The 72,089-nt window shown below is 45.3% G+C and overlaps 1 protein-coding gene across 1 annotated transcript; it reads left to right on the forward strand.

The window, feature by feature from the left end:
• Positions 1–236: 236 nt before the first annotated feature.
• Positions 237–33,620, forward strand: LOC115115679 (GATOR2 complex protein WDR59-like; the record flags this gene model as incomplete). The annotated part of the gene is made up of 12 exons (XM_065015088.1): positions 237–463; positions 845–998; positions 11,172–11,219; positions 15,118–15,251; positions 17,644–17,725; positions 20,804–20,916; positions 24,950–25,021; positions 26,289–26,433; positions 28,339–28,423; positions 30,275–30,395; positions 30,611–30,753; positions 32,905–33,620. Coding segments are annotated over 12 exons (1,560 nt in total), but the record flags the coding sequence as incomplete, so codon positions are not given.
• Positions 33,621–72,089: the final 38,469 nt, after the last annotated feature.

Raw genomic sequence — 72,089 nt, forward strand, 5'->3', positions numbered from 1 at the left:
GAGGGGCTGTCCCAGCAGGATACGACGAGGGGCTGTCCCAGCGGGATACGAGGGCTGTCCCAGCAGGATACGAGGGGCTGTCCCAGTGGGATACGAGGGGCTGTCCCAGCAGGATACGAGGGGCTGATACGAGGGGCTGTCCCAGCAGGATACGAGGGGCTGATACGAGGGGCTGTCCCAGTAGGATACAAGGGGCTGTCCCATAACAGTATGTATTCTCTGTTCTCGCTCCATAGACCCAGGAGGATGGTAGTGCTGCCCACCCGTACGTCCTGTCTAACCCCGTGACCCCTGCTCTGCCAGCCTTCCCCCGGGTCACCAACACCTACGGCTCCTACCAGGATGCCAACATCCCCTTCCCTCGTACCTCCGGGGCTCGCTTCTGTGGCACCGGCTGCTTGGTGTACTTCACAAGACCCATCACTATGCATCGCTCGGTACCACCCACTGAACCCACACCCAGGTACACTTTACCTGCCTCTGTGTGTCCCCAGGTCCCTGTCTGCCTACCACAGTGGGGTCCTTGTTAACCTGCCTCTGTGGGTCCCCAGGTCCCTGTCTCCATACCACAGTGGGGTCCTTGTTAACCTGCCTCTGTGGGTCCCCAGGTCCCTGTCTCCGTACCACAGTGGGGTCCCTGTTAACCTGTCTCTGTGTGTCCCCAGGTCCCTGTCTCCGTACCACAGTGGGGTCCTTGTTAACCTGCCTCTGTGGGTCCCCAGGTCCCTGTCTCCGTACCACAGTGGGGTCCTTGTTAACCTGCCTCTGTGGGTCCCCAGGTCCCTGTCGGTCCTGTCTCCGTACCACAGTGGGGTCCTTGTTAACCTGTCTCTGTGTCCCCCAGGTCCCTGTCGGCCCTGTCTGCATACCACAGTGGGGTCCTGACTCCTATGAAGATGCGTAGTGAGTCTCAGAGCTCTCTGAGGCTGTACAGTGGCAGCCCCACCCACACGGACAAGGACCATGTCTCCATATCATCATTCTACTACAAAGAACGGGTGAGACACACGCTGGGGAGTGTAGGACACACTGGGGAGTGTAGGACACACTGGGGAGTGTAGGACACACACTGGGGAGTGTACACACACTGGGGAGTGTAGGACACACACAACACACACTGGGGAGTGTAGGACACACACAACACACACTGGGGAGTGTAGGACACACACAACACACACTGGGGAGTGTAGGACACACACAACACACACTGGGGAGTGTAGGACACACGCTGGGGAGTGTAGGACACACACTGGGGAGGGTAGGACACACACTGGGGAGGGTAGGACACACACTGGGGAGTGTAGGACACACACTGGGGAGTGTAGGACACACACAACACACACTGGGGAGTGTAGGACACACACTGGGGAGTGTAGGGGACACACTGGGGAGTGTAGGACACACACTGGGGAGTGTAGGACACACACTGGGGAGCGTAGGACACACAACACACACTGGGGAGTGTAGAACACACACTGGGGAGTGTAGGACACACACTGGGGAGTGTAGGACACACACTGGGGAGTGTAGGACACACAACACACACTGGGGAGTGTAGGACACACTGGGGAGTGTAGGGGACACAACACACACTGGGGAGTGTAGGACACACTGGGGAGTGTAGGGGACACTGGGGAGTGTAGGACACACACTGGGGAGTGTAGGACACACACTGGGGAGTGTAGGACACACTGGGGAGTGTAGGACACACACTGGGGAGTGTAGGACACACACTGGGGAGTGTAGGACACACTGGGGAGTGTAGGACACACACTGGGGAGCGTAGGACACACAACACACACTGGGGAGTGTAGGACACACACTGGGGAGTGTAGGACACACACTGGGCAGTGTAGGACACACACTGGGGAGTGTAGGACACACACTGGGCAGTGTAGGACACACACTGGGGAGTGTAGGACACACTGGGGAGTGTAGGACACACACTGGGGAGTGTAGAGTGTAGGACACACACTGGGGAGTGTAGGACACACACTGGGGAGTGTAGGACACACTGGGGAGTGTAGGACACACACTGGGGAGTGTAGGATACACACTGGGGAGTGTAGGACACACACAACACACACTGGGGAGTGTAGGACACACACTGGGGAGTGTAGGACACACACTGGGGAGTGTAGAGTGTAGGACACACACTGGGGAGTGTAGGACACACACTGGGGAGTGTAGGACACACTGGGGAGTGTAGGACACACACTGGGGAGTGTAGGATACACACTGGGGAGTGTAGGACACACACAACACACACTGGGGAGTGTAGGACACACTGGGGAGTGTAGGACACACACTGGGGAGTGTAGGACACACTGGGGAGTGTAGGACACACACTGGGGAGTGTAGGACACACTGGGGAGTGTAGGACACACACTGGGGAGTGTAGGACACACACTGGGGAGTGTAGGACACACACTGGGGAGTGTAGAACACACACTGGGGAGTGTAGGACACACACTGGGGAGTGTAGGACACACACTGGGGAGTGTAGGACACACACTGGGGGGTGTAGGACACACTGGGGAGTGTAGAACACACTGGGGAGTGTAGGACACACACAACACACACTGGGGAGTGTAGGACACACACTGGGGAGTGTAGGACACACACTGGGCAGTGTAGGAGTAGGCCACACACTGGGGAGTGTAGGACACACACTGGGGAGTGTAGGACACACTGGGGAGTGTAGGACACACACAACACACACTGGGGAGTGTAGGACACACACTGGGGAGTGTAGGACACACACAACACACACTGGGGAGTGTAGGACACACAGGACACACACTGGGGAGTGTAGGACACACTGGGGAGTGTAGGACACACACTGGGGAGTGTACGACACACACTGGGGAGGGTAGGACACACACTGGGGAGTGTAGGACACACACTGGGGAGTGTAGGACACACACTGGGGAGTGTAGGACACACTGGGGAGTGTAGGACACACACTGGGGAGTGTAGGACACACACTGGGGAGTGTAGGACACACTGGGGAGTGTAGGACATACTGGGGAGTGTAGGACACACTGGGGAGTGTAGGACACACACGGGAGTGTAGGACACACACTGGGCAGTGTAGGACACACACTGGGGAGTGTAGGACACACACTGGGCAGTGTAGGACACACACTGGGGAGTGTAGGACACACACTGGGGAGTGTAGGACACACACACACACACTGGGGAGTGTAGGACACACACTGGGGAGTGTTAGTTCCTGCCAAGGCAGCAGCTACTCTTCCTGGGGTTTATTATGGATCCCCATTAGTTCCTGCCAAGGCAGCAGCTACTCTTCCTGGGGTTTATTATGGATCCCCATTAGTTCCTACCAAGGCAGCAGCTACTCTTCCTGGGGTTTATTATGGATTCCCATTAGTTCCTACCAAGGCAGCAGCTACTCTTCCTGGGGTTTATTATGGATCCCCATTAGTTCCTGCCAAGGCAGCAGCTACTCTTCCTGGAGTTTATTATGGATCCCCATTAGTTCCTACCAAGGCAGCAGCTACTCTTCCTGGGGTTTATTATGGATCCCCATTAGTTCCTGCCAAGGCAGCAGCTACTCTTCCTGGGGTTTATTATGGATCCCCATTAGTTCCTGCCAAGGCAGCAGCTACTCTTCCTGGGGTTTATTATGGATCCCCATTAGTTCCTGCCAAGGCAGCAGCTACTCTTCCTGGGGTTTATTATGGATCCCCATTAGTTTCTGCCAAGGCAGCAGCTACTCTTCCTGGGGTTTATTATGGATCCCCATTAGTTCCTGTCAAGGCAGCAGCTACTCTTCCTGGGGTTTATTATGGATCCCCATTAGTTCCTACCAAGGCAGCAGCTACTCTTCCTGGGGTTTATTATGGATCCCCATTAGTTCCTATCAAGGCAGCAGCTACTCTTCCTGGGGTTTATTATGGATCCCCATTAGTTCCTGTCAAGGCAGCAGCTACTCTTCATGGGGTTTATTATGGATCCCCATTAGTTCCTACCAAGGCAGCAGCTACTCTTCCTGGGGTTTATTATGGATCCCCATTAGTTCCTGTCAAGGCAGCAGCTACTCTTCCTGGGGTTTATTATCGATCCCCATTAGTTCCTACCAAGGCAGCAGCTACTCTTCCTGGGGTCCGAACACATTAAGGCACTTAAATTACATATCAAACAGTACATCATATAACATTATTACACTACTACATATCTACAATACTAAATGGTTAATACCACCATATCTCTGAAACTCACTTAGATAATATCTTTGATACAGTGGTGGCAATACATGGTTATAACATCTACAGAAAAGACAGAAATGCAAAAGGTGGAGGTGCTGCTGTTTATATTCAGAACCACATTCCTGTAAAGATTAGAGACGATCTCATGTTAAATACTGTTGAAGTTAATATGGCTACAGGTTCATCTGCCTCACCTAAAGCCCATTCTGGTGGGAAGCTGCTATAGACCAGTCAGTATCTGGATAATGTTAAATACTGTTGTAGTAATATGGCTACAGGTTCATCTGCCTCACCTAAAGCCCATTCTGGTGGGAAGCTAGTACTATAGACAGTCAGTATCTGGATAATGTTAAATACTGTTGTAGTAATATGGCTACAGGTTCATCTGCCTCACCTAAAGCCCATTCTGGAGGGAAGCTGCTATAGACAGTCAGTATCTGGATAATGTTAAATACTGTTGAAGTAATATGGCTACAGGTTCATCTGCCTCACCTAAAGCCCATTCTGGAGGGAAGCTGCTATAGACAGTCAGTATCTGGATAATGTTAAATACTGTTGTAGTCATATGGCTACAGGTTCATCTGTCTCCCCTAAAGCCCATTCTGGAGGGAAGCTGCTATAGACCAGTCAGTATCTGGATAATGTTAAATACTGTTGTAGTAATATGGCTACAGGTTCATCTGCCTCACCTAAAGCCCATTCTGGAGGGAAGCTGCTATAGACCACCAAGTGTTAACTTGAGAACTATAAACTCTACTAACTATAGAGAAGTATATTTTCTGGGTGATTTAAATATTGACCTACATTCATCAGGCTGCCCACTCAAGAGAAAGCTTCAAACAGTAACCAGTGACTGCAACCTGGTTCAGGTTATCAGTCAACCTACCAGGGTCGTTACAAACAGCACAGGAATGACATCATCAACATGTATTGATCACATCTTTACTAATGCTGCAGAAATCTGCTTTAAAACAGTATCCAGATCCATTGGATGTAGTGATCACAATATAGTAGCCATATCTAGGAAAACCAACGTTCCAAAGGCTGGGCCTAATATAGTGTATAAGAGGTCAGGCTGGGTCTAATATAGTGTATAAGAGGTCAGACTGGGCCTAATATAGTGTATAAGAGGTCAGACTGGGCCTAATATAGTGTATAAGAGGTCAGGCTGGGCCTAATATAGTGTATAAGAGGTCAGGCTGGGCCTAATATAGTGTATAAGAGGTCAGGCTGGGCCTAATATAGTGTATAAGAGGTCAGGCTGGGCCTAATATAGTGTATAAGAGGTCAGGCTGGGCCTAATATAGTGTATAAGAGGTCAGGCTGGGCCTAATATAGTGTATAAGAGGTCAGGCTGGGTCTAATATAGTGTATAAGAGGTCAGGCTGGGCCTAATATAGTGTATAAGAGGTCAGGCTGGGCCTAATATAGTGTATAAGAGGTCAGGCTGGGCCTAATATAGTGCATAAGAGGTCAGGCTGGGCCTAATATAGTGTATAAGAGGTCAGGCTGGGCCTAATATAGTGTATAAGAGGTCAGGCTGGGCCTAATATAGTGCATAAGAGGTCAGGCTGGGCCTAATATAGTGCATAAGAGGTCAGGCTGGGCCTAATATAGTGCATAAGAGGTCAGGCTGGGCCTAATATAGTGTACAAGAGGTCAGGCTGGGCCTAATATAGTGCATAAGAGGTCAGGCTGGGCCTAATATAGTGCATAAGAGGTCAGGCTGGGTCTAATATAGTGTATAAGAGGTCAGGCTGGGCCTAATATAGTGTATAAGAGGTCAGGCTGGGCCTAATATAGTGTATAAGAGGTCAGGCTGGGCCTAATATAGTGTATAAGAGGTCAGGCTGGGCCTAATATAGTGTATAAGAGGTCAGGCTGGGCCTAATATAGTGCATAAGAGGTCAGGCTGGGCCTAATATAGTGTATAAGAGGTCAGGCTGGGCCTAATATAGTGTATAAGAGGTCAGGCTGGGCCTAATATAGTGTATAAGAGGACAGGCTGGGCCTAATATAGTGTATAAGAGGTCAGGCTGGGCCTAATATAGTGTATAAGAGGTCAGGCTGGGCCTAATATAGTGTATAAGAGGACAGGCTGGGTCTAATATAGTGTATAAGAGGTCAGGCTGGGTCTAATATAGTGTATAAGAGGTCATGCTGGGTCTAATATAGTGCATAAGAGGTCAGGCTGGGCCTAATATAGTGTATAAGAGGTCAGGCTGGGCCTAATATAGTGTATAAGAGGTCAGGCTGGGCCTAATATAGTGTATAAGAGGTCAGGCTGGGCCTAATATAGTGTATAAGAGGTCATGCTGGGTCTAATATAGTGCATAAGAGGTCATACAATACGTTTTGTAGTGATTCCTATGTTGATGATGTAAATAATATTTGCTGGTCTATAATGAGGTAATGAGGAGCAACCAGACGCTGCTGGTCTGTGGTGTGTAATGAGGAGCAACCAGACGCTGCTGGTCTGTGGTGTGTAATGAGGAGCCACCAGACTCTGCTGGTCTGTGGTGTGTAATGAGGAGCCACCAGACGCTGCTGGTCTGTGGTGTGTAATGAGGAGCCACCAGACGCTGCTGGTCTGTGGTGTGTAATGAGGAGCAACCAGACGCTGCTGGTCTGTGGTGTGTAATGAGGAGCCACCAGACTCTGCTGGTCTGTGGTGTGTAATGAGGAACAACCAGATGCTGCTGGTCTGTGGTGTGTAATGAGGAGCAACCAGACGCTGCTGGTCTGTGGTGTGTAATGAGGAACAACCAGATGCTGCTGGTCTGTGGTGTGTAATGAGGAGCAACCAGACGCTGCTTGGTCTATGGTGTGTAATGAGGAGCAACCAGACGCTGCTGGTCTGTGGTGTGTAATGAGGAGCAACCAGACGCTGCTGGTCTGTGGTGTGTAATGAGGATCAACCAGACGCTGCTGGTCTGTGGTGTGTAATGAGGAGCAACCAGACGCTGCTGGTCTGTGGTGTGTAATGAGGAACAACCAGATGCTGCTGGTCTGTGGTGTTTAATGAGGAGCAACCAGACGCTGCTGGTCTGTGGTGTGTAATGAGGAGCAACCAGACGCTGTTGGTCTGTGGTGTGTAATGAGGAACAACCAGATGCTGCTGGTCTGTGGTGTGTAATGAGGAGCAACCAGACGCTGCTGGTCTGTGGTGTGTAATGAGGAGCAACCAGACGCTGTTGGTCTGTGGAGGAGCCACCAGACGCTGCTGGTCTGTGGTGTGTAATGAGGAGCAACCAGACGCTGCTGGTCTGTGGTGTGTAATGAGGAGCAACCAGACGCTGCTGGTCTGTGGTGTGTAATGAGGAGCAACCAGACGCTGTTGGTCTGTGGTGTGTAATGAGGAGCAACCAGACGCTGCTGGTCTGTGGTGTGTAATGAGGAGCAACCAGACGCTGCTGGTCTGTGGTGTGTAATGAGGAGCAACCAGACGCTGCTGGTCTGTGGTGTGTAATGAGGAGCAACCAGACGCTGCTGGTCTGTGGTGTGTAATGAGGAGCAACCAGACGCTGCTGGTCTGTGGTGTGTAATGAGGAGCAACCAGACGCTGCTGGTCTGTGGTGTGTAATGAGGAGCAACCAGACGCTGCTGGTCTGTGGTGTGTAATGAGGAGCAACCAGACGCTGCTGGTCTGTGGTGTGTAATGAGGAGCAACCAGACGCTGCTGGTCTGTGGTGTGTAATGAGGAGCAACCAGACGCTGCTGGTCTGTGGTGTGTAATGATGAGCAACCAGACTCTGCTGGTCTGTGGTGTGTAATGAGGAGCAACCAGACGCTGCTGGTCTGTGGTGTGTAATGAGGAGCAACCAGACGCTGCTGGTCTGTGGTGTGTAATGAGGAGCAACCAGACGCTGCACTTGACACATTTATGAAATTGCTTATTCCAGTTACTAATAAGCACCCATTAAGAAAATGACTGTAAAAACTGTTAGATTGATGAGGAATTGAAGAATTGTATGGTTGAGAGGGAAGAGGCAAAAGGTATGGCAAATTAGTCTGGCAGCAGATGTGACTAATCTAAATAAAAAGAAGATACTTCTGAAATAAAGACAGGTGCTTTTACACCTGCATTTGCTTGCTGTTTGGGGTTTTAGGCTGGGTTTCTGTACAGCACTTTGAGATATCAGCTGATGTACGAAGGGCTATATAAATACATTTGATTTGATTTGATAAATGATATAAAGAATGATAATAAACAGCTTTGAAGCACCTTGAATTACATTTTGAGAGATAAAGGCCAACTCTGCTCCATCATTCATTGAATCAGATGGCTCATTCATCACAAAACCCACTGAAATTGCCAACTACTTGAATGACTTTTTAATTTGCGAGATAAAGCAAAACTTCGGGATGACATGCCAGCAACAAACGCTGAGACTACACATCCAGGTATATCGGACCAAATTATGAAAGACAAGAATTGTACTTTGAATTCTGTAATGTCAGTATGGAAGAGGTGAAAAAAAATATTGTTGTCTATCAACAATGACAAGCCACCAGGGTCTGACAATCTGGATGGAAAATATATTGAGGATAATTGCAGACAATATTGCCACTCCTATTTGGCAGATTCTAGTAGGCTTAAATTTAAGATGTGGCAATATTGTCCGCTATTCTCCTCGGGCCTGGAGGGAAGCTAAAGTCATTCCACTACCCAAGAATAGTAAAGCCCCTTTTACTGGCTCAAATAGCCGACCAATCAGCCTGTTACCAACCCTTAGTAAACTTCTGGGAAAAAAATGGTGTTTGACCAGATACAATGCTATTTTACTGTAAACAAATTGACAACAGACTTTCAGCTTCTAGAGAAGGACATTCAACAAGCACAGCTCTTACACAGATTACTGATTGGCTGAGATACATTCAACAAGCACGGCAAATTACTGATGATTGGTTGAGAGAAATGGTGGGGGCTGTTTTGTTAGATTTCAGTGTGGCTTTTGACATAATCGATCATAGTCTGCTGGACTATGATCGATAATGGAATTCCCCAGGGTAGCTGTTTAGGCCCCTTGCTTTTTGCAATCTTTCTAATGACATACCACTGCCTTAACAACCCTATCAACGAGGCAGTCTCAAAAGTGAAGAGGCAACTCCGGGATGCTGGCCTTCTAGGCAGAGTTCCTCTGTCCAGTGTCTGTGTTCTTTTGCCCATCTTAAACCTTTCATTTTATTGGCCAGTCTGAGATATGGCTAACCCTAACCCCTAACCCTACAGTTTGTGCTGTTCTGTGAAGGGAGTAGAATGATGAGTTAACCCTAACCCCCAACCCTACCCCTAACCCCTAACCCAAACCCCTAACCCCTAACCCTAACCCCAAACCTAACCCCTAACCCCTAATCCCAACCCTAACCCCTAATCCCAACCCTAACTCCTAACCCCAACCCTAACCCTAACCCCTAATCCCAACCCTAACCCCTAACCCCTAATCCCAACCCTAACCCTAACTCCTAACTCCTAACCCCAACCCTAACCCCTAACTCCTAACCCCAACCCTAACCCCCCCTAATCCCAACCCTAACCCTAATAGACTGATGCGTTTCAAAAGAAAGTTATTTGTTTCTGTCCATTTTGAGCCTGTAATCGAACCCACAAATGCTGATGCTCCAGATACTCAACTAGTCTAAAAGTAATTAATTATAGCTATAAACTATAACTAGAAACTACCTAGGTCATTAATTATACTATAGCTATAACTAGTAACTACTAGGTCATTCATTATACTGTAGCTATAACTAGTAACTACTAGGTCATTCATTATACTGTAGCTATAACTAGTAACTACTAGGTCATTCATTATACTGTAGCTATAACTAGTAACTACCTAGGTCATTCATTATACTGTAGCTATAACTAGTAACTACCTAGGTCATTAATTATACTGTAGCTATAACTAGTAACTACTAGGTCATTAATTATACTGTAGCTATAACTAGTAACTACTAGGTCATTAATTATACTGTAGCTATAACTAGTAACTACTAGGTCATTCATTATACTGTAGCTATAACTAGTAACTACTAGGTCATTCATTATACTGAAGCTATAACTACTAACTACTAGGTCATTCATTATACTGTAGCTATAACTAGTAACTACTAGGTCATTCATTATACTGTAGCTATAACTAGTAACTACTAGGTCATTCATTATACTGTAGCTATAACTAGTAACTACTAGGTCATTCATTATACTGTAGCTATAACTAGTAACTACTAGGTCATTCATTATACTGTAGCTATAACTAGAAACGACTAGGTCATTCATTATACTGTAGCTATAACTAGTAACTACCTAGGTCATTCATTATACTGTAGCTATAACTAGTAACTACCTAGGTCATTAATTATACTGTAGCTATAACTAGTAACTACTAGGTCATTAATTATACTGTAGCTATAACTAGTAACTACTAGGTCATTCATTATACTGTAGCTATAACTAGTAACTACTAGGTCATTCATTATACTGTAGCTATAACTAGTAACTACTAGGTCATTCATTATACTGTAGCTATAACTACTAACTACTAGGTCATTCATTATACTGTAGCTATAACTAGTAACTACTAGGTCATTCATTATACTGTAGCTATAACTAGTAACTACTAGGTCATTCATTATACTGTAGCTATAACTAGTAACTACTAGGTCATTCATTATACTGTAGCTATAACTAGTAACTACTAGGTCATTCATTCCCATTCTGTTGTGGTTGATGTGTTTACCTTGTGGGTTGTTTTGTGTTTACCTTCATGGTTGTTTTGTGGTCCCTCCTCTCCCTTCCCTCCTCTCCTCTCCCCTCCCTCCTCTCCTCTCCCTTCCCTGTGTGTTGGCTGTCCCGCTGACTGGCATGCCTCCCCTGGCCCGCCCCCTCCTCCCATCTCTGTGCTGTGGTTGGTCCACTCTATCTCCACCAATCAGAAGCCTCCTCAGTCTGGCCTTCGCCGCTGGTCCATTCATGACTGCCCGGTATTTGGTTCCCACGCCCTCCTTCCGTCCATCCCTCTATCCGCCTCTCTCTCCGCCTCTCCTCTTGGGCTTTCTTCAGGGTCTCTCCTGTCTCTCTCTGTGTCTCTCTCTCTCCGCCTCTCCTCTTGGGCTTTCTTCAGGGTCTCTCCTGTCTCTCTGTGTCTCTCTCCTCTTGGGCTTTCTTCAGGGTCTCTCCTGTCTCTCTGTGTCTCTCTCTCTCCACCTCACTCCTCTTGGGCTTTCTTCAGGGTCTCTCCTGTCTCTCTCCGCCTCTCTCCTCTTGGGCTTTCTTCAGGGTCTCTCCTGTCTCTCTCTCTCTCCACCTCTCTCCTCTTGGGCTTTCTTCAGGGTCTCTCTCTGTGTCTCGCTCTCTCCGCCTCTCTCCTCTTGGGCTTTCTTCAGGGTCTCTCCTGTCTCTCTCTGTGTTTCTCTCTCTCCGCCTCTCTCCTCTTGGGCTTTCTTCAGGGTCTCTCCTGTCTCTCTCTGTGTCTCTCTCTCCACCTCTCTCCTCTTGGGCTTTCTTCAGGGTCTCTCCTGTCTCTCTCTGTGTTTCTCTCTCTCCGCCTCTCTCCTCTTGGGCTTTCTTCAGGGTCTCTCCTGTCTCTCTCTGTGTCTCTCTCTCCACCTCTCTCCTCTTGGGCTTTCTTCAGGGTCTCTCCTGTCTCTCTCTGTGTCTCTCTCTCCGCCTCTCTCCTCTTGGGCTTTCTTCAGGGTCTCTCCTGTCTCTCTCTGTGTCTCTCTCTCTCCACCTCTCTCCTCTTGGGCTTTCTTCAGCGTCTCTCCTGTCTCTCTCTGTGTCTCTCTCTCCGCCTCTCTCCTCTTGGGCTTTTTTCAGGGTCTCTGTTCTCCTCTCTGGACCCTGCATGATGTCACTAAGTCACTATAACCTGTATGGATAACCATGTTTTATCATGACTCAACCTCTCTCTCTCTCTGTCGTTGTTTCTCTCTCTCTTCTCTCTCTCTCTCTCTCTCTCTCTCTCTCTCTCCTCTCTCTCTCTCCTCTCTCTCTCTCCCTCTCTCTCTCTCTCTCTCCTCTGTTCTCTCTTCTCTCCTCTCTTCTCTCTCTCTCTCCTCTCTCTCTCTCCTCTCTCTTTCTCTCTCTCCTCTGTTCTCTCTTCAATGATGGCAAAGTCTGTTACTTACAAATTCTTAACACTTGAGGTAAGGTTGTGTGATCGCTGGCAACAACATCAACAAATGTTCAAATTCCTCAGTAACTGACATCAATAATTGTTGACCATTTCAGAAACGTAAAAGACATTAGTCAACATGAGGGATGAGTTCAACCTCCCAGTAATGTAGCTTTAGGCCTGTTGGCCTCTCACAAATTCTCACCACAATGCCTTCCAGACCTGGGGTGGAGGTATAGAATCTACACCAGACCTGGGGTGGAGGTCTAGAGTCTATACCTGACCTGTGGAGGAGGTCTAGAGTCTATACCAGACCTGTGGAGGAGGTCTAGAGTCTATATCAGACCTGTGGAGGAGGTCTAGAATCTACACCTGACCTGGGGAGGAGGTCTAGAGTCTATACCAGACCTGGGGAGGAGGTCTAGAGTCTATACCAGACCTGGGGAGGAGGTCTAGAGTCTATACCAGACCTGGGGAGGAGGTCTAGAGTCTATACCAGACCTGGGGAGGAGGTCTAGAGTCTATATCAGACCTGGGGAGGAGGTCTAGAGTCTATATCAGACCTGTGGAGGAGGTCTAGAATCTACACCAGACCTGGGGTGGAGGTCTAGAGTCTATACCTGACCTGGGGAGGAGGTCTAGAGTCTATACCAGACCTGGGGAGGAGGTCTAGAGTCTATACCAGACCTGGGGAGGAGGTCTAGAGTCTATACCAGACCTGGGGAGGAGGTCTAGAGTCTATACCAGACCTGGGGAGGAGGTCTAGAGTCTATACCAGACCTGGGGAGGAGGTCTAGAATCTATACCTGACCTGGGGAGGAGGTCTAGAGTCTATACCAGACCTGGGGAGGAGGTCTAGAGTCTATACCAGACCTGGGGAGGAGGTCTAGAGTCTATACCAGACCTGGGGTGGAGGTCTAGAGTCTATACCAGACCTGGGGTGGAGGTCTAGAGTCTATACCAGACCTGGGGTGGAGGTCTAGAGTCTATACCAGACCTGGGGTGGAGGTCTAGAGTCTATACCAGACCTGGGGTGGAGGTCTAGAGTCTATACCAGACCTGGGGAGGAAGTCTGGAGTCTATACCAGACCTGGGGAGGAAGTCTAGAGTCTATACCTGGCCTGGGGAGGAGGTCTAGAGTCTATACCAGACCTGGGGAGGAGGTCTAGAGTCTATACCAGACCTGGGGAGGAGGTCTAGAGTCTATAGCAGACCTGGGGAGGAGGTCTAGAGTCTATACCAGACCTGGGGAGGAGGTCTAGAGTCTATACCAGACCTGGGGAGGAGGTCTAGAGTCTATACCAGACCTGGGGAGGAGGTCTAGAGTCTATACCAGACCTGGGGAGGAGGTCTAGAGTCTATACCAGACCTGGGGAGGAGGTCTAGAGTCTATACCAGACCTGGGTTCAGATCCTATTTGAAATCTTTCAAATACTTTCAGCGTTTGCTGTAGACTGTCTGGAGTGCCAGGTGGGCGTGGTTTGCCATTTTGGGACTAATCTATTGGTCCATTTAGCCAGGCGCGCTCAATCACCCACAGATAAAGTACATTCAATTATTTTCAGTACTGTTTGAACCCAGGTCTGGACCACTGCAACACCAGGGTGTCTATAGAACCTGATCTATGGTCAGTTCTGTCTGGTCTCACTACAACACCAGGGTGTCTATAGCTCTGATCTCTGGTCAGTTCTGTCTGGTCTCACTACAACACCAGGGTGTCTATAGCTCTGATCTATGGTCAGCTCTGTCTGGTCTCTCTACAACACCAGGGTGTCTATAGCTCTGATCTCTGGTCAGTTCTGTCTGGTCTCACTACAACACCAGGGTGTCTATAGCCCTGATCTGTGGTCAGTTCTGTCTGGTCTCACTACAACACCAGGGTGTCTATAGCTCTGATCTCTGGTCAGTTCTGTCTGGTCTCTCTACAACACCAGGGTGTCTATAGCCCTGATCTATGGTCAGTTCTGTCTGGTCTCACTACAACACCAGGGTGTCTATAGCTCTGATCTGTGGTCAGTTCTGTCTGGTCTCACTACAACACCAGGGTGTCTATAGCCCTGATCTATGGTCAGTTCTGTCTGGTCTCACTACAACACCAGGGTGTCTATAGCTCTGATCTGTGGTCAGTTCTGTCTGGTCTCACTACAACACCAGGGTGTCTATAGCCCTGATCTATGGTCAGTTCTGTCTGGTCTCACTACAACACCAGGGTGTCTATAGCCCTGATCTGTGGTCAGTTCTGTCTGGTCTCACTACAACACCAGGGTGTCTATAGCTCTGATCTCTGGTCAGTTCTGTCTGGTCTCTCTACAACACCAGGGTGTCTATAGCCCTGATCTATGGTCAGTTCTGTCTGGTCTCACTACAACACCAGGGTGTCTATAGCTCTGATCTGTGGTCAGTTCTGTCTGGTCTCACTACAACACCAGGGTGTCTATAGCCCTGATCTGTGGTCAGTTCTGTCTGGTCTCACTACAACACCAGGGTGTCTATAGCTCTGATCTGTGGTCAGTTCTGTCTGGTCTCACTACAACACCAGGGTGTCTATAGCCCTGATCTATGGTCAGTTCTGTCTGGTCTCACTACAACACCAGGGTGTCTATAGCCCTGATCTGTGGTCAGTTCTGTCTGGTCTCACTACAACACCAGGGTGTCTATAGCCTGATCTCTGGTCAGTTCTGTCTGGTCTCACTACAACACCAGGGTGTCTATAGCCCTGATCTGTGGTCAGTTCTGTGACGTTGGTGTCTTTTTCTGTCTGTCAGAAGTCTCGCCGGTTCAAGACGAAGCGCGAGGGAGCCGACTACGGTAACAGACCCGTGAAGCTGGCAGGGAAAATCATCATCCAGGAGATCTCCTGTCTGCTGCCTGTTCACAAAGCCCTGGGGGAGACGTACATGTGAGTTTATCACCCTGGGGGAGACATCATCACCCTGGGGGAGACGTACATGTGAGTTTATCACCCTGGGGGAGACATCATCACCCTGGGGGAGACATCATCACCCTGGGGGAGACGTACATGTGAGTTTATCACCCTGGGGGAGACATCATCACCCTGGGGGAGACGTACATGTGAGTTTATCACCCTGGGGGAGACATCATCACCCTGGGGGAGACGTACATGTGAGTTTATCACCCTGGGGGAGACATCATCACCCTGGGGGAGACATCATCACCTGGGGGAGACATCATCACCCTGGGGGAGACATCATCACCCTGGGAGAGACATCATCACCTTGGGGGAGACATACATGTACCTGGCTCAATACATCTTAATATTATAATTTAATGCTGTACCATGCTCAATGAGCTGTCTGTTTGTCCCCCAACATGTTGAAACATCTGTAATGTCTGTTTGTCCCCCAACATGTTGAAACATCTGTACTGTCTCTTTGTCCCTCAACATGTTGAAACATCTGTAATGTCTGTTTGTCCCCCAACATGTTGAAACATCTGTAATGAGCTGTCTGTTTGTCCCCCAACATGTTGAAACATCTGTACTGTCTGTTTGTCCCTCAACATGTTGAAACATCTTTAATGTCTGTTTGTCCCCCAACATGTTGAAACATCTGTAATGTCTGTTTGTCCCTCAACATGTTGAAACATCTGTAATGTGCTGTCTGTTTGTCCCCCAACATGTTGAAACATCTGTAATGTCTGTTTGTCCCCCAACATGTTGAAACATCTGTAATGTCTGTTTGTCCCCCAACATGTTGAAACATCTGTACTGTCTGTTTGTCCCCCAACATGTTGAAACATCTGTAATGATATGTCTGTTTGTCCCTCAACATGTTGAAACATCTGTACTGTCTGTTTGTCCCCCAACATGTTGAAACATCTGTAATGTCTGTTTGTCCCCCAACATGTTGAAACATCTGTACTGTCTGTTTGTCCCCCAACATGTTGAAACATCTGTACTGTCTGTTTGTCCCTCAACATGTTGAAACATCTGTAATGTGCTGTCTGTTTGTCCCCCAACATGTTGAAACATCTGTAATGTGCTGTCTGTTTGTCCCCCAACATGTTGAAATATCTGTAATGTGCTGTCTGTTTGTCCCTCAACATGTTGAAACATCTGTGCTGTCTGTTTGTCCCCCAACATGTTGAAACATCTGTACTGTCTGTTTGTCCCCCAACATTTTGAAACATCTGTACTGTCTGTCTGTTTGTCCCCCAACATGTTGAAACATCTGTACTGTCTGTTTGTCCCCCAACATGTTGAAACATCTGTCTGTCTGTTTGTCCCCCAACATGTTGAAACATCTGTAATGTCTGTTTGTCCCCCAACATGTTGAAACATCTGTAATGTCTGTTTGTCCCCCAACATGTTGAAACATCTGTTTGTCCCCCAACATGTTGAAACATCTGTCTGTTTGTCCCCCAACATGTTGAAACATCTGTTTGTCCCCCAACATGTTGAAACATCTGTTTGTCCCCCAACATGTTGAAACATCTGTTTGTCCCCCAACATGTTGAAACATCTGTTTGTCCCCCAACATGTTGAAACATCTGTTTGTCCCCCAACATGCTGTCATCTGTTTGTCCCCCAACATGCTGTCATCTGTTTGTCCCCCAACATGTTGAAACATCTGTCTGTTTGTCCCCCAACATGTTGAAACATCTGTCTGTTTGTCCCCCAACATGTTGAAACATCTGTTTGTCCCCCAACATGTTGTCATCTGTTTGTCCCCCAACATGCTGTCATCTGTTTGTCCCCCAACATGTCGAAACATCTGTTTGTTTGTCCCACAACATGTTGAAACATCTGTCTGTTTGTCCCCCAACATGTTGAAACATCTGTCTGTTTGTCCCCCAACATGTTGAAACATCTGTCTGTTTGTCCCCCAACATGTTGAAACATCTGTCTGTCCCCCAACATGTTGAAACATCTGTTTGTCCCCCAACATGTTGAAACATCTGTTTGTCCCCCAACATGTTGAAACATCTGTTTGTCCCCCAACATGCTGTCATCTGTTTGTCCCCCAACATGCTGTCATCTGTTTGTCCCCCAACATGCTGTCATCTGTTTGTCCCCCAACATGCTGTCATCTGTTTGTCCCCCAACATGCTGTCATCTGTTTGTCCCCCAACATGCTGTCATCTGTTTGTCCCCCAACATGTTGAAACATCTGTTTGTCCCCCAACATGTTGAAACATCTGTTTGTCCCCCAACATGTTGAAACATCTGTCTGTTTGTCCCCCAACATGTTGAAACATCTGTTTGTCCCCCAACATGTTGAAACATCTGTTTGTCCCCCAACATGTTGAAACATCTGTCTGTTCCTCTGCAGTCTGAATGTGAACGACATACAGGACACGTGTCAGAAGAATGCAGCAGCAGCTCTGGTGGTGGGACGCAGAGACGTGGCTAAGGTAGGACTGATCAGAGGGGCGTGGCTAAGGTAGGACTGATCAGAGGGGCGTGGCTAAGGTAGGACTGATCAGAGGGGCGTGGCTAAGGTAGGACTGATCAGAGGGACGTGGCTAAGGTAGGACTGATCAGAGAGACAGAGACATGGCTAAGGTAGGACTGATCAGAGAGACGTGGCTAAGGTAGGACTGATCAGAGGGACGTGGCTAAGGTAGGACTGATCAGAGAGACAGAGACATGGCTAAGGTAGGACTGATCAGAGGGGCGTGGCTAAGGTAGGACTGATCAGAGGGGCGTGGCTAAGGTAGGACTGATCAGAGGGGCGTGGCTAAGGTAGGACTGATCAGAGGGGCGTGGCTAAGGTAGGACTGATCAGAGGGGCGTGGCTAAGGTAGGACTGATCAGAGGGGCGTGGCTAAGGTAGGACTGATCAGAGGGACGTGGCTAAGGTAGGACTGATCAGAGGGACGTGGCTAAGATAGGACTGATCAGAGAGACAGAGACATGGCTAAGGTAGGACTGATCAGAGGGGCGTGGCTAAGGTAGGACTGATCAGAGGGACGTGGCTAAGGTAGGACTGATCAGAGGGGCGTGGCTAAGGTAGGACTGATCAGAGGGACGTGGCTAAGGTAGGACTGATCAGAGAGACAGAGACATGGCTAAGGTAGGACTGATCAGAGAGACGTGGCTAAGGTAGGACTGATCAGAGAGACGTGGCTAAGGTAGGACTGATCAGAGAGACAGAGACATGGCTAAGGTAGGACTGATCAGAGAGACGTGGCTAAGGTAGGACTGATCAGAGAGACGTGGCTAAGGTAGGCTATGGTAGGACTGATCAGAGAGACGTGGCTAAGGTAGGACTGATCAGAGAGACGTGGCTAAGGTAGGACTGATCAGAGAGACGTGGCTAAGGTAGGACTGATCAGAGAGACGTGGCTAAGGTAGGACTGATCAGAGAGACATGGCTAAGGTAGGACTGATCAGAGACGTGGCTAAGGTAGGACTGATCAGAGAGACAGAGACGTGGCTAAGGTAGGACTGATCAGAGAGGTTATTAACTCTGTGTACTGTAGGACCCTGTATTAACTCTGTGTACTGTAGGACCCTGTATTAACTCTGTGTACTGTAGGACCCTGTATTAACTCTGTGTACTGTAGGACCCTGTATTAACTCTGTGTACTGTAGGGCCCTGTATTAACTCTGTGTACTGTAGGACCCTGTATTAACTCTGTGTACTGTAGGTGTGGGCCCTGTGTTAACTCTGTGTACTGTAGGGCCCTGTATTAACTCTGTGTACTGTAGGACCCTGTATTAACTTTGTGTACTGTAGGACCCTGTATTAACTCTGTGTACTGTAGGACCCTGTATTAACTCTGTGTACTGTAGGAGTGGACCCTGTATTAACTCTGTGTACTGTAGGTGTGGGCCCTGTATTAACTCTGTGTACTGTAGGACCCTGTGTTAACTCTGTGTACTGTAGGGCCCTGTATTAACTCTGTGTACTGTAGGACCCTGTATTAACTCTGTGTACTGTAGGGCCCTGTATTAACTCTGTGTACTGTAGGACCCTGTATTAACTCTGTGTACTGTAGGACCCTGTATTAACTCTGTGTACTGTAGGACCCTGTATTAACTCTGTGTACTGTAGGACCCTGTATTAACTCTGTGTACTGTAGGGCCCTGTATTAACTCTGTGTACTGTAGGACCCTGTATTAACTCTGTGTACTGTAGGGCCCTGTATTAACTCTGTGTACTGTAGGACCCTGTATTAACTGTGTACTGTAGGACCCTGTATTAACTCTGTGTACTGTAGGACCCTGTATTAACTCTGTGTACTGTAGGACCCTGTATTAACTCTGTGTACTGTAGGGCCCTGTATTAACTCTGTGTACTGTAGGACCCTGTATTAACTCTGTGTACTGTAGGTGTGGGCCCTGTATTAACTCTGTGTACTGTAGGGCCCTGTATTAACTCTGTGTACTGTAGGACCCTGTATTAACTCTGTGTACTGTAGGACCCTGTATTAACTCTGTGTACTGTAGGGCCCTGTATTAACTCTGTGTACTGTAGGACCCTGTATTAACTCTGTGTACTGTAGGGCCCTGTATTAACTCTGTGTACTGTAGGACCCTGTATTAACTCTGTGTACTGTAGGACCCTGTATTAACTCTGTGTACTGTAGGACCCTGTATTAACTCTGTGTGCTGTAGGACCCTGTATTAACTCTGTGTACTGTAGGGCCCTGTATTAACTCTGTGTACTGTAGGACCCTGTATTAACTCTGTGTACTGTAGGTGTGGGCCCTGTATTAACTCTGTGTACTGTAGGGCCCTGTATTAACTCTGTGTACTGTAGGTGTGGGCCCTGTATTAACTATGTGTACTGTAGGGCCCTGTATTAACTCTGTGTACTGTAGGAGTGGACCCTGTGTTAACTCTGTGTACTGTAGGGCCCTGTATTAACTCTGTGTACTGTAGTACCCTGTATTAACTCTGTGTACTGTAGGAGTGGACCCTGTGTACTGTAGGTGTGGGCCCTGTATTAACTCTGTGTACTGTAGGACCCTGTATTAACTCTGTGTACTGTAGGAGTGGACCCTGTGTTAACTCTGTGTACTGTAGGAGTGGACCCTGTGTTAACTCTGTGTACTGTAGGAGTGGACCCTGTGTTAACTCTGTGTACTGTAGGGCCCTGTATTAACTCTGTGTACTGTAGGACCCTGTATTAACTATGTGTACTGTAGGACCCTGTATTAACTCTGTGTACTGTAGGGCCCTGTATTAACTCTGTGTACTGTAGGACCCTGTATTAACTCTGTGTACTGTAGGACCCTGTATTAACTCTGTGTACTGTAGGACCCTGTATTAACTCTGTGTACTGTAGGGCCCTGTATTAACTCTGTGTACTGTAGGACCCTGTATTAACTCTGTGTACTGTAGGACCCTGTATTAACTCTGTGTACTGTAGGACCCTGTATTAACTCTGTGTACTGTAGGACCCTGTATTAACTCTGTGTACTGTAGGGCCCTGTATTAACTCTGTGTACTGTAGGACCCTGTATTAACTCTGTGTACTGTAGGTGTGGGCCCTGGCCTCGGCTGCCACCAGCCTAGAACTCAGTCCTGACTCTGACCCTGATGCAGACGCTCCCTGGGCCAGACACCCGTTTGGTCGCCACCTGCTGGAGACTCTGTGAGTAGCAGGCAAATATACTACACTGTATATACTGTACTAATGGACACTGAGTGAACAAAACATTATGAACACCTGCTGACATGACATAGACTGATTCAATATTAGAAAGGTGTTCTTAATGTTTTGTGTACTCAATTAAAAATAACAATAATTGGACAAAAGATCAGTTTTGGCAAAGCCCAGCAGGAACATATCGGACCCGCCAGGAATTGAGTTTGACCAGGGTGTGTCCTGGTACATCAAGCTGTCTCACTACAGAAACAGGAGACAGACTAGTGTCTTAAATAAAGTTCGTTCAGAGCCATCGATGTGTCTGCTTGGGGGGGGATATATACGGCTGTGATTATAATCGAGGAGAATTCTCTTGGAAGATAATGCGGTCTACATTTGATTGTGAGGAATTCTAAATCAGGTGAACAGAAGGATTTGAGTTCCTGTATGTTTCCTTCATCACACCATGTCTCGTTAGTCATGAGGCATACGCCCCCGCCACTCTTCTTACCAGAAAGATGTTTGTTTCTGTCGGCGCGATGCGTGGAGAAACCCGTTGGCTGCACCGCCTCGGATTGCGTCTTCCCAGTTAGCCATGTTTCTGTGAAGCAGAGAACGTTGCAGTCTCTGATGTCCCTCTGGAATGCTACTCTTGCTCGGATTTCGTCAACCTTGTTGTCAAGAGACTGGACATTGGCAAGAAGAATGCTGGGGAGTGCTGCGCGATGTGCCCTTTTTCGGAGTCTGACCAGAACACCGCCTCGTTTCCCTCTTTTTCGGAGTCGTTTCCTTGGGTCGCTGCATGCGATCCATTCCGTTGTCCTGTTTGTAAGGCAGAACACCGGATCCGCGTCGCGGAAAACATATTCTTGGTCGTACTGATGGTGAGTTGGCGCTGATCTTATATTCAGTAGTTCTTCTCGACTGTATGTAATGAAACCTAAGATGACCTGGGGTACTAATGTAAGAAATAACACGTAAAAAAACAAAAAACTGCATAGTTTCCTAGGAACGCGAAGCGAGGCGGCCATCTCAGTCGGCGCCGGAAGTCATTCATTGTAGCTGGGGATTTTAACAAAACTAATCTGAAAACAAGACTCCCTAAATTTTACCAGCATATCGATTGCGCAACCAGGGGTGGTAAAACCTTGGATCATTGTTACTCTAACTTCCGCGACGCATATAAGGCCCTGCCCCGCCCCCCTTTCGGAAAAGCTGACCACGACTCCATTTTGCTGATCCCTGCCTACAGGCAGAAACTTAAACAAGAGGCTCCCACACTGAGGTCTGTCCAACGCTGGTCAGACCAAGCTGACTCCACACTCCAAGACTGCTTCCATCACGTGGACTGGGACATGTTTCGTATTGCGTCAGATGGAAATATTGACGAATACGCTGATTCGGTGTGCGAGTTCATTAGAACGTGCGTCGAAGATGTCGTTCCCATAGCAACGATAAAAACATTCCCAAACCAGAAACCGTGGATTGATGGCAGCATTCGCGTGAAACTGAAAGCGCGAACCACTGCTTTTAATCAGGGCAAGGTGTCTGGTAATATGTCCGAATATAAACAATGCAGCTATTCCCTCCGCAAGGCTATCAAACAAGCTAATCGTCAGTACAGAGACAAAGTGGAATCTCAATTCAATGGCTCAGACACAAGAGGCATGTGGCAGGGTCTACAGTCAATCACGGACTACAAGAAGAAACCCAGCCCAGTCACGGACCAGGATGTCTTGCTCCCAGGCAGACTAAATCACTTTTTTGCCCGCTTTGAGGACAATACAGTGCCACTGACACTGCCTGCAACGAAAACATGCAGTCTCTCCTTCACTGCAGCCGAGGTGAGTAAGACATTTAAACGTGTTAACCCTCGCAAGGCTGCAGGCCCAGACGGCATCCCCAGCCGCGCCCTCAGAGCATGCGCAGACCAGCTGGCCGGTGTGTTTACGGACATATTCAATCAATCCCTATACCAGTCTGCTGTTCCCACATGCTTCAAGAGGGCCACCATTGTTCCTGTTCCCAAGAAAGCTAAGGTAACTGAGCTAAACGACTACCGCCCCGTAGCACTCACTTCCGTCATCATGAAGTGCTTTGAGAGACTAGTCAAGGACCATATCACCTCCACCCTACCTGACACCCTAGACCCACTCCAATTTGCTTACCGCCCAAATAGGTCCACAGACGATGCAATCTCAACCACACTGCACACTGCCCTAACCCACCTGGACAAGAGGAATACCTATGTGAGAATGCTGTTCATCGACTACAGCTCGGCATTCAATACCATAGTACCCTCCAAGCTCGTCATCAAGCTCGAGACCCTGGGTCTCGACCCCGCCCTGTGCAACTGGGTACTGGACTTCCTGACGGGCCGCCCACAGGTGGTGAGGGTAGGCAACAACATCTCCTCCCCGCTGATCCTCAACACGGGGGCCCCACAAGGGTGCGTTCTGAGCCCTCTCCTGTACTCCCTGTTCACCCACGACTGCGTGGCCATGCACGCCTCCAACTCAATCATCAAGTTTATGGACGACACAACAGTGGTAGGCTTGATTACCAACAACGACGAGACGGCCTACAGGGAGGAGGTGAGGGCCTCGGAGTGTGGTGTCAGGAAAATAACCTCACACTCAACGTCAACAAAACTAAGGAGATGATTGTGGACTTCAGGAAACAGCAGAGGGAACACCCCCTATCCACATCGATGGATCAGTAGTGGAGAGGGTAGCAAGTTTTAAGTTCCTCGGCATACACATCACAGACAAACTGAATTGGTCCACTCACACTGACAGCGTCGTGAAGAAGGCGCAGCAGCGCCTCTTCAACCTCAGGAGGCTGAAGAAATTCGGCTTGTCACCAAAAGCACTCACAAACTTCTACAGATGCACAATCGAGAGCATCCTGGCGGGCTGTATCACCGCCTGGTACGGCAACTGCTCCGCCCTCAACCGTAAGGCTCTCCAGAGGGTAGTGAGGTCTGCACAACGCATCACCGGGGGCAAACTACCTGCCCTCCAGGACACCTACACCACCCGATGTTACAGGAAGGCCATAAAGATCATCAAGGACATCAACCACCCAAACCACTGCCTGTTCACCCCGCTATCATCCAGAAGGCGAGGTCAGTACAGGTGCATCAAAGCTGGGACCGAGAGACTGAAAAACAGCTTCTATCTCAAGGCTATCAGACTGTTAAACAGCCACCATTGAGTGGCTGCTGCCAACACACTGTCATTGACACTGACCCAACTCCAGCCACTTTAATAATGGGAATTGATGGGAAATGATGTAAATATATCACTAGCCACTTTAAACAATGCTACCTTATATAATGTTACTTACCCTACACTATTCATCTCATATGCATATGTATATACTGTACTCTAGATCATCGACTGCATTCTTATGTCACTAGCCACTTTAACTATGCCACTTTGTTTACTTTGTCTACATACTCATCTCATATGTATATACTGTACTCGATACCATCTACTGTATGCTGCTCTGTACCATCACTCATTCATATATCCTTATGTACATATTCCTTATCCCCTTACACTGTGTATAAGACAGTAGTTTTGGAATTGTTAGTTAGATTACTTGTTGGTTATCACTGCATTGTCGGAACTAGAAGCACAAGCATTTCGCTACACTCGCATTAACATCTGCTAACCATGTGTATGTGACAAATAAAATTTGATTTGATTTGATTTGATTTGTCCTGTCCAGGGGGTGTCCTGGTACATCAAGCTGTCTCACTACAGAAACAGGAGACAGACTAGTGTCCTGTCCAGGGGGTGTCCTGGTACATCAAGCTGTCTCACTACAGAAACAGGAGACAGACTAGTGTCCTGTCCAGGGGGTGTCCTGTACATTAGTCATTGTGGCTGGTACAAGGCTACTTACTGTATATACTGGAGGGATTAGGACACTCTGTCTGTCTCTGTCCCCTCCTCCCAGTCTGATGAGTGATGTCCAGACTCTAGCCATGCTGTGTAGTGTGTTCAGGACTCCTCTGTCCCCTCCTCCCCAGTCTGGACCACTACAGTCTGATGAGTGATGTCCAGACTCTAGCCATGCTGTGTAGTGTGTTCAGGACTCCTCTGTCCCCTCCTCCCCAGTCTGATGAGTGATGTCCAGACTCTAGCCATGCTGTGTAGTGTGTTCAGGACTCCTCTGTCCCCTCCTCCCAGTCTGATGAGTGATGTCCAGACTCTAGCCATGCTGTGTAGTGTGTTCAGGACTCCTCTGTCCCCTCCTCCCAGTCTGATGAGTGATGTCCAGACTCTAGCCATGCTGTGTAGTGTGTTCAGGACTCCTCTGTCCCCTCCTCCCCAGTCTGGACCACTACAGTCTGATGAGTGATGTCCAGTCTCTAGCCATGCTGTGTAGTGTGTTCAGGACTCCTCTGTCCTCTCCTCCCCAGTCTGGACCACTACAGCCTGATGAGTGATGTCCAGACTCTAGCCATGCTGTGTAGTGTGTTCAGGACTCCTCTGTCCCCTCCTCCCCAGTCTGATGAGTGATGTCCAGACTCTAGCCATGCTGTGTAGTGTGTTCAGGACTCCTCTGTCCCCTCCTCCCAGTCTGATGAGTGATGTCCAGACTCTAGCCATGCTGTGTAGTGTGTTCAGGACTCCTCTGTCCCCTCCTCCCCAGTCTGGACCACTACAGTCTGATGAGTGATGTCCAGACTCTAGCCATGCTGTGTAGTGTGTTCAGGACTCCTCTGTCCCCTCCTCCCAGTCTGGACCACTACAGTCTGATGAGTGATGTCCAGTCTCTAGCCATGCTGTGTAGTGTGTTCAGGACTCCTCTGTCCTCTCCTCCCCAGTCTGGACCACTACAGTCTGATGAGTGATGTCCAGTCTCTAGCCATGCTGTGTAGTGTGTTCAGGACTCCTCTGTCCTCTCCTCCCCAGTCTGGACCGCTACAGTCTGATGAGTGATGTCCAGTCTCTAGCCATGCTGTGTAGTGTGTTCAGGACTCCTCTGTCCTCTCCTCCCCAGTCTGATGAGTGATGTCCAGACTCTAGCCATGCTGTGTAGTGTGTTCAGGACTCCTCTGTCCCCTCCTCCCAGCCTGATGAGTGATGTCCAGACTCTAGCCATGCTGTGTAGTGTGTTCAGGACTCCTCTGTCCCCTCCTCCCAGTCTGATGAGTGATGTCCAGACTCTAGCCATGCTGTGTAGTGTGTTCAGGACTCCTCTGTCCCCTCCTCCCCAGTCTGATGAGTGATGTCCAGACTCTAGCCATGCTGTGTAGTGTGTTCAGGACTCCTCTGTCCCCTCCTCCCAGTCTGATGAGTGATGTCCAGACTCTAGCCATGCTGTGTAGTGTGTTCAGGACTCCTCTGTCCTCTCCTCTCCAGTCTGGACCACTACAGCCTGATGAGTGATGTCCAGACTCTAGCCATGCTGTGTAGTGTGTTCAGGACCCAGGGCTGTTCCCAGGACTACTTCTCTCTGTATGGACAGCAACGCTCTTCTCTGTTTCCCCCTCATCACTCCCGATACGTAAGTCAAAGTTTATATCCTCAACGTGGGTAACCTTGGTTACTGTTTTCCCTGGTCTGGCATATGGAGCCATTCCTTTTTCTGAAAAAGTGTTTTAAATGTTTTCTCCCTCCCTTCCTCTCCTCTCCTCTCCTCTCCTCTCCTCTCCTCTCCTCTCCTCTCCTCTCCTCTCCTCTCCTCTCCTCTCCCCTCCTCTCCTCTCCTCTCCTCTCCTCTCGCCTCCTCTTCTCCCCTCTACCCTCCCGTTCTCCTCTCCTCCCCTCTCCTCGCCTCCTCTTCTCCCCTCTACTCCTCCCCTTCTCTCCTATCCTCTCCTCTCCTCTCCTTTCCTCTCCTCTCCTCTCCTCCCCCCTCTCCTCGCCTCCTCTTCTCCCCTCTACCCTCCCCTTCTCTCTCCTCTCCTCCCCTCTCCTCGCCTCCTCTTCTCCCTCTACCCTCCCCTTCTCTCCCTCCTCTCCTCTCCCCTCCCTCTCCTCTCCTCTCTCCCTCCTCTCCTCCCTCCTCTCCTCTCCCCCTCCTCTCTCCCTCCTCTCCTCCTCTCCTCTCCCCTCCTCTCTCCCTCCTCTCCTCTCCTCTCCTCTCCTCTCCCTCCTCTCCTCTCCTCTCCCCTCCTCTCCTCCTCTCCTCTCCCTCTCCTCCCTCTCCTCTCCACTCCTCTCCTCTCGCCTCCTCTTCTCCTCTCCTCCCCTCTCCTCGCCTCCCTCTTCTCCCCTCTACCCTCCCGTTCTCCTCTCCTCCCCTCTCCTCGCCTCCTCTTCTCCCCTCTACCCTCCCCTTCTCCTCTCCTCTCGCCTCCTCTTCTCCCCTCTACCCTCCCCTTCTCTCCTCTCCTTTCCTCTCCTCTCCTCTCCTCTCCTCCCCTCTCCTCGCCTCCTCTTCTCCCCTCTACCCTTCTCTCCTCTCCTCTCCTCTCCCCTCCTCTCTCCCTCCTCTCCTCTCCTCTCCCCTCCTCTCTCCCTCCTCTCCTCTCCTCTCCTCTCCTCTCCTCTCCTCTCCCTCCTCTCCTCTCCTCTCCCCTCCTCTCCTCTATTCTCCTCTCCCTCTCCTCTCCTCTCCTCTCCTCTCCTCTCCTCTCCTCTCCCCTCCTCTCCTCTCCCTCCTCTCCTCTCCTCTCCTCTCCTCTCCTCTCCCTCTCTCCCTCCTCTCCTCTCCTCTCCTCCCTCTCCTCGCCTCCTCTTCTCCCCTCTACCCTCCCCTTCTCCTATCCTCTCGCCTCCTCTTCTCCCCTCTACCCTCCCCTTCTCTCCTCTCCTTTCCTCTCCTCCTCTCCTCCCCTCTCCCCTCGCCTCCTCTTCTCCCCTCTACCCTTCTCTCCTCTCCTCTCCTCTCCCTCCTCTCCTCTCCTCCCTCTCTCTCCTCTCTCCCCTCCTCTCCTCTCTCCTCTCCTCTCTCCCTCCTCTCCTCTCCTCCTCCTCTCCTCCCTCTCCTCTCCTCTCCTCTCCCTCCCTCTCTCCCTCCTCTCCCTCCTCTCTCTCCTCTCTCTCCTCTCCTCTCCTCTCTCCTCTCCTCTCCTCTCCTCTCCCCTCCTCTCCTCTCCTCTCCTCTCCTCTCTCCTCTCCTCTCCTCTCCTCCTCCCCTCCTCTCCTCTCCTCTATTCTCCTCTCTCCCTCCTCCCTCCTCTCCTCTATTCTCCTCTCCCTCCTCTCCTCTCCTCTCCTCTCCTCTCCCCTCCTCTCCCCTCCCTCCCTCCTCTCTCTCCTCCTCTCTCCTCTCCCTCTCCTCTCCTCTCTCTCTCTCCTCTATTCTCTCTCCTCTCCTCTCCTCTCTCTCCTCTATTCTCCCTCCTCCTCTCCTCTCCTCTCCTCTCTCTCCTCTCCTCTCCTCTCCTCTCCTCTCCTCTCCTCTCCTCTATTCTCCTCTCCTCTCCTCTCCCCTCTCTCTCTCCTCTCCTCTCCTCTCCTCCAGCCCAGCTACACATCCAGCTCTGTGTCGTCAGGCTCCTGTTACAGCACCTCAGACTCCACCACCACCACCACCACCTGGAGCATCGGTATGTAACCCAACCCGGGATGGGAATAAAAGCCTGTTTATGGTATGAACTCAGTGACCCCGCCAAGACCCAACTAGCACCCTGTTCCTAGCCACCGTGCTTTTACACCTGCATTGTTTGCTGTTTGGGGTTTTAGGCTGGGTTTCTGTACAGCACTTTGAGATATCAGCTGATGTACGAAGGGCTATATAAATAAATTTGATTTTTGATTTGATTCACTAGTACACTACTTGACCCAAGAGTATGTGGACACCTGCTCATCCAACATCTCATTCAAAAATGATGGACATTTAATATGGAGCTGGTCCCCCTTCTGCTGCTATAACAGCCTCCACTCTTCTGGGAAGGCTTCCCACCACTCTACTGCCAATGTTTGTCTATGGAGATTGCATGGCTTGTGCGCTCAATTTTATACACCTGTCAGCAACGCGTGTGGCTGAAATAGCCAAATCCACTAATATGAAGGGGTGTCCACATACTGCTGAATGTATAGTGCACTACTTTAGGTCAGAGCCTACACCCTAATCCCTATACTGAAGTACACTATTTTTGTCCTGATGAGTTTCTGACCTAAAGAAGTGTCCTTAATCACCAGTCGACTTTCATAACTGTTAGGGAACATGGGAGAGTCTTGATTTAATCTGACCTGCTGCTTCCTGTGGAACATACAGTGATATCTGCTGCTTCCTGTGGAACATACAGTCTAACCTGCTACTTCCTGTGGAACATACAGTCTAACCTGCTGCTTCCTGTGGAACATACAGTCTAACCTGCTACTTCCTGTGGAACATACAGTCTAACCTGCTGCTTCCTGTGGAACATACAGTCTAACCTGCTGCTTCCTGTGGAACATACAGTCTAACCTGCTGCTTCCTGTGGAACATACAGTCTAACCTGCTACTTCCTGTGGAACATACAGTCTAACCTGCTGCTTCCTGTGGAACATACAGTCTAACCTGCTGCTTCCTGTGGAACATACAGTCTAACCTGCTGCTTCCTGTGGAACATACAGTCTAACCTGCTGCTTCCTGTGGAACATACAGTGATATCTGCTGCTTCCTGTGGAACATACAGTCTAACCTGCTGCTTCCTGTGGAACATACAGTCTAACCTGCTGCTTCCTGTGGAACATACAGTCTAACCTGCTACTTCCTGTGGAACATACAGTCTAACCTGCTGCTTCCTGTGGAACATACAGTCTAACCTGCTGCTTCCTGTGGAACATACAGTCTAACCTGCTACTTCCTGTTGAACATACAGTCTAACCTGCTGCTTCCTGTGGAACATACAGTCATATCTGCTGCTTCCTGTGGAACATACAGTCTAACCTGCTACTTCCTGTGGAACATACAGTCTAACCTGCTGCTTCCTGTGGAACATACAGTCTAACCTGCTACTTCCTGTGGAACATACAGTCTAACCTGCTGCTTCCTGTGGAACATACAGTCTAACCTGCTGCTTCCTGTGGAACATACAGTCTAACCTGCTACTTCCTGTGGAACATACAGTCTAACCTGCTGCTTCCTGTGGAACATACAGTCTAACCTGCTGCTTCCTGTGGAACATACAGTCTAACCTGCTGCTTCCTGTGGAACATACAGTCTAACCTGCTACTTCCTGTGGAACATACAGTCTAACCTGCTGCTTCCTGTGGAACATACAGTCTAACCTGCTGCTTCCTGTGGAACATACAGTCTAACCTGCTGCTTCCTGTGGAACATACAGTCTAACCTGCTGCTTCCTGTTGAACATACAGTCTAACCTGCTGCTTCCTGTTAATATTCTCCATAGATACCCAGTGTCAATGACATGTAGCCGTCTGTGTAAAAGGAGATCTGTCTATTTCATTAGGTCGAGACCCGGAGCAGGTCCCTCCCTTGGGGGAGTCCTCGCCTGACGACTATCGCTACGCCAACCAGATGTACACAGACCCCCGCGAGCGAGAGAGAGAACAACACGACATGAATAAAAGGTCATTGAGTCGAGTCCAGAATTAGACGTTTTAGAAAAACACACATGAACAAAGATGTTTTCTTTATAGACATACACGAGAAACAACAGAGAGGCTGATGTCTGCGTCAGAATGGACCAACATGTCGGCCATCTTACCTAGGACCGGTTCTGAACATGGGGCAGTCTCTTATCTGTTCTAGATCTCCGGTTCTCTCTCTCTCTCTACCCTCTCAGGCTGCTGGACCCAGCCAACACCATGCAGTTTGATGACTTTAAGAAGTGTTACGGGGAGATCCTCCATCGATGGGGTCTGAAGGACAAGAGAGCCGAGGTCCTCAAGTTTACATCCTGTCCTCCTGAACCGCACAAAGGCATCGGTGAGTCTCCTAGATAGATGGTATACCAGGGTGAGTCTCCTAGATAGATGGTGAGTCTCCTAGATAGATGGTGAGTCTCCTAGATAGATGGTGAGTCTCCTAGATAGATGGTATACCAGGGTGAGTCTCCTAGATAGATGGTGAGTCTCCTAGATAGATGGTATCCCAGGGTGAGTCTCCTAGATAGATGGTATCCCAGGGTGAGTCTCCTAGATAGATGGTGAGTCTCCTAGATAGATGGTATCCCAGGGTGAGTCTCCTAGATAGATGGTATACCAGGGTGAGTCTCCTAGATAGATGGTGAGTCTCCTAGATAGATGGTATACCAGGGTGAGTCTCCTAGATAGATGGTGAGTCTCCTAGATAGATGGTATACCAGGGTGAGTCTCCTAGATAGATGGTGAGTCTCCTAGATAGATGGTATCCCAGGGTGAGTCTCCTAGATAGATAGTATCCCAGGGTGAGTCTCCTAGATAGATGGTATACCAGGGTGAGTCTCCTAGATAGATGGTGAGTCTCCTAGATAGATGGTGAGTCTCCTAGATAGATGGTATACCAGGGTGAGTCTCCTAGATAGATGGTGAGTCTCCTAGATAGATGGTATACCAGGGTGAGTCTCCTAGATAGATTGTATACCAGGGTGAGTCTCCTAGATAGATGGTGAGTCTCCTAGATAGATGGTATACCAGGGTGAGTCTCCTAGATAGATGGTGCGTCTCCTAGATAGATGGTATACCAGGGTGAGTCTCCTAGATAGATGGTATACCAGGGTGAGTCTCCTAGATAGATGGTGAGTCTCCTAGATAGATGGTATACCAGGGTGAGTCTCCTAGATAGATGGTATACCAGGGTGAGTCTCCTAGATAGATGGTATACCAGGGTGAGTCTCCTAGATAGATGGTGAGTCTCCTAGATAGATGGTATACCAGGGTGAGTCTCCTAGATAGATAGTATCCCAGGGTGAGTCTCCTAGATAGATGGTATACCAGGGTGAGTCTCCTAGATAGATGGTAGGTCTCCTAGATAGATGGTATACCAGGGTGAGTCTCCTAGATAGATGGTGAGTCTCCTAGATAGATGGTATACCAGGGTGAGTCTCCTAGATAGATGGTATACCAGGGTGAGTCTCCTAGATAGATGGTATACCAGGGTGAGTCTCCTAGATAGATTGTATACCAGGGTGAGTCTCCTAGATAGATGGTGAGTCTCCTAGATAGATGGTATACCAGGGTGAGTCTCCTAGATAGATGGTGAGTCTCCTAGATAGATGGTATACCAGGGTGAGTCTCCTAGATAGATGGTGAGTCTCCTAGATAGATGGTATACCAGGGTGAGTCTCCTAGATAGATGGTGAGTCTCCTAGATATATGGTGAGTCTCCTAGATAGATGGTATACCAGGGTGAGTCTCCTAGATAGATGGTATCCCAGGGTGAGTCTCCTAGATAGATGGTATACCAGGGTGAGTCTCCTAGATAGATGGTATCCCAGGGTGAGTCTCCTAGATAGATGGTATACCAGGGTGAGTCTCCTAGATAGATGGTGAGTCTCCTAGATAGATGGTATACCAGGGTGAGTCTCCTAGATAGATGGTATTATTACTGACTCCATTTGGTTCCTCTCCCATCTACCCCCTCTCCTCCTCCTCCCTCCTCTCTCCATCCAACCCCTCTCCTCCTCCTCCCTCTTCTCTCCATCCAACCCCTCTCCTCCTCCTCCCTCCTCTCTCCATCCACCCCCTCTCCTCCCTCTTCTCTCCATCCAACCCCTCTCCTCCTCCTCCCTCTTCTCTCCATCCAACCCCTCTCCTCCTCCTCCCTCCTCTCTCCATCCACCCCCTCTCCTCCTCCTCCCTCCTCTCTCCATCTACCCCCTCTCCTCCTCCTCCCTCCTCTCTCCATCTACCCCTCTCCTCCTCCTCCCTCTTCTCTCCATCCACCCCCTCTCCTCCTCCCTCTTCTCTCCATCCATCCCCCTCCTCCTCCTCCCTCCTCTCTCCATCTACCCCCTCTCCTCCTCCTCCCTCTTCTCTCCATCCACCCCCTCTCCTCCTCCCTCTTCTCTCCATCCACCCCTCTCCTTCACCACCACCTCCTCTCCCCTTTCCTCCCCTCTCCTTCTTCTTCTCCTCCCTCTCTCCCCTCTCTCTTCAGAGTTTGGTGTGTACTGCTGCCATTGTCGTAGCCAGGTGCGGGGGACTCAGTGTGCTGTGTGTAAGCGCTTCACCTTCCAGTGTGCCATCTGTCACGTGGCTGTCCGAGGCTCCTCTAACTTCTGTCTGAGTTGTGGTCACGGGGGGCACACCTCCCACATGATGGAGTGGTTCAGAACACAGGACGAATGTCCCACAGGCTGCGGCTGCCACTGTCTGCTACAGAGCACCTTCTGAGAGAGACGCTGGGACACAGACTGATGCAGACTCACACACACACACACACACACTCACTCACTCACTCACTCACTCACTCACTCACTCACTCACTCACTCACTCACTCACTCACTCACTCACTCACTCACTCACCACACACACACACACACACATATACTCACACACATATACTCACACACACACACACACACACGGACGTTTAACCCTACTAAAACACATGTACACACACACACACAGCAGTCCATTAATTTAGTCCTGGAACGCTGTGGTCTGGAGAGGTTGTTATGATGAGATGCTGAGGTAGAGGTTGTTATGATGAGATGCTGAGGTAGAGGTTGTATAATGAGATGCTGAGGTAGAGGTTGTATAATGAGATGCTGAGGTAGAGGTTGTATAATGAGATGCTGAGGTAGAGGTTGTTATGAAGGCCTTAATGCCTTGATGTTCCCCCACACAATAAACATTTGATTGAATACAAACTGTTGTGTGTCTGAAACTCTTGCCTGTCACTTAGCAACAAATGGAAGGTATGAAAGGCAACGACCTTATGGTGCCATGGATGGTCTATTCATGCCATAATCACATCTGATTTGATTGTGGGCCTCCCGGGTGGCGCAGTGGTTAAGGGCGCTGTACTGCAGCGCCAGCTGTGCCAGCAGAGACTCTGGGTTCGCGCCCAGGCCGCGACCGGGAGGTCCGTGGGGCAACGCACAATTGGCCTAGCGTCGCCCGAGTTAGGGAGGGCTTGGTTGGTAGGGGTGTCCTTGTCTCATCGCACACCAGCGACTCCTGTGGCGGACCGGGCGCAGTGCACGCTAACGAGGTTGCCAGGTGCACAGTGTTTCCTCCGACACATTGGTGCGGCTGGCTTCCGGGTTGGAGGTGCGCTGTGTTAAGAAGCAGTGCGGCTTGGTTGGGTTGTGTATCGGAGGACGCACGACTTTCAACCTTCGTCTCTCCCGAGCCGTACGGGAGTTGTAGCGATGAGACAAGATAGTAGCTACTACAAACAATTGGATACCACGAAAAAGGGGTAAAATTAAAAATATATTTATTTTTAAAAAATCTGATTTTATTTGTGACATCGAATACAACAGGTGTAGTAGACCTCACAGTGAAATGCCGAATACAACAGGTGTAGTAGACCTCACAGTGAAATGCTGAATACAACAGGTGTAGTAGACCTTACAGTGAAATGCTGAATACAACAGGTGTAGTAGACCTCACAGTGAAATGCTGAATACAACAGGTGTAGTAGACCTCACAGTGAAATGATGAATACAACAGGTGCAGTAGACCTCACAGTGAAATGCCGAATACAACAGGTGTAGTAGACCTCACAGTGAAATGCTGAATACAACAGGTGTAGTAGACCTTACAGTGAAATGCTGAATACAACAGGTGTAGTAGACCTCACAGTGAAATGCTGAATACAACAGGTGCAGTAGACCTCACAGTGAAATGCTGAATACAACAGGTGTAGTAGACCTCACAGTGAAATGCTGAATACAACAGGTGTAGTAGACCTCACAGTGAAATGCTGAATACAACAGGTGTAGTAGACCTTACAGTGAAATGCTGAATACAACAGGTGTAGTAGACCTTACAGTGAAATGCTGAATACAACAGGTGTAGTAGACCTCACAGTGAAATGATGAATACAACAGGTGTAGTAGACCTTACAGTGAAATGCTGAATACAACAGGTGTAGGAGACCATACAGTGAAATGCTGAATACAACAGGTGTAGTAGACCTCACAGTGAAATGCTGAATACAACAGGTGTAGTAGACCTTACAGTGAAATGCTGAATACAACAGGTGTAGTAGACCTCAACAGGTGAAATGAAATGAATACAACAGGTGTAGTAGACCTTACAGTGAAATGCTGAATACAACAGGTGTAGTAGACCTTACAGTGAAATGCTGAATACAACAGGTGTAGTAGACCTCACAGTGAAATGCTGAATACAACAGGTGTAGTAGACCTTACAGTGAAATGCTGAATACAACAGGTGTAGTAGACCTCACAGTGAAATGCTGAATACAACAGGTGTAGTAGACCTTACAGTGAAATGCTGAATACAACAGGTGTAGTAGACCTCACAGTGAAATGCTGAATACAACAGGTGTAGTAGACCTTACAGTGAAATGCTGAATACAACAGGTGTAGTAGACCTCACAGTGAAATGCTGAATACAACAGGTGTAGTAGACCTCACAGTGAAATGCTGAATACAACAGGTGTAGTAGACCTTACAGTGAAATGCTGAATACAACAGGTGTAGTAGATGCTGAATACAACTAGTAGGTGAGGTTGTAGACAGTGAAATGCTGAATACAACAGGTGTAGTAGACCTCACAGTGAAATGCTGAATACAACAGGTGTAGTAGACCTTACAGTGAAATGCTGAATACAACAGGTGTAGTAGACCTCACAGTGAAATGCTGTATACAACAGGTGTAGTAGACCTTACAGTGAAATGATGAATACAACAGGTGTAGTAGACCTTACAGTGAAATGATGAATACAACAGGTGTAGTAGACCTCACAGTGAAATGCTGAATACAACAGGTGTAGTAGACCTCACAGTGAAATGCTGAGTACAACAGGTGTAGTAGACCTCACAGTGAAATGATGAATACAACAGGTGTAGTAGACCTTACAGTGAAATGATGAATACAACAGGTGTAGTAGACCTTACAGTGAAATGATGAATACAACAGGTGTAGTAGACCTCACAGTGAAATGCTGAATACAACAGGTGTAGTAGACCTCACAGTGAAATGCTTCCTCTCCTCCTCTCCCAATGCTTAGTACCAACAGGACAGTTACTGGTCCTCTCCCAATGCAACAGGACAGTTACTGGTCCTCTCCCAATGCAACAGGACAGTTACTGGTCCTCTCCCAATGCTTAGTACTAACAGGACAGTTACTGGTCCTCTCCCAATGCTTAGTACTAACAGGACAGTTACTGGTCCTCTCCCAATGCTTAGTACCAACAGGACAGTTACTGGTCCTCTCCCAATGCTTAGTACTAACAGGACAGTTACTGGTCCTCTCCCAATGCTTAGTACTAACAGGACAGTTACTGGTCCTGTCCCAATGCTTAGTACTAACAGGACAGTTACTGGTCCTCTCCCAATGCTTAGTACTAACAGGACAGTTACTGGTCCTCTCCCAATGCTTAGTACTAACAGGACAGTTACTGCTCCTCTCCCAATGCTTAGTACTAACAGGACAGTTACTGGTCCTCTCCCAATGCTTAGTACTAACAGGACAGTTACTGGTCCTCTCCCAATGCTTAGTACTAACAGGACAGTTACTGGTCCTCTCCCAATGCTTAGTACTAACAGGACAGTTACTGGTCCTCTCCCAATGCTTAGTACTAACAGGACAGTTACTGGTCCTCTCCCAATGCTTAGTACTAACAGGACAGTTACTGGTCCTCTCCCAATGCTTAGTACTAACAGGACAGTTACTGGTCCTCTCCCAATGCTTAGTACTAATAGGACAGTTACTGGTCCTCTCCCAATGCTTAGTACTAACAGGACAGTTACTGGTCCTCTCCCAATGCTTAGTACTAACAGGACAGTTACTGGTCCTCTCCCAATGCTTAGTACTAACAGGACAGTTACTGGTCCTCTCCCAATGCTTAGTACTAACAGGACAGTTACTGCTCCTCTCCCAATGCTTAGTACTAACAGGACAGTTACTGGTCCTCTCCCAATGCTTAGTACTAACAGGACAGTTACTGGTCCTCTCCCAATGCTGAGTACTAACAGGACAGTTACTGGTCCTCTCCCAATGCTTAGTACTAACAGGACAGTTACTGGTCCTCTCCCAATGCTTAGTACTAACAGGACAGTTACTGGTCCTCTCCCAATGCTTAGTACTAACAGGACAGTTACTGGTCCTCTCCCAATGCTTAGTACTAACAGGACAGTTACTGGTCCTCTCCCAATGCTTAGTGCTAACAGGACAGTTACTGGTCCTCTCCCAATGCTTAGTACTAACAGGACAGTTACTGGTCCTCTCCCAATGCTTAGTACTAACAGGACAGTTACTGGTCCTCTCCCAATGCTTAGTACTAACAGGACAGTTACTGGTCCTCTCCCAATGCTTAGTACTAACAGGACAGTTACTGGTCCTCTCCCAATACTTAGTACTAACAGGACAGTTACTGGTCCTCTCCCAATGCTGAGTACTAACAGGACAGTTACTGGTCCTCTCCCAATGCAACAGGACAGTTACTGGTCCTCTCCCAATGCTCCCAATGCTTAGTACTAACAGGACAGTTACTGGTCCTTTCCCAATGCTGAGTACTAACAGGACAGTTACTGGTCCTCTCCCAATGCTTAGTACTAACAGGACAGTTACTGGTCCTCTCCCAATGGTTAGTACTAACAGGACAGTTACTGGTCCTCTCCCAATGCTGAGTACTAACAGGACAGTTACTGGTCCTCTCCCAATGCTTAGTACTAACAGGACAGTTACTGGTCCTCTCCCAATGCTTAGTACTAACAGGACAGTTACTGGTCCTCTCCCAATGCTTAGTACTAACAGGACAGTTACTGGTCCTCTCCCAATGCTTAGTACTAACAGGACAGTTACTGGTCCTCTCCCAATGCTTAGTACTAACAGGACAGTTACTGGTCCTCTCCCAATGCTTAGTACTAACAGGACAGTTACTGGTCCTCTCCCAATGCAACAGGACAGTTACTGGTCCTCTCCCAATGCTGAGTACTAACAGGACAGTTACTGCTCCTCTCCCAATGCTTAGTACTAACAGGACAGTTACTGGGCCTCTCCCAATGCTGAGTACTAACAGGACAGTTACTGGTCCTCTCCCAATGCTTAGTACTAACAGGACAGTTACTGCACCTCTCCCAATGCTTAGTACTAACAGGACAGTTACTGGTCCTCTCCCAATGCTTAGTACTAACAGGACAGTTACTGGTCCTCTCCCAATGCTTAGTACTAACAGGACAGTTACTGGTCCTCTCCCAATGCTTAGTACTAACAGGACAGTTACTGGTCCTCTCCCAATGCTTAGTACTAACAGGACAGTTACTGGTCCTCTCCCAATGCTTAGTACTAACAGGACAGTTACTGGTCCTCTCCCAATGCTGAGTACTAACAGGACAGTTACTGGTCCTCTCCCAATGCTTAGTACTAACAGGACAGTTACTGGTCCTCTCCCAATGCTTAGTACTAACAGGACAGTTAGTGGCCCTCTACCAATGCTTAGTACTAACAGGACAGTTACTGGTCCTCTCCCAATGCTTAGTACTAACAGGACAGTTACTGGTCCTCTCCCAATGCTTAGTACTAACAGGACAGTTACTGGTCCTCTCCCAATGCTTAGTACTAACATGACAGTTACTGGTCCTCTCCCAATGCTGAGTACTAACAGGACAGTTACTGGTCCTCTCCCAATGCTGAGTACTAACAGGACAGTTACTGGTCCTCTCCCAATGCTTAGTACTAACAGGACAGTTACTGGTCCTCTCCCAATGCTTAGTACTAACAGGACAGTTACTGGTCCTCTCCCAATGCTTAGTACTAACAGGACAGTTACTGGTCCTCTCCCAATGCTTAGTACTAACAGGACAGTTACTGGTCCTCTCCCAATGCTTAGTACTAACAGGACAGTTACTGGTCCTCTCCCAATGCTTAGTACTAACAGGACAGTTACTGGTCCTCTCCCAATGCTTAGTACTAACAGGACAGTTACTGGTCCTCTCCCAAAGCTTAGTACTAACAGGACAGTTACTGGTCCTCTCCCAATGCAACAGGACAGTTACTGGTCCTCTCCCAATGCTTAGTACTAACAGGACAGTTACTGGTCCTCTCCCAATGCTTAGTACTAACAGGACAGTTACTGATCCTCTCCCAATGCTTAGTACTAACAGGACAGTTACTGGTCCTCTCCCAATGCTGAGTACTAACAGGACAGTTACTGGTCCTCTCCCAATGCTGAGTACTAACAGGACAGTTACTGGTCCTCTCCCAATGCTTAGTACTAACAGGACAGTTACTGGTCCTCTCCCAATGCTTAGTACTAACAGGACAGTTACTGGTCCTCTCCCAATGCTTAGTACATTACATTACATTTAAGTCATTTAGCAGTACTAACAGGACAGTTACTGGTCCTCTCCCAATGCTTAGTACTAATAGGACAGTTACTGGTCCTCTCCCAATGCTTAGTACTAACAGGACAGTTACTGGTCCTCTCCCAATGCTCCCAATGCTTAGTACTAACAGGACAGTTGCAATGTTTTGTAGATGGGGGAAAAAAGCTGTCCGTGAAACAGTCTTGATATGTTCGTCAAAAGAGAGATCAGGGTCCAGAGTAACGCCGAGGTCCTTCACAGTTTTATTTGAGACGACTGTACAACAATCAAGATTAATTGTCAGATTCAACAGAAGATCTACTTGTTTCTTGGGACCTAGAACTAGCATCTCTGTTTTGTCCGAGTTTAAAAGTAGAAAAATTGCCGCCATCCACCGCCTTATGGCAGGTAGCCAAGCGGTTAGAGCGTTGGACTTGTAACCGAAAGGTTGCAAGATCGAATCCCGAGCTGACAAGGTAAAAAAAAACTGTTGTTCTGCCCCTGAACAGGCAGTTAACCCACTGTTCCTAGGCAGTCATTGAAAATCAGAATTTGTTCTTAACTGACTTGCCTAGTTAAATAAAGGTATAATAAATATCTGAAACACAGGCTTCCAGGGATGGCAATTTTGGGGATTCAGCATGTTTCATCGAAATGTACAGCTGTGTATCGTCCTCATAGCAGTGAAAGTTAACATTATGTTTCCGAATAACATCACCAGGAGGTAAAATATATAGTGAAAACAATAGTGTTCCTAAAACGGAACCTTGAGGAACACCAAAATTAACCGTTTATTTGTCAGAGGACAAACCATCCACAGAGACTAACTGATATCTTTCCGACAGATAAGATCTTAACCAGGCCAGAATGTGTCCGTGTAGACCAATTTTGGGTTTCCAATCTCTCCAAAAGAATGTGGTGATCGATTGTATCAAAAGCAGTTATTTGTGTGTCCTTCCATACCTGAAGGACACTTTTTGGCATTCACTGTATGATCGATGATAATCTCCATATTGCAAATGCACGGTCCCTTACTAGACGTCCGCAAATGTTTTTTTAAATTCGCAGACGGCGGCGGGCCGTGCACCAGGGCCAGATCTTCCGGGAAGTTTCTCGGACATTCGGTTTCCGTTTTATAACATTATCTATTTTTGGTAATTTTTTGTCCTGGTAAATTCCAGCAGATGGCGAATGGATTCATATTGCAAATGTACAAAGCATCACCAATCACGACATGGCCATTTCTCCTAAACGGAAAAGACTTCGAAGACGAAACTTGGTGAGCATAGGTTTGGCCTCATGGGCTATTAGCCCAGAAACAAGATGGCGTCGAGGCCTCAACGCTTTTTGAGTTAAGGCCATTTTTCTGGGATTAAAGGTAAAAAACGAAAACAGAGGGCTAATTATATATATATTATAATAATAATAATAGTATAATATAGAGACAGTAGATCTAGCTGCTCTGTCATAATATAATAGAGACAGCAGATCTGGCTGGTCTGCCATAATATAATAGAGACAGTAGATCTAGTTGGTCTGTCAAAATATAATAGAAATAGAAACAGCAGATCTAGCTGGTCTGCAATAATATAATTAAGACAGATCTAGTTGGTCTGTCAAAATATAATAGAGACAGTATATCTAGCTGGTCTGCAATAATATAATAGATACAACAGATCTAGCTGGTCTGCAATAATATAATTTAGACAGTAGAACTAGCTGGTCTGCCATACTAATATAGAGGCAGTAGATCTAGCTGCTCTGTCATACTATAATAGAGACAGTAGATCTAGCTGGTCTGTCATATTATAATAGAGGCAGTAGATTAGCTGGTCTGCCATAATATAATAGAGACAGTAGATCTAGCTGGTCTGTTATAATATAATTTAGACAGTTGATCTAGCTGGTCTGTCATAATATAATAGATACAGTAGATCTAAGCAGTTTGCCATAAAATAATTAAGACAGTAGATCTAGCTGGTCTTTCGTATCATAATAGAGACAGTACATCTAGCTGGTCTTTAGTAATATAATTAAGACAGTAGATCTAGCTCGTCTGCCATAATATAATAGAGACAGTAGATCTGGCTGGTCTGCCATAATATAATAGAGACAGTAGATCTAGCTGGTCTTTAGTATTATAATTAAGACAGTAGATCTAGCTGGTCTGCCATAATATAATAGAGACAGTAGATCTAGCTGGTCTGTCATAATATAATAGAGATAGTAGATCTAGCTGGTCTGTCATAATATAATAGAGACAGTAGATCTAGCTGGTCTGTCATAATATAATAGAGACAGTAGATCTTGCTGGTCTGTCATATTATAAAGAGGCAGTAGATCTAGTTGGTGAGTCATAATATAATAGAGATAGTAGATCTAGCTGGTCTGACATAATATAATAGAGACAGTAGATCTAGCTGGTCTATCATTATATAATATAGACAGTATATTGAGCTGGTCTTTAGTAATATAATTAAGACAGTAGATCTAGCTGGTCTGTCATAATATAATAGAGACAGTAGATCTAGCTGGTCTGTCATAATATTATAGAGAAAGTAGATCTAGCTGGTCTGTCAAAATATAATAGAGACAGTAGATCTAGCTTGTCTGTCATAATACAATAGAGACCGTAGATCTAGCTGGTCTATCATTATATAATATAGACAGTATATTGAGCTGGTCTTTAGTAATATAATTAAGACAGTAGATCTAGCTGGTCTGTCATAATATAATAAAGACAGTAGATCTAGCTGGTCTGTCATAATATAAAAGAGACAGTAGATCTAGCTGGTCTGCCATAATATAATAGAGACAGTAGATCTAGTTGGTCTGTCATAATATAATAGAGACAGTAGATCTAGTTGGTCTGTCATAATATAATAGAGATAGTAGATCTAGCTGGTCTGTTATATTATAATAGAGGCAGTAGATCTAGTTGGTGAGTCATAATATAATAGAGACAGTAGATCTAGCTGGTCTGACATAATATAATAGAGACAGTAGATCTTGCTGGTCTGTCATATTATAATAGAGGCAGTAGATCTAGTTGGTGAGTCATAATATAATAGAGACAGTAGATCAGGCTGGTCTGTCATAATATTATAGAGACAGTAGATCTAGCTGGTCAAATCAAATCAAATTGTATTTGTCACATACACATGGTTAGCAGATGTTAATGCGAGTGTAGCGAAATGCTTGTGCTTCTACTTCCGACAATGCAGTGATAACCAACAAGTAATCTAACTAACAATTCCAAAACTACTGTCTTATACACAGTGTAAGGGGATAAAGAATATGTACATAAGGATATATGAATGAGTGATGGTACAGAGCAGCATACAGTAGATGGTATCGAGTACAGTATATACATATGAGATGAGTATGTAGACAAAGTAAACAAAGTGGCATAGTTAAAGTGGCTAGTGATACATGTATTACATAAGGATGCAGTCGATGATGTAGAGTACAGTATATACGTATGCATATGAGATGAATAATGTAGGGTAAGTAACATTATATAAGGTAGCATTGTTTAAAGTGGCTAGTGATATATTTACATAATTTACCATCAATTCCCATTATTAAAGTGGCTGGAGTTGGGTCAGTGTCAATGACAGTGTGTTGGCAACAGCCACTCAATGTTAGTGGTGGCTGTTTAACAGTCTGATGGCCTTGAGATAGAAGCTGTTTTTCAGTCTCTCGGTCCCAGCTTTGATGCACCTGTACTGACCTCGCCTTCTGGATGATAGCGGGGTGAACAGGCAGTGGTTCGGGTGGTTGATGTCCTTGATGATCTTTATGGCCTTCCTGTAACATCGGGTGGTGTAGGTGTCCTGGAGGGCAGGTAGTTTGCCCCCGGTGATGCCTTGTGCAGACCTCACTACCCTCTGGAGAGCCTTACGGTTGAGGGCGGAGCAGTTGCCGTACCAGGCGGTGATACAGCCCGCCAGGATGCTCTCGATTGTGCATCTGTAGAAGTTTGTGAGTGCTTTTGGTGTCATAATATAATAGAGACCGTTGATCTAGCTTGTCTGCCATACTATAAGAGAGACAGTAGATCTAGCTGCTCTGTCATAATATAATAGAGACAGTAGATCTAGCTGGTCTGCCATAATATAATAGAGACAGTAGATCTAGCTAGTCTGCCATAATATAATAGAGACAGTAGATCTAGCTGGTCTGCCATAATACAATAGAGACAGTAGATCTAGCTGGTCTGTCATAATATAATAGAGACAGTATATCTAGCTGGTCTGTCATAATATAATAGAGACAGTAGATCTAGCTGGTCTGTCATAATATAATAGAGCCAGTAGATCTAGCTAGTCTGCCATAATTTAATAGAGACAGTAGATCTGGCTGGTCTGCCATAATATAATAGAGACAGTAGATCTAGCTGGTCTGCCATATTATAAATAGGCAGTAGATCTAGTTGGTGAGTCATGATATAATAGAGACAGTAGATCTAGCTGGTCTGACATAATATAATAGAGGCAGTAAATCTAGCTTGTTTGTCATAATATCATAGAGACAGTAGATCTAGCTGGTCTGACATAATATAATAGAGGCAGTAGATCTGGCTGGTCTGTCATAATATAATAGAGACAGTAGATCTAGCTGGTCTGCCATAATATAATAGAGGCAGTAGATCTAGCTGGTTTGTCATACTATAATAGAGACAGATGTAGCTGGTCTGTCATAATATAATAGAGATAGTAGATCTAGTTGGTCTGTCAAAATATAACAGAGACAGTATATTGAGCTGGTCTGTCATAATATAACAGAGACAGTAGATCTAGCTGGTCTGTCATAATATAATAGAGACAGTAGATCTAGCTGGTCTGCCATAATATAATAGAGATAGTAGATCTAGCTGGTCTGCCATAATATAATAGAGACAGTAGATCTAGCTGGTCTGTCATAATATAATAGAGACAGTAGATCTAGCTGGTCTGTCATAATATAATAGAGACAGTATATCTAGCTGGTCTGTCATAATATAATAGAGACAGTAGATCTAGCTGGTCTGTCATAATATAATAGAGCCAGTAGATCTAGCTAGTCTGCCATAATTTAATAGAGACAGTAGATCTGGCTGGTCTGCCATAATATAATAGAGACAGTAGATCTAGCTGGTCTGCCATATTATAAATAGGCAGTAGATCTAGTTGGTGAGTCATGATATAATAGAGACAGTAGATCTAGCTGGTCTGACATAATATAATAGAGGCAGTAGATCTAGCTTGTTTGTCATAATATCATAGAGACAGTAGATCTAGCTGGTCTGTCATAATATAATAGAGACAGTAGATCTAGCTGGTCTGCCATAATATAATAGAGACAGTAGATCTAGCTGGTCTGCCATAATATAATAGAGACAGTAGATCTAGCTGGCCTGCCATAATATAATAGAGACAGTAGATCTAGCTGGTCTGCCATAATATAATAGAGACAGTAGATCTAGCTGGTCTGTCATAATATAATAGAGACAGTAGATCTAGCTGGTCTGTCATAATATAATAGAGACAGTAGATCTAGCTGGTCTGTCAAAATATAATAGAGATAGTAGATCTAGCTGGTCTGTCATAATATAATAGAGATAGTAGATCTAGTTGGTCTGTCAAAATATAATAGAGACAGTAGATCTAGTTGGTCTGTCAAAATATAATAGAGACAGTAGATCTAGCTGGTCTGTCATAATATAATAGAGACAGTAGATCTAGCTGGTCTATCATAATACAATAGAGACAGTAGATCTAGCTGGTCTGACATAATATAATAGAGACAGTAGATCTAGCTGGTCTGTCATATTACAATATAGGCAGTAGATCTAGCTGGTCTGTCAGTACATAATAGAGACAGAAAATCTAGCTGGTCTGTCATAATATAATAGAGACAGTAGATCTAACTGGTCTGTCATATTATAATAGAGACAGTAGATCTAGCTGGTCTGCCATAATATAATAGAGACAGTAGATCTAACTGGTCTGTCAAAATATAATAGAGACAGTAGATCTAGCTGGTCTGTCATAATATAATAGAGACAGTAGATCTTGCTGGTCTGTCAAAATATAATAGAGACAGTAGATCTAGCTGGTCTGTCATAATATAATAGAGAAAGTAGATCTAGCTGGTCTATCATTATATAATATAGACAGTATATTGAGCTGGACTGTCATAATATAATAGAGACAGTAGATCTAACTGGTCTGTCAAAATATAATAGAGACAGTAGATCTAGCTGGTCTGCCATAATATAATAGAGATGGTAGATCAGGCTGGTCTGTCATAATATAATAGAGACAGTAGATCTAGCTGGTCTGTCATAATATAATAGAGACAGTAGATCTAGCTGGTCTATCATAATACAATAGAGACAGTAGATCTAGCTGGTCTGACATAATATAATAGAGACAGTAGATCTAGCTGGTCTGTCATAATATTATAGAGAAAGTAGATCTAGCTGGTCTTTCGTAATATAATAGAGACAGTAGATCTAGCTGGTCTGTCATAATATTATAGAGAAAGTAGATCTAGCTGGTCTTTCGTAATATAATAGAGACAGTAGATCTAGCTGGTCTGTCATAATATTATAGAGACAGTAGATCTAGCTGGTCTGTCATAATATAACAGAGACAGTAGATCTAGCTGGTCTGTTAAATTATAATTGAGGCAGTAGATCTAGCTGGTCTGTCATAATATAATAGAGACAGTAGATCTAGCTGGTCTGTCATAATATAATAGAGACAGGAGATCTAACTTGTCTGTCATAATATAATAGAGACAGTATATCTAGCTGGTCTGTCATAATATAATAGAGACAGTAGATCTAGCTGGTCTATCATAATATAATAGAGACAGTATATTGAGCTGGTCTGTCATAATATAACAGAGACAGTAGATCTAGCTGGTCTGTCATAATATAATAGAGGCAGTAGATCTAGCTGGTCTGTCATAATATAATAGAGACAGGAGATCTAGCTGGTCTGTCCTAATATAATAGAGACAATAGATATAGCTGGTCTGTCATAATATAATAGAGACAGTAGATCTAGCTGGTCTGTCATAATATAATAGAGACAGTATATTGAGCTGGTCTGTCATATTATAATAGAGGCAGTAGATCTAGCTGGTCTGTCATAATATAATAGAGACAGTAGATCTAGCTGGTCTGTCATATTACAATATAGGCAGTAGATCTAGCTGGTCTGTCATTACATAATAGAGACAGAAAATCTAGCTGGTCTGTCATAATATAATAGAGACAGTAGATCTAACTGGTCTGTCATATTATAATAGAGACAGTAGATCTAGCTGGTCTGTCATAATATAATAGAGACAGTAGATCTAGCTGGTCTGTCAAAATATAATAGAGACAGTAGATCTAGCTGGTCTGTCATAATATAATAGAGACAGGAGATCTTGCTGGTCTGTCAAAATATAATAGAGACAGTAGATCTAACAGGTCTGTCATAATACAATAGAGAAAGTAGATCTAGCTGGTCTATCATTATATAATATAGACAGTATATTGAGCTGGACTGTCATAATATAATAGAGACAGTAGATCTAACTGGTCTGTCAAAATATAATAGAGACAGTAGATCTAGCTGGTCTGCCATAATATAATAGAGATGGTAGATCAGGCTGGTCTGTCATAATATAATAGAGACAGTAGATCTAGCTGGTCTATCATAATATAATAGAGACAGTATATTGAGCTGGTCTGTCATAATATAATAGAGACAGTAGATCTAGCTGGTCTGTCATAATATAATAGAGGCAGTAGATCTAGCTGGTCAGTCATATTATAATAGAGGCAGTAGATCTAGCTGGTCTGTCATAATATAATAGAGACAGTAGATCTAACAGGTCTGTCATAATATAATAGAGACAGTAGATCTAGCAGGTCTGTCATAATATAATAGAGGCAGTATATTGAGCTGGTCTGTCATAATATAATAGAGACTGTATATCTAGCAGGTCTGTCATAATATAATAGAGACTGTATATCTAGCAGGTCTGTCATAATATCATAGAGACAGTATATTGAGCTGGTCTGTCATAATATAATAGAGACTGTATATCTAGCAGGTCTGTCATAATATCAGAGACAGTAGATCTAGCTGGTCTGTCATAATATAATAGAGACAGTAGATCTAGCTGGTCTGTCATAATATAATAGAGATAGTAGATCTAGCTGTTCTGTCATAATATAATAGAGACAGTAGATCTAGCTGGTCTGTCATAATATAATAGAGACAGTAGATCTAGCTGGTCTGTCATAATATAATAGAGACAGTAGATCTAGCTGGTCTGTCATAATATAATAGAGACAGTAGATCTAGCTGGTCTGTCATAATATAATAGAGACAGTAGATCTAGCTGGTCTGTCATAATATAATAGAGACAGTAGATCTAGCTGGTCTGTCATAATATAATAGAGACAGTAGATCTAGCTGGTCTGTCATAATATAATAGAGACAGTAGATCTAGCTGGTCTGTCATAATATAATAGAGATGGTAGATCTAGCTGGTCTGTCATAATATAATAGAGACAGTAGATCTAGCTGGTCTATCATAATATAATAGAGACAGTAGATCTAGCTGGTCTGTCATAATATAATAGAGACAGTAGATCTAGCTGGTCTATCATAATATAATAGAGACAGTAGATCTAGCTGGTCTGTCATAATATAATAGAGACAGTAGATCTAGCTGGTCTTTCATAATATAATAGAGACAGTAGATCTAGCTGGTCTGTCATAATATTATAGAGAAAGTAGATCTAGCTGGTCTTTCGTAATATAATAGAGACAGTAGATCTAGCTGGTCTGTCATAATATTATAGAGACAGTAGATCTAGCTGGTCTGTCATAATATAACAGAGACAGTAGATCTAGCTGGTCTGTCAAATATAATAGAGACAGTAGATCTAGCTGGTCTGTCATAATATAATAGAGACAGTAGATCTAGCTGGTCTGTCATAATATAATAGAGACAGTAGATCTAGCTGGTCTGTCATAATATAATAGAGACAGTAGATCTAGCTGGTCTGTCATAATATAATAGAGACAGTAGATCTAGCTGGTCTATCATAATATAATAGAGACAGTATATTGAGCTGGTCTGTCATAATATAATAGAGACAGTAGATCTAGCTGGTCTGTCATAATATAATAGAGGCAGTAGATCTAGCTGGTCTGTCATAATATAATAGAGACAGTAGATCTAGCTGGTCTGTCCTAATATAATAGAGACAGTAGATCTAGCTGGTCTGTTATAATATAATAGAGAAAGTAGATCTAACTTGTCGGTCATAATATAATAGTGTGACGACCCTCCCACTCTGTCTGCCGTATTCTGTCTTTGTTCTTGTTTCCTTATTAGGATGCCGGTGGGCGGAGTGCAGAGGGTCGTCAGCTACATGGGAAACACCTGGGCCAGGTGTCTCCCAGGATAAATAGACCTCTTCCACATTCATGGAGGAGACTCTCTCCATGCAGACACCTTTGTAGATTGTGTTGTGGTTCTTGGTGGCCTTTTGTTTGTTTGCTTTGGCACCTTTCAACACCCTGCTTTATCACATTCATGCATGCAAAACACTCACTTACACTACTGATTACTGATTACACACACCATTGTATATTATACTTAGTTATTTAGTTAATAAATATATGTTTTGCTACTCCTTATCTCCACGTTGTCTCCCTTTGTTACGGGCTTTGAGCCGGTTCGTGACAAGTGGGGGCTCGTCCGGGATCTTTGAACTATTGGTTTGGGAGACCGTGGAGGTACGTGTTTGGTTTGAATATTGTGTTTGAGTGTGATCGGCCCAGTATTGGTTGCCTTTGTTGTTTGGTTTGTGTGCTGCGTTGGAGAGAGTATAATGGTTAGTTTCCAGGCCCTGCCTAGCCTGAACTCTTGTTCTACTTTCTGTTGGGACGTCAGTCTGAGGTGAGTAATCTGCTGTGTACCTCGGTGGGAGATTTGGGTAGGGTAGTGGAACTTACTACCCGGAGCTATAGCATTTTTCCCTGATAGGTTTAGCGACGTGTTTCATTTTGGAATATGTTGGGCATGGTTAATGTTTGTTATTTTTGTGTGGTGTCTGTGGACTGAGCAGTTGTCTCGGGGGCACATCCGTGGCTTGGTGGAATTTGCCAGCATGCTGGGGAGTTCTATTTCCTTGCCAGCGGGCTACAGTGCGTAAATACCCACCGCAAATCTGCACGAAGACTAGGGTTGAGTTATTGTAGGTTTTGGGAAGCTCCGTATCTCATCTCTCTTCTGGTGCTCAGGGTGATTGTCATTTCTCTGGTTGTGGTCTGATGTGCTCAGCAGAGGGGTTGAGCAAGATTATTTACTTATGACTATGGTGTCTCATGTATACAAGTTCATTCGCTTTCCATCAGAGGACCTGTTAGAATTATGTACTTAAGAACAGCTGTTGAAGATCGCTGAACACTACAAGCTTAAATGATTGAAATTAGTGAAATTCTGTTTCGTTGGAAGTGACTATGAATCGTTGGAAGTGACTATGAATCGTTGGAAGTGACTATGAATCGTTGGAAGTGACTATGAATCGTTGGAAGTGACTATGAATCGTTGGAAGTGACTATGAATCGTTGGGAGTTGTAAAAAATGAAGAAGGACCCTGATGTTCTTTTCTTTGGAGTTTGTAGCTGTTGGTCTTTTGTGCCATGTTCCTGAATGTTTACGTGACTGACCATTGTTTCAAGTTGTCATGTTCTGTCTTTCCCTGTCTGTTCCCTCCTGGTCTTGTGTTCTTCTTTCCTCTTAAATATTGCTTCCTATGCGCAAAGGTTGCTGAGGTCTGAGGAGAAGGAGGTTGGTTGGGGCAGGTGGAGGTGTGAACACATAACCCCTCACCAATTTGGGACGCAGAGGCCTGTGTCAATATGGGACGCAGAGGCCTGTGTCAATTTGGGACGCAGAGGCCTGTGTCAATTTGGGACGCGGGAGGCTGGTATGTTGTTCCGGGGTCCTTGTTGGTCCCAGGTTTTATGGGGGGGGAATGTGACGACCCTCCCACTCTGTCTGCCGTATTCTGTCTTTGTTCTTGTTTCCTTATTAGGATGCCGGTGGGCGGAGTGCAGAGGGTCGTCAGCTACATGGGAAACACCTGGGCCAGGTGTCTCCCAGGATAAATAGACCTCTTCCACATTCATGGAGGAGACTCTCTCCATGCAGACACCTTTGTAGATTGTGTTGTGGTTCTTGGTGGCCTTTTGTTTGTTTGCTTTGGCACCTTTCAACACCCTGCTTTATCACATTCATGCATGCAAAACACTCACTTACACTACTGATTACTGATTACACACACCATTGTATATTATACTTAGTTATTTAGTTAATAAATATATGTTTTGCTACTCCTTATCTCCACGTTGTCTCCCTTTGTTACGGGCTTTGAGCCGGTTCGTGACAATAGAGACAGTAGATCTAGCGGGTCAGTCATAATATATTAGAGACAGTAGATCTAGCTGGTCTGTCATAAAATAATAGAGACAGAGACAGTAGATCTAGCTGGTCAGTTATAATATAATAGAGACAGTAGATCTAGCTGGTCTGTCATAATAAAATAGAGACAGTACATCTAGCTGGTCTGTCATAATATAATAGAGACAGTAGATCTAGCTGGTCTGTCATAATATATTAGAGACAGTAGATCTAGCTGGTCTGTCATAATATATTAGAGACAGTAGATCTAGCTGGTCTGTTATAATATAATAGAGACAGTAGATCTATCTGGTCTGTCATAATATATTAGAGACAGTAGATCTAGCTGGTCTGTTATAATATAATAGAGACAGTAGATCTAGCTGGTCTGTCATAATATATTAGAGACAGTAGATCTAGCTGGTCTGTCATAATATATTAGAGACAGTAGATCTAGCTGGTCTGTTATAATATAATAGAGACAGTAGATCTACCTGGTCTGTCATAATATAATAGAGACAGTAGATCTAGCATGTCTGTCATAATATAATAGAGACATAGAGACAGTAGATCTAGCATGTCTGTCATAATATAATAGAGACAGTAGATCTAGCTGGTCTGTCATAATATAATAGAGACAGTAGATCTAGCTGGTCTGTCATAATATAATAGAGACAGTAGATCTAGCTGGTCTGTCATAATATAATAGACAGTGGATCTATCTGGTCAGTCAAATTGTAATAGAGACAGTAGATCTAGCTGGTCTGTCATAATATAATAGAGACAGTAGATCTAGCTGGTCTGTCATAATATAATAGAGACAGTAGATCTAGCTGGTCTGTCATAATATAATAGAGACAGTAGATCTAGCTGGTCTGTCATAATATAATAGAGACAGTAGATCTAGCTGGTCTGTCATAATATAATAGAGACAGTAGATCTAGCTGGTCTGTCATAATATAATAGAGACAGTAGATCTAGCTGGTCTGTCATAATATAATAGAGACAGTAGATCTAGCTGGTCTGTCATAATATAATAGAGACAGTAGATCTAGCTGGTCTATCATAATATAATAGAGACAGTAGATCTAGCTGGTCTGTCATAATATAATAGAGACATTAGATCTAGCTGGTCTCTCATAATATAATAGAGACAGTAGATCTATCTGGTCCTTCATAATATAATAGAGACAGTAGATCTAGCTGGTCTGACATATTATAATAAGACAGTAGATATAGCTTCTGTCATAATATAATACAGACAGTAGATCTATCTGGTCTATCATAATATAATAGAGACAGTAGATCTAGCTGGTCTGTCATAATATAATAAGACAGTAGATATAGCTTCTGTCATAATATAATACAGACAGTAGATCTATCTGGTCTATCATAATATAATAGAGACAGTAGATCTATCTGGTCTGACATAATATAATAAAGACAGTAGATATAGCTGGTCTGTCATAATATAATTGAGACAGTAGATATAGCTGGTCTGTCATATTATAATAGAGACAGTAGATATAGTTGGTCTGTCATAATATAATAAAGACAGTAGATCTAGCTGGTCTGTCATAATACAATAGAGACAGTAGATCTAGCTGGTCTATCATAATATAATAGAGACAGTAGATCTAGCTGGTCTGTCATAATATAATAGAGACAGTAGATCTAGCTGGTCTGTCATAATATAATAGAGACAGTAGATCTAGCTGGTCTGTTATAATATAATAGAGACAGTAGATCTAGCAGGTCTGAATACTTTCCCAATGTTCTGTATTTCTTGTGTAGGCTGCTTTCCTACTTGAAATAAAACAGCCACATTAGCTACCGCTACCCTATTACAGTGGCTGCGTCACTGGCTTACTGGTGCTCTTCCATGCCGTCCCTAGGAGGAGAGCGTCACCTGAGTGGGTTGAGTCACTGAAGTGATCTTCCTGTCCGGGTTGGCGCCCCACCTTGGTTGTGCCGTGGCGGAGATCTTTGTGGGCTATACTCAGCCTTGTCTCAGGATGGTAAGTTGGTGGTTGAAGATATCCCTCTCATGGTGTGAGGGCTGTGATTTGGCAAAGTGGGTGGAGTTATATCCTGCCTGTTTGGCCCTGTCTGGGAGTATCAATGGATGGGGCCAGTGTCTCCTGACCCCTTCCTGTCTCAGCCTCCAGTGTTTTTGCTGCAGTAGTTTGTGTCGTGGGGCTAGGGTCAGTCTGTTATATCTGGAGTATTTCTCCTGTCTTATCCGGTGTCCTGTGTGAATTTAAGTACGCTCTCTCTAATTCTCTCTTTCTTTCTTTCTTTCTCTCGGAGGACCTGAGCCCTAGGACCATGCCTCAGGACTACCTGGCATGATGACTCCTTGCTGTCCCCAGTCCACCTGGTCGTGCTGCTGCTCCAGTTTCAACTGTTCTGCCTGCGGCTATGGAACCCTGACCTGTTCACCGGACGTGCTACCTGTCCCAGACTTGCTGTTTTCAACTCTCTAGAGACAGCAGGAGCGGTAGAGATACTCTGAATGATCGGCTATGAAAAGCCAACTGACATTTACTCCTGAGGTGCTGACCTGTTGCACCCTCGACAACTACTGTGATTATTATTATTTGACCATGCTGGTCATCTATGAACAGTTGAACATCTTGGCCATGTTCTGTTATAATCTCCACCCGGCACAGCCAGAAGAGGACTGGCCACCCCTCAGAGCCTGGTTCCTCTCTAGGGTTCTTCCTAGATTTTGGCCTTTTTAGGGAGTTTTTCCTAGCCACCGTGCTTCTACACCTGCATTTGCTTGCTGTTTGGTGTTTTAGGCTGGGTTTCTGTACAGCACTTTGAGATCAACTGATGTACGAAGGGCTATATAAATACATTTGATTTGATTAATCAGAAACATGCTTTTTGTAAGTAGTTAGCCCTAACTGTGCTCTAAATTTAGCTGGAATTTAAGCTCGAAAAGATTTGAGAAATATAAGTGGTTGAGGATAGGACTTTGATATTGGCCAAGTGTTGAACATCACCACATCCTTAATTAAGAAAGTACATTTGCACATGGAAATGTTCTTTAAACTTCCATAGACAGCCACATAGAAAAGTCCAATCTGAAAATTCCTAATAAGACACTTTAGCTGAGGCAGATCATTTTTTTTGTCCATCATTCACAATCGAAGATATTACAATTTTCTATTCGTCCAATGTCTGCCATGTTTTTGTGATGACACCGTTGCTGCTCGCGCTATGAGGTTGCTCCATGTAAACCGGATGCAACACGGATATAGACAGTCCATGAATCGGAGTATGGGAAGAGGAGCAGATTACCTTGAAAACAACAGTCGGACATCTTGGACACAGTCTTCAGTTCTTATTATATCTCAGTGGTTATTTTGTGCTTATTCTTACTAGTGAAAGTCAGCAGAAAACAGATTAAATCATAGAATCAGCCTCTTTGGGAGTTCCACAAAACACACTTCATTCTTTCTGTCATTAGTTTCACGTTTTTAAATGTCTCATCACGCACACGTACAGTGCCTTTACATAATCAATGTAATACTAAAAATAACAAGGGTAGAACAAAAACACACAAGATATAAGAATAAGAAGAACACAATAAATTAAGTAAGCATACTGTATTTAATAAATTAAGTAAGCATACTGAATATAGTATGCTGAGGTAAGGTACCCAACATTACCTAGGTAACTGCTGTTCCACTGGACGTCATAAGGTGAAAGCACCAATTTGTAAGTCGCTCTGGATAAGAGCGTCTGCTAAATGACTTAAATGTAAATGTAATGTAACTAGCAAACTACATTTGTTTATCTGAATCAAAAGTTAGCTAGCTAGACATTCCAAAGCATATCAATGCAAGTAGCCGCTATCTGGTGATGAGATAACATTAGCTTTGTTAGGTTATGTTAGCTAGCTAACTAATGAATCATTCGACAAATAACTAGCTAACTATCTACCGCAGAGGCAAACTGTGATTCCATCAACATCTGCAGCGGCCTCAACATCACGCTCAGCACCAGGAACTAGGTAAGTCACCTTCTCAAAATCTTACAGAAATGTACGAAATCTTTCCATGACTCAACTCGTCTCCAGTGTATCCCAGCTGAAATCAATGGGTTGTATGTTCCTATGTAAAAGAAAATCAACATAGCTCCTGTGAACCTGTTATCTAGTACCAGAACCATTTTGAAAAGACTGCCTTCGAGAGTGGGAACCAGGAAGTAGGTCTCCCATCAGGCTGCAGTCTTTACAAAGCCAGGGAAAAATGAGTCAACCTGCAATGTCCTGGCAGATAGGAACATCATTGAGACAAGTCCAATGGCTCTATTGACCAACATACACTATATATACAGCAGTATGTGGACACCCCTTGAAATTAGTGGATTCGGCACACAGCTATGCAATCTTCATAGACAAACATTGGCAGTTGAATGGCCTTACTGAAGAGCTCAGGGACTTTCAATGTGGCACCGTCATAGGAAGCCACAAAAGTCATTTTGTCAAATTTCGGCCCTGCTAGAGCTGCCTTGGTCAACTGTAAGTGCTGTTATTGTGAAGTGGAAACGTCTAGGAGAAACAACGGTTCAGCCGCAAAGTGATAGGCTAAACAAGCTCACTTAACGTGACCGCCGAGTGCTGAAGTGTGTAGCGTGTAAAAATATTCTGTGCTCGGTTGCAACACTCACTACCAAGTTCCAAACTGACTCTGGAAGCAACGTCAGCACAATAACTGTTCGTAGGGAGCTTCATGAAATTAGTTTCCATGGCTGAGCAGCCGCACACAAGCCTAAGATCATCATGCACAATGCCAAGCGTCGGCTGGAAGGGTGTAAAGCTTGCCAACATTGGACTCTGGAGCAGTAGAAACACGTTCTCTGGAGTGATGAATCACGCTTCACCATCTGGCAGTCCGACAGCTGAATCTGGTTTTGGTGGATGCCAGGAGAACACTACCTGCCCCAATACATAGTGGCAACGGAAAAGTTTGGTGGATGAGGAATAATGGTCTGGGGTTGTTTTTCATGATTCGGGCCCCTTAGTTCCAGTGAAGGGAAATCTTAATGCTACAGCATACAATGATATTCTAGATGATTCTGTGCTTCCAACTTTGTGGCAACAGTTTCCTGTTTCAGCATTAAAGCGAGGTCCATATAGAAATGGTTTGCTGAGATCGGTGTGAAAGAACTTGACTGGCCTGCACAGAGCCCTGACCTGAACCCCATCGAACACCTTTGGGATGAATTGGAACGCCGACTGCGAGCCTGACCTAATCGCCCAACATCAGTGCCCATCCTGTTATAGCAGCAAATACAGCTATAGCGCATAATTATGTCTAAACCCTCCATCACGTATAATTATGTCTGAAACACCCTCCCATCACGTATAATTATGTCTGAAACACCCTCCCATCACGTATAATTATGTCTGAAAACACTGAAACCTCCCATCACGTATAATTATGTCTGAAACACCCTCCCATCACGTATAATTATGTCTGAAACACCCTCCCATCACGTATAATTATGTCTGAAACACCCTCCCATCACGTATAATTATGTCTGAAACACCCTCCCATCACGTATAATTATGTCTGAAACACCCTCCCATCACGTATAATTATGTCTGAAACACCCTCCCATCAACGTATAATTATGTCTGAAACACCCTCCATCACGTATAATTATGTCTGAAACACCCTCCCATCACGTATAATTATGTCTGAAACACCCTCCCATCACGTATAATTATGTCTGAAACACCCTCCCATCACGTATAATTATGTCTGAAACACCCTCCCATCACGTATAATTATGTCTGAAACACCCTCCCATCACGTATAATTATGTCTGAAACACCTCCCATCACGTATAATTATGTCTGAAACACCTCCCATCACGTATAATTATGTCTGAAACACCCTCCCATCACGTATAATTATGTCTGAAACACCCTCCCATCACGTATAATTATGTCTGAAACACCCTCCCATCACGTATAATTATGTCTGAAACACCCTCCCATCACGTATAATTATGTCTGAAACACCCTCCCATCACGTATAATTATGTCTGAAACACCCTCCCATCACGTATAATTATGTCTGAAACACCCTCCCATCACGTATAATTATGTCTGAAACACCCTCCCATCACGTATAATTATGTCTGAAACACCCTCCCATCACGTATAATTATGTCTGAAACACCCTCCCATCACGTATAATTATGTCTGAAACACCCTCCCATCACGTATAATTATGTCTGAAACACCCTCCCATCACGTATAATTATGTCTGAAACACCTCCCATCACGTATAATTATGTCTGAAACACCCTCCATCACGTATAATTATGTCTGAAACACCCTCCCATCACGTATAATTATGTCTGAAACACCCTCCCATCACGTATAATTATGTCTGAAACACCCTCCCATCACGTATAATTATGTCTGAAACACCCTCCCATCACGATAAATGTCTGAAACACCCTCCCATCACGTATAATTATGTCTGAAACACCCTCCCATCACGTATAATTATGTCTGAAACACCCTCCCATCACGTATAATTATGTCTGAAACACCCTCCCATCACGTATAATTATGTCTGAAACACCCTCCCATCACGTATAATTATGTCTGAAACACCCTCCCATCACGTATAATTATGTCTGAAACACCCTCCCATCACGTATAATTATGTCTGAAACACCCTCCCATCACGTATAATTATGTCTGAAACACCCTCCCATCACGTATAATTATGTCTGAAACACCTCCATCACGTATAATTATGTCTGAAACACCCTCCCATCACGTATAATTATGTCTGAAACACCCTCCCATCACGTATAATTATGTCTGAAACACCCTCCCATCACGTATAATTATGTCTGAAACACCCTCCCATCACGTATAATTATGTCTGAAACACCCTCCCATCACGTATAATTATGTCTGAAACACCCTCCCATCACGTATAATTATGTCTGAAACACCCTCCCATCACGTATAATTATGTCTGAAACACCCTCCCATCACGTATAATTATGTCTGAAACACCCTCCCATCACGTATACATGTCTGAAACACCCTCCCATCACGTATAATTATGTCTGAAACACCCTCCCATCACGTATAATTATGTCTGAAACACCCTCCCATCACGTTTAATTATGTCTGAAACAATCACGAGTAATTATGTCTGGAAACACTCCTCCCATATAATTATGTCTGAAACACCTCCCATCACGTATAATTATGTCTGAAACACCCTCCCATCACGTATAATTATGTCTGAAACACCCTCCCATCACGTATAATTATGTCTGAAACACCCTCCCATCACGTATAATTATGTCTGAAACACCCTCCCATCACGTATAATTATGTCTGAAACACCCTCCCATCACGTATAATTATGTCTGAAACACCCTCCCATCACGTATAATTATGTCTGAAACACCTCCCATCACGTATAATTATGTCTGAAACACCCTCCCATCACGTATAATTATGTCTGAAACACCCTCCCATCACGTATAATTATCATCACGAAACACCCTCCCATCACGTATAATTATGTCTGAAACACCCTCCCATCACGTATAATTATGTCTGAAACACCCTCCCATCACGTATAATTATGTCTGAAACACCCTCCCATCACGTATAATTATGTCTGAAACACCCTCCCATCACGTATGAAACATCCCATCACGTATAATTATGTAGGGAGACTGGAACACCTCTCATCACTATGTAGGGAGACTGGAACACCAATGATCTCTTTTGAAGAACATATCAAGACCATTTCGAGGACAGCTTTTTTTTCCATCTACGTAACATTGCCAAAAAATCAGAAACTTTCTGTCCAAAAATGATGCAGAAAAATTAATCCATGCTTTTTTACTGCAATGCTCTATTTTCCGGCTACCCGGATAAAGCACTAAATAAACTTCAGTTAGTGCTAAATACGGCTGCTAGAATCCTGACTAGAACCAAAAAATTTGATCATATTACTCCAGTGCTAGCCTCTCTACACTGGCTTCCTGTCAAAGCAAGGGCTGATTTCAAGGTTTTACTGCTAACCTACAAAGCATTACATGGGCTTGCTCCTACCTATCTCTCTGATTTGGTCCTGCCGTACATACCTACACGTACGCTACGGTCACAAGACGAGGCCTCCTAATTGTCCCTAGAATTTCTAAGCAAACAGCTGGAGGCAGGGCTTTCTCCTATAGAGCTCCATTTTTATGGAACGGTCTGCCTACCCATGTCAGAGACGCAAACTCGGTCTCAACCTTTAAGTCTTTACTGAAGACTCATCTCTTCAGTGGGTCATATGATTGAGTGTAGTCTGGCCCAGGAGTGGGAAGGTGAACGGAAAGGCTCTGGAGCAACGAACCGCCCTTGCTGTCTCTGCCTGGCCGGTTCCCCTCTTTCCACTGGGATTCTCTGCCTCTAACCCTATTACAGGGGCTGAGTCACTGGCTTACTGGGGCTCTCTCATGCCGTCCCTGGAGGGGTGCGTCACCTGAGTGGGTTGATTCACTGTTGTGGCCATCCTGTCTGGGTTGGCGCCCCCCTTGGGTTGTGCCGTGGCGGAGATCTTTGTGGGCTATACTCAGCCTTGTCTCAGGATGGTAAATTGGTGGTTGAAGATATCCCTCTAGTGGTGTGGGGGCTGTGCTTTGGCAAAGTGGGTGGGGTTATATCCTTCCTGTTTGGCCCTGTCCGGGGGTGTCCTCGGATGGGGCCACAGTGTCTCCTGACCCCTCCTGTCTCAGCCTCCAGTATTTATGCTGCAGTACTTTATGTGTCGGGGGGCTGGGGTCAGTTTGTTATATCTGGAGTACTTCTCCTGTCCTATTCAGTGTCCTGTGTGAATCTAAGTGTGCGCTCTCTAATTCTCTCCTTCTCTCTTTCTTTCTCTCACTCGGAGGACCTGAGCCCTAGGACCATGCCCCAGGACAACCTGACATGATGACTCCTTGCTGTCCCCAGTCCACCTGGCCATGCTGCTGTTCCAGTTTCAACTGACCTGAGCCCTAGGACCATGCCCCAGGACTACCTGACATGATGACTCCTTGTTGTCCCCAGTCCACCTGGCCATGCTGCTGCTCCAGTTTCAACTTCCACCTGACTGTGCTGCTGCTCCAGTTTCAACTGTTCTGCCTTATTATTATTCGACCATGCTGGTTATTTATGAACATTTTGGCCATGTTCTGTTATAATCTCCACCCGGCACAGCCAGAAGAGGACTGGCCACCCCACATAGCCTGGTTCCTCTCTAGGTTTCTTCCTAGGTTTTGGCCTTTCTAGGAGTTTTCCTAGCCACCATGCTTCTACACCTGCATTGCTTGCTGTTTGGGGTTTTAGGCTGGGTTTCTGTACAGCACTTTGAGATATCAGCTGATGTACGAAGGGCTATATAAATAAATTTGATTTGATTTGATTTGAATGATCAACAACTAATTTGACAGAGCTTGATGAATTTTGAAAATAATAATGTCAGAATATTGTACAATCCAGGTGTGAAAAGCTCTTAGAGACTTACCCAGAAAGACTCACAGCTGTAATCTCTATTGACTCAGGTGGTGAATAGTTATCTAATCAAGATACATGGCCTTCGGAAAGTATTCAGACCCCTTGACTTTTACACATTTTGTTACTTAACAGCCTTACTCTAAAATGGATTGAATAAACACACACACACACACACACACACACACACACACACACACACACACACACACACACACACACACACACACACACACACAGCTCAGACAGATGCAGCTCAGAGAGGCCCAGCTCATGAGCTCCATCAGCAATAGATGTGAATATAAAAGGAAAATTAATGCAACAAATGTTTATGCAACAAATGTTATCACATTGATTCATTGTGTTGTATCACATTGAATCGTGTTGTATCACATTGAATCGTATGGTATCACATTGAATCGTGTTGTATCACATTGATCGTGTTGTATCATTGAATCGTATTATATCACATTGAATCGTATTGTATCACATTGAATCGTGTTGTATCACATTGAATCGTGTTGTAACACATTGAATGTTGTATCACGTATTGTATCACATTGATTATATCACATTGAATCGTATTGTATCACATTGAATCGTATGGTATCACATTGAATCGTATTATATCACATTGAATCGTATTGTATCACATTGAATCGTATTATATCACATTGAATCGTATGGTATCACATTGAATCGTGTTGTATCACATTGAATCGTATTATATCACATTGAATCGTATGGTATCACATTGAATCGTATTATATCACATTGAATCGTTGGTATCACATTGAATCGTGTTGTATCACATTGAATCGTGTTGTATCACATTGAATCGTGTTGTATCACATTGAATCGTATTATATCACATTGAATCGTGTTGTATCATTGAATCGTGTTGTATCACATTGAATCGTATGGTATCACATTGAATCGTGTTGTATCACATTGAATCGTATGGTATCACATTGAATCGTGTTGTATCACATTGAATCGTGTTGTATCACATTGAATCGTGTTGTATCACATTGAATCGTATTGTATCACATTGAATCGTGTTGTATCACATTTCGTATGGTATCACATTGAATGTTGTATCACATTGAATCGTGTTGTATCACATTGAATCGTGTTGTATCACATTGAATCGTATTATATCACATTGAATCGTATGGTATCACATTGAATCGTGTTGTATCACATTGAATCGTGTTGTATCACATTGAATCGTATTATATCACATTGTGTATGGTATCACATTGAATCGTGTTGTATCACATTGAATCGTATTTGTATCACATTGAATCGTGTTGTATCACATTGAATCGTATTATATCACATTGAATCGTATGGTATCACATTGAATCGTGTTGTATCACATTGAATCGTGTTGTATCACATTTGTATTATATCACATTGAATCGTGTTGTATCACATTGAATCGTATTATATCACATTGAATCGTGTTGTATCACATTGAATCGTATTGTATCACATTGAATCGTATTATATCACATTGAATCGTGTTGTATCACATTGAATCGTATTGTATCACATTGAATCGTATTATATCACATTGAATCGTATGGTATCACATTGAATCGTGTTGTATCACATTGAATCGTATTATATCACATTGAATCGTATGGTATCACATTGAATCGTATTATATCACATTGAATCGTATGGTATCACATTGAATCGTGTTGTATCACATTGAATCGTGTTGTATCATTGAATCGTGTTGTATCACATTGAATGTATTATATCACATTGAATCGTGTTGTATCACATTGAATCGTGTTGTATCACATTGAATCGTATGGTATCACATTGAATCGTGTTGTATCACATTGAATCGTATGGTATCACATTGAATCGTGTTGTATCACATTGAATCGTGTTGTATCACATTGAATCGTGTTGTATCACATTGAATCGTATTGTATCACATTGAATCGTGTTGTATCACATTGATCAGTATGGTATCACATTGAATCGTATGGTATCACATTGAATCGTGTTGTATCACATTGAATCGTGTTGTATCACATTGAATGTATTATATCACATTGAATCGTATGGTATCACATTGAATCGTGTTGTATCATTGAATCGTGTTGTATCACATTGAATCGTATTATATCACATTGAATGTATGGTATCACATTGAATCGTGTTGTATCACATTGAATCGTGTTGTATCACATTGAATCGTGTTGTATCACATTGAATCGTATTATATCACATTGAATCGTATGGTATCACATTGAATCGTGTTGTATCACATTGAATCGTGTTGTATCACATTGAATCGTATGGTATTGCATTGAATCGTATGGTATTGCATTGAATCGTGTTGTATCACATTGAATCGTGTGGTATCACATTGAATCGTGTTGTATCGCATTGAATCGTGTTGTATCACATTGAATCGTATCATTGAATATGTATCACATTGAATCGTATTGTATCACATTGAATCGTATTGTATCACATTGTATTATATCGCATTGAATCGTATGGTATCACATTGAATCGTGTTGTATCACATTGAATCGTGTTGTATCACATTGAATCGTATTGTATCACATTGAATCGTATTATATCACATTGAATCGTATGGTATCACATTGAATCGTATTGTATCACATTGAATCGCATTGAATCGTATGGTATCACATTGAATCGTATTGTATCACATTGGAATCGTATGGTATTGCATTGAATCGTATGGTATTGCATTGAATCGTGTTGTATCACATTGAATCGTGTGGTATCACATTGAATCGTGTTGTATCGCATTGAATCGTGTTGTATCACATTGAATCATATTGTATCACATTGAATCGTATTGTATCACATTGAATCGTATTGTATCACATTGAATCGTATTATATCATATTGAATCGTATGGTATTGCATTGAATCGTATTATATCATATTGAATCGTATTGTGAATCGTATTATATCACATTGAATCGTATGGTATTGCATTGAATCGTTGGTATTGCATTGAATCGTATCGTATCGCATTGAATCGTGTTGTATCACATTGAATCATATTGTATCACATTGAATCGTGTTGTAACACATTGAATCGTGTTGTATCACATTGAATCGTATTGTATCGCATTGAATCATGTTGTATCACGTTGAATTGTGTTGTAACACATTGAATCGTGTTGTATCGCATTGAATCGTATTCACCCCTGGACAGGACACTAGTACACCCCTGGACAGGACACTAGTCCACCCCTGGACAGGACACTAGTCCACCCCTGGACTGGACACTAGTACACCCCTGGACAGGACACTAGTCCACCCCTGAACAGGACACTAGTCCACCCCCTGGACAGGACACTAGTACACCCCTGGACAGGACACTAGTACACCCCCTGGACAGGACACTAGTCCACCCCTGAACAGGACACTAGTACACCCCCTGGACAGGACACTAGTACACCCCTGGACAGGACACTAGTACACCCCTGGACAGGACACTAGTCCACCCCCTGGACAGGACACTAGTACACCCCCCTGGACAGGACACTAGTCCACCCCTGGACAGGACACTAGTACACCCCCTGGACAGGACACTAGTACACCCCTGAACAGGACACTAGTACACCCCTGGACAGGACACTAGTCCACCCCCTGGACAGGACACTAGTCCACCCCGGGACAGGACACTAGTCCACCCCTGGACAGGACACTAGTACACCCCTGGACAGGACACTAGTCCACCCCTGGACAGGACACTAGTCCACCCCTGGACAGGACACTAGTACACCCCCTGGACAGGACACTAGTCCACCCCCTGGACAGGACACTAGTCCACCCCTGGACAGGACACTAGTCCACCCCCTGGACAGGACACTAGTCCACCCCCTGGACAGGACACTAGTCCACCCTGGACAGGACACTAGTCTACAATACCTCCTGTTTCTGTAGTGAGATAGATTGATGTACAAGACACCCCCTGGACAGGACACTAGTCTATCAAACTGCTGATATACCTGTACCTTATGACCTGTAAGGAAGCACTCCATTCAGATACATGAATCACTCAAATGGAGCAATGTGAAGAAGAAAATACTGGAGGGTGGCAGACAAACACTTCACAATAGTTTAGATATAAACAAAAACAATGTGTGCACAAAACAAATAGTGTTTACTGGATATCATTTGCAATACTATCAGGATGTACATTTTTATTATCAACCATGATTATTATCAACAACAACAACAAAATTCACTCATTGAAAACTCTGTTCTCTTATAAAAAAATACCCCGTTTTTATAAAAGTAAATCTGTGTTTGCTAGTTGAAGACAGTTCAGCTCCACGTCAGCTGATTCCGTCCCTTCAGTTGTTCCGTGATTCTATAATTCCATAGAATGTTGTTCTGTGATTCTATAATTCCATAGAATGTTGTTCTGTGAATCTATAATTCCATAGAATGGTCTAGATTATTCACGAAGAAGCCTTTTCAAACGGCGATTCTGAATTCCATTTCAGTTGATCGGGAGCTGAATTCATCCATTCAACAAGAGTGTGGTCCCTTCTCCAAGGAGACAGCATTAGAATATCATTGACATATAGTGCATTATATACAAAAACACTGTACAAATCTATATTAAAATAAATCTAGCGTTTGCCTCTACATTGTATTCTACCTGCTGTAAATAAATATGTGGTTGACAGACTTCATTATGTAGGAAATAGTTGAATCCATAGCCGAGTTCAGACTAGAAAGACATGGGCGATATACCAGTGATATATCTCAGTGATGTATGCTGCACATGCATTTAGAGACAATACCAATGTCTAGTGAGATAGACAACCAATGAGGGCTTGGTAGCCAATGACGAGCCGATACGTGCTGGCGATTTGCCTGTCAGGCTAAATGAACTTCGGGTTTGAATAATGATGTCATCCTGCTCTCAGATCAAGCCAGTTGTAGATAACATGTTGTTACTCGATATGGCTATGTTATTCTAAACTACACTCACCGGCCACTTTATTAGGTGCACAACCACGTTCACCAAAATGGATCGCTCCTACAGACAGTGAGTCACGTGGCCATGGCTTGCTATATAAAGCAGGCAGACAGGCTTCAAGGCATTCAGTTACTGTTCCAATTAACGTTAGAATGGGCGAAACGAGTGACCTAAACGACTTTGAGCGTGGTGATTCAGTATCTCATAAATGGCCGTCCTCCTTATTAGGTGTACCTAATAAACTGGCCTGGTACTAGATGGGTGTACCTAATAAACTGGCCTGGTACTAGATGGGTGTACCTAATAAACTGGCCTGGTACTAGATGGGTGTACCTAATAAACTGGCCTGGTACTAGATGGGTGTACCTAATAAACTGACCTGGTACTAGATGGGTGTACCTAAAAACTGGCCTGGTACTAGATGGGTGTACCTAATAAACTGGCCTGGTACTAGATGGGTGTACCTAATAAACTGGCCTGGTACTAGATGGGTGTACCTAATAAACTGGTAGTCATACTACTACTACTACCACTACTACTACCAGCACTACTACTACTACCAGCACTACTACTAGTACTACTACTACTGTTACTACTACCACCACTACTACTACTACTACTACTGCTCTACTACTACTACAACTACTACTACTACTACTACTACTACTACTGTTTACCCTAAAACTACTACAACTACCACTACTACAACACTCCCACTACTACTACTACTACTACAACTACCACTACTACTACAACTACTACTACTACTACTGCTTCTACTACAACACTACCACTACCACCCAACCTATTCAGCCTATTCAACTACAACACTCAAATAAAATATATTCTCAGGTAAACTATAACTGTTTTCACCACATTTTATCCCAGACTTGAACGTATGAAATATAGCTTACTTGTTTTGCATATGAATTTTGCATTATCAATATGTACAATTATACTTTATGGATAAACTATCTAAACAATGAAAAAGATGTATGTAATTCACTCTACATCACAATATCTGGCTTTGGAATCAAATATATCTCTATAGCAGCCAAGGCAATACGTATGTATACATTATGTTCATATATAGTGAGTAACAAGGTCATATTTAAGGACATAGACACTGTAACATATAGCCATGCCGTAAAAAATGGAGGATGAGTAGGAGAGGGAGGAGGAAGAGGTGGAGGAGTTGGAGAGGGAGGAGGAAGAGGTGGAGGAGTAGGAGAGGAGGAGGAAGAGGTGGAGGAGTAGGAGAGGGAGGAGGAAGATGAAGAGGTGGAGGAGTTGGAGAGGGAGGAGGAAGAGGTGGAGGAGTTGGAGAGGGAGGAGGGAAGAGGAAGAGGTGGAGGAGTTGGAGAGGGAGGAGGAAGAGGAAGAGGTGGAGGAGGAAGAGGTGGAGGAGTTGGAGAGGGAGGAGGAAGAGGTGGAGGAGTTGGAGAGGGAGGAGGAAGAGGAAGAGGTGGAGGAGTTGGAGAGGGAGGAGGAGGTGGAAGAGGTGGAGGGGAGTTGGAGAGGGAGGAGGAGGTGGAGGAGGTGGAGGAGTTGGAGGAAGAGGTGGAGGAGGAGCATGAGAAGAGGTGGAGGAAGAGATGGAGGAGGAGGATGAGAAGAGGTGGAGGAGGTAGAGGAAGAGGTGGAGGGAAGAGGTGGAGGAGGAGGATGAGAAGAGGTGGAGGAGGGAGAGGAAGAGGTGGAGGAGGAGCATGAGAAGAGGAGGAGGAGGTAGAGGAAGAGGTGGAGGAGGAGCATGAGAAGAGGTGGAGGAAGAGGTGGAGGAGGAGCATGAGAAGAGGTGGAGGAGGTAGAGGAAGAGGTGGAGGAGGCATGAGAAGAGGTGGAGGAAGAGGTGGAGGAGGAGGAGGAAGAGAGGGAGGAAGAGGTGGTTGGAGAGGGGGAGGAGGAGGACGAGGAGTTGGAGAGGGAGGAGGAGGGACGAGGCGAGGGGAGGTGGAGGACGGAGAGGTGGAAGAGAGGAGGAAGAGGAGGTGGTAGAGGAAGAGGTGGAGGAAGAGGTTGAGGAGAGGAGGAGGTTCCTTGGTAATGGTAAAATAAAAACTTAGAACTGGGGAGGAAGGATATAGAATGTGTCTGTCTGACCACTTCAGTCAACCCAGAAGAGTCCCACTGAGGCAATACTGGGGTGACGAGGCTGTACTAGGGTGACGAGGCTGTACTGAGGTGACGAGGCTGTACAGGGGTGACGAGGCTGTACGGGGTGACGAGGCTGTACTGAGGTGATGAGGCTGTACCGGGGTGATGAGGCTGTACTGGGGTGATGAGGCTGTACTGGGGTGATGAGGCTGTACTGAGGTGATGAGGCTGTACTAGTGATGAGGCTGTACTAGGGTGACGAGGCTGTACTGGGTGATGAGGCTGTACCGGGGTGATGAGGCTGTACTGGGGTGACGAGGCTGTACAGGGGTGACGAGGCTGTACTGGGGTGATGAGGCTGTACCGGGGTGATGAGGCTGTACTGGGGTGACGAGGCTGTACAGGGGGTGACGAGGCTGTACTGGGGTGATGAGGCTGTACTGGGGTGACGAGGCTGTACAGGGGTGACGAGGCTGTACTGGGGTGACGAGGCTGTACTGGGGTGGGACGAGGCTGTACCAGGGTGACGAGGCTGTACCGGGGTGATGAGGCTGTACGGGTGATGAGGCTGTACTGGGGTGATGAGGCTGTACAGGGGTGATGAGGCTGTACTGAGGTGATGAGGCTGTACCGGGGTGACGAGGCTGTACCGGGGAGTGACGAGGCTGTACTGGGGTGATGAGGCAACCGGGTGATGAGGCAGTACCGGGTCCTGTGGTTATTAAAACAGGGCAGAACTGGGTTCCTCTGGTTATTAAAACAGGGGCAGTACTGGGGTCCTCTGGTTATTAAAACAGGGGCAGTACCGGGGTCCTCTGGTTATTAAAACAGGGGCAGTACTGGGGTCCTGTGGTTATTAAAACAGGGCAGTACTGGGGTCCTGTGGTTATTAAAACAGGGGCAGTACTGGGGTCCTGTGGTTATTAAAACAGGGGCTGTACTGGGTCCTCTGGTTATTAAAACAGGGGCTGTACTGGGGTCCTCTGGTTATTAAAACAGGGGCAGTACTGGAGTCCTCTGGTTATTAAAACAGGGGCAGTACTGGAGCCTGAGGAAGAGGTGGAGAGGGTGCATGAGAAGAGGTACTGGGGAGGTTATTAAAAAGAGGTGGAGGAGGAGTCATGAGAAGAGGTGGAGGAAGAGGTCCTCTGGTTATTAAAAGGAGGCAGACTGGGGGAAGAGGTGGTTGGAGAGGACTGGGGTCCTGTGGTTATTAAAACAGGGAGATACAGTGAGCAGTGAGGAAGAGAGGGAGGAGGAGCATGAGAAGAGGTGGAAGGAGAGGAGGAAGAAGAGGTGGTAGAGGAAGAGGGGAGGAAGAGGAGAGGAGAGGAAGAGGTTCTTGGTAATGGTAAAATAAAAACTAGAACTTGGAGAGGGAGGAGAAGTGTCTGTCTGAGAGGTCAGTCAACCCAGAAGAGACTGAGGCAATAGGGGTGACGAGGCTGACTAGGGGTGACGAGGCTGACTGAGGTGACGAGGTTCTACAGGGGTTGTACAGGGGTGACGAGGCTGTACTGAATGAGTCTGTACCGGGGTGATGAGGCTGTACTGAAGGTGATGAGGCTGTACCGGGGTGATGAGGCTGTACTGGGGTGATGAGGCTGTACTGGGGTGAAGAGGCTGTACTGAGGTGATGAGGCTGTACTGGGGTGACGAGGCTGTACTGGGGTGATGAGGTTGTACCGGGGTGAAGAGGCTGTACTGGGGTGATGAGGCTGTACTGGGGTGATGAGGCTGTACTGAGGTGATGAGGGCTGTACTAGGTGATGAGGCTGTACTGGGAGGTGATGAGGCTGTACCGGGGTGATGAGGCTGTACTAGTGACGAGGCTGTACCGGGGTGATGAAACAGGGGCAGTGATGAGGCTGTGGTTATTAAAACAGGGGCTGTAGGGTGACGAGGCTCTACCGGGGTGATGAGGCTTAAAACAGGGGCAGTACTGAGGTCATGTGGTTATTAAAACAGGGGCTGTACTGGGGTCCTCTGTTATTAAAACAGGGCAGTACTGGGGTCCCTCTGTTAGGTTGTAAAACAGGGGCAGTACTGGGGTCATGTGGTTATTAAAACAACTGGGGTCCCTGGCGTTATTAAAACAGGGGCAGTACTGGGGTCATGTGGTTATTAAAACAGGGCAGTACTGGGGTCCTCTGGTTATTAAAACAGGGCAGTACTGGGGTCCTGTGGTTATTAAAACAGGGGCAGTACTGGGGTCCTGTGGTTATTAAAACAGGGGCAGATACAGTGAGCTGTTTTGGCTTTGTACTCCAGCACTTCAGATTTGAAATGGTACAGCACTTTTTGTTCCAAGTTCCCCATTTTAGGGATCAAAAGTATTGGGACAAATTCATTTATTTGTTCCCCCGTTTTATGGGAAAAGTTAAGTATTTTGTTCATATTCCTAGTACACAATGACCACATCAAACTTGTGACTCTATAAACTTGTTGGATGCATTTGTTGTTTGTTTTGGTTGTGTTTCAGAGTATATTGTGCCCAATAGAAATGAATGGTAAATAATGTATTGTGTCATTTTGAAGTCACTTTTATTGTAAATAAGAATAGACTATGTTTCTAAACACTTAATGTGGATTATACCATGGTTACGGATAATCCTGATGAGTGAGAAAGTTACAGACGCACAAATATCATACCCCCTCTCAAAAATGCATGTCTTGGGGGGGTATGCTAACCTCCTTGTTATTGTAATGGTGAGAGGTTAGCATGTCTTGAGGGTATGCTAACCTCCCCTGTTATTGTAATGGTGAGGAGGGTTAGCATGTCTTGGGATATAATATAAAATGCTAACTCCCTGTTATTGTAATGGTGAGAGGTTAGCATGTTTTGGGATAGCCTTAACCACCCTGTTATTGTAATGGTGAGAGGTTAGCATGTATTGGGGGTATGCTAACCTCCTTGTTATGTAATGGTGAGAGGTTAGCATGTCTTGGGGGGTATGCTAACCTCCCTGTTGTAATGGTGAGAGGGTTAGCATGTCTTGGGGATATAATATAAAATACTAACCTCCCTATTGTAATGATGAGAGGTTAGCATGTTTTGGGGATATCTAACCCCCTGTTATTGTAATGGTGAGAGGTTAGCATGTTTGGGGGATATGCTAACCCCCCTGTTATTAATGGTGAGAGGTTAGCATGTCTTGGGGATATGCTAACCACCCTGTTATTGTAATGGTGAGAGGTTAGCATGTCTTGGGGATATGCTAACCACCCCTGTTATTGTAATGGTGAGAGGTTAGTCTTGGGGATATGTCTTGGGGATTAGCATGTCTTTGAGGATATGCCACCCCTGTTATTGTAATGGTGAGAGGTTAGCATGTCTCTGGTGATATGCCAACCACCCCTGTTATTGTAATGGTGAGAGAGTTAGCATGTTTTGGGGATATGCTAACCACCCTGTTATTGTAATGGTGAGAGGTTAACATGTTTTGGGGATATATAACCACCCCTGTTATTGTAATGGTGAGAGGTTAGCATGTCTGTAAATGGTGAATATGATATAAAATGCTAACCTCTATTATTGTAATGGTGAAGTTAGCATGTTTTGAGATATACTAACAACCCCTGTTATTGTAATGGTGAGAGTTATGGCATGTCTTGGGGATATGCTAACCACCCTGTTATTGTAATGGTGAGAGGTTAGCATGTCTTGAAACATGCGTACAGCTGTAACTTTCTCACTCATTGTGATTCGTGGGGACTACTTAAATACACATAAGTGAATTTGTCCCAATCACTTTTGGTCCCCTAAAATGGGTGGCCTAGGTACAAAAAAGTTCTGTACTTTCTAAACGGTTCACCCGATATGGATGAAAATACCCTCAAATGAATGTTGACAGTTTGCACTTTAACCTCACAGTCAATGTATAATTTCAAATTTCAAAGTGCTGGAGTACAGAGCCAAAACAACAACAAATGGGTCAATGTTCCAATACTGTTGGAGCTCAGGAATCACAGAAGGTCTTTCATTCTGGGTGTTTTTGCCTCCCTCTTTAAGGTGCTACCTCAAACTGCATTAGGTCCTCCTTTCCAGCGGTTGGTTAATTGTACTCAAACAAGTAAAAACCCATGATGATGATGGTGGTGATAGCGATGATGATGATGAGACCAGTCAGCTGTCTATTTTCCAGGGTGCTTCAGGATTCCAGTAGGAGGAAGGTCCAGCAGTCCTTCCCTGAAAAGGTCCATCTTCATTTAGATAGTATATTGTAATTCCTAACCTCTCTGAGAGTGCAAAAGTGGAATATCCTTGATCCTTGAGAGGTGGCTATGTTGCAGAGAGATTGTTCTATGTGTGTGTGTGTGTGTGTGTGTGTGTGTGTGTGTGTGTGTGTGTGTGTGTGTGTGTGTGTGTGTGTGTGTGTGTGTGGTAATTATCCCTATCTGCAGGCGCAGGAGTCCACAGTCATGTTTGGGTAGACTTTGAGCACCACGTTCTTGTCCTCGTCGAAGAAGAGGATGGAGAGGGAAGACATCTTGTCTGGGACACAGCAGGGCTCAGGGATACCAGACACCACCCCTACCGCTCTCACAATGCTCTGGATGGTGGCGTGGTTGCTAGGCTTCAGAGACTACAGGACAGAAGAGAAGGAGGAGGTGAACCACAACATTCACCTTATGACTTCAAACATGACAGTTCTACGAAGGTTAAAGACGACATTCCATCAGACCAGAGTAGCACAATGTTCTATCAGACTGGAGTAACAC

Source organism: Oncorhynchus nerka, unplaced genomic scaffold, assembly GCF_034236695.1.
Source record: "Oncorhynchus nerka isolate Pitt River unplaced genomic scaffold, Oner_Uvic_2.0 unplaced_scaffold_1703, whole genome shotgun sequence".
NCBI classification, from domain to species: domain Eukaryota; kingdom Metazoa; phylum Chordata; class Actinopteri; order Salmoniformes; family Salmonidae; genus Oncorhynchus; species Oncorhynchus nerka.